This window comes from Mustela lutreola, chromosome 1 (genome assembly GCF_030435805.1).
Source record: "Mustela lutreola isolate mMusLut2 chromosome 1, mMusLut2.pri, whole genome shotgun sequence".
NCBI lineage: Eukaryota > Metazoa > Chordata > Mammalia > Carnivora > Mustelidae > Mustela > Mustela lutreola.
In genome coordinates, this window is record NC_081290.1 from 126,038,327 (window position 1) to 126,110,415 (window position 72,089).

A 72,089-nucleotide genomic window follows, 5' to 3' on the forward strand; every position below is an offset into this window, starting at 1 on the left:
TTTTTTAAAGATAAGAGTACTTCATCTGTTCAGAATTTTGAAATTAAAGGAAGTCTCACCAGAAAACGATTGAGAAATTAGGGTGAGTGTTACATCATTATCACATGAACTGTAAGAACTTAATAGAAATTTAGGGGAAGAAAAATCACACTATGATTGATTTCTATCTCTTTGGATTCTAATTATTTTATTGCTCTTGAAAAGGTTCAATTGATTATTAGGGACTGGTAAAAAGAAAAGGGTTTTCCTGATTTTGGCAAAGATTTCCGAAGAGGAACTTTGTCTTCTAAGAACTTGAATAATGTGGGTATAACTTACATCTTACTCACAGTGAGTTTTTAATATATAGTTTACTAGATTAACCAAGGATTATGAGTGAGAAGAGCAAAGGACAACTGTCTTAAATGTAGATCTATGTAGTTACTGGGGGGATTTAATAGATGATGCATCATTAGCTAACTTCCACTCTTCGCAGCTGTTAGTCTAGGGATTATCTTCCAGGAAGTACATTCTGAGACCTCAACAGAATTATAAAGGCAGTTGGCATGAGAGGAAACTTATGTTGTTTAAAAAGTTGTATTCAACATTAGAGTCTCATACATTGAAAAGCATTAACAACAACAACAACAACAAACAAAAACGTATTTTTAAAATTATGAAAAAAAATCTAGCTTGATAATATTTTAGGTCATGGAAATACATAGCTAATAGAGTAATAAAGTATTTGGGTTGAGCCATGCAATTAATAAGATCAGTGATATATGTCTATCACTTATTATTTTCTTTCTGGGCATGTAAGGTATGATATCCACAGGTAGCTCAATTATATACCACAAATATTAGTGAAAATAAAATCCCAAATCTTTGTAATAGTTTATGATATCCTACATGCTCTGGCCTTGGGCCAGTAGTAGCTCTTCCCATTTTTCACTTTTTCCAATTCACCTTTACATTGCAGCCCCCCTACCCGAAATGGTCCAGCATCATCATGGCTCCCTACTTATTTACCTCATTCAGATTTCTGCTCAAAAGCCACCCATCAGAGATACCACCATGCCAGACCTCCACCCTAACCCTCCTCATTGCTTTCCAGTCCCTTTCCTTACTTTATTTTCCTTTATGCACTTATTAACATATTATATATTTGGTAGGTTTTTAAAAATTAATTTTCTGTCTTTATCAATGGAATATGCAAGAACAGAGGTACTGCTTTGGTCAGTGTACTACCAGAACTTAGAACAGTTCCTGGACCAGGGTAGCCATTCGGTTGATAATTGCTGAATCAATGGATGAGTTCGGCAAGCAAACGAGCAGCCTTCGACATCAGGAGATTCTTGAAATCAACACTTGCTATACCATAATTTGGATAGTCTGATTATACCCTTCTTATTTCCCTTTTTTGTCTTCTTTAATTTTTTAAAAATTTTTTCTTTGGATATCTGAATTTAGCAAATAAAACAAAGTAAATAAACAAAAAACAAACTCTCAAAATATTTTATGAGACTTATGCCAAGTTCCGGCTATACACATTATAAGGAATGGCATCCAATTTAATACTATGATCTACATCAAACCTACTGAGCCATGTCTCAAACTCACCTTCATTACTGAGCACTATTTGGGGTAAAAATGGGGATATATTATTTTTAAAAGCAATATTTTTTTCCAAGGTTAATCATTTGTTTTTTCATGAGTTTAGATATCCTGATACATGGTGGAAACTCTTCAAGGGCTTTTAAAAATTAATTGAGTGCTTAGGTGGCTCAGTCTGTTAAGCATCTGCTTTAGTCTCATCTTAGGTCTTGATCTCAGGGTCCTGGGATCAAGCCTGAAGTCAGGCTCTCTGCTCAGCAGGGAGTCTGCTTCTCCCTCTGTGCTCTCCCTCTCTTTCAATAAATAAATAAAATCTTTTAAAAAATAAATAAATTGTAGAAAATAGGAAAAAACTCAAAATGCTGAAGAAAAATTTTACAAGACTTTTTCTCATAAAAATATTGATTTATCTTACATTTCTGTCAGATGCATAACTGATAGTTTAGCTGATAATATTTTTCATTTTTGTAGATACTCATTACATAATTACATTGTTCTTAGTTCTGATGACTCTTCTGATGAAGAACATGGTGCCTAGCTATTTATTTAATGTAGAGAGAATAATTTGTTTTCTCAAGTATTGAGGTCAAAATTGTTGTAAAATATGCTAAATTAAAAACCAAAACCAAAAAACAATAGAGTAGGCCTATGGTTTGCTGGAAATGCTACTCCAGACATCAGGATTTATATTTTAGAATATCAGAGGAAAAATCAGATCAGGCATCTGAAAAAAGACCACTGCCAACAGAGTTAGACATTTAACATAAGAATTGTGGACTTCTCAAGGCATTAAATCCCAGATACCATGAAAAACTCCACTCAATTGCTTATTCTGTTCTCCCTGGAGAAGCTGTACCTGAACTTTGAGCAAAGTCAGGCCTCACTGGAAATGAAAGGCCCTTCTTCACTTGCTGTGGCTTGAAAGAAAAATCTCTTGAAAGTCATTTCTAAGGAAATAATTAAATCTGAATTAGAGTAATTTAAAATGATTAGTGAAATAATTTTTATAGATAAAAAATGCTACTTAGAAGCATGCGAACCTCACTATTTAAAGTTCTTTGTGGGAAGATGTTTAAAAGAAGTTTTTATCATTCAACAAAATTTTTGGTAATCAAAGTAATTTTCAAAAAAAATCACTTTAGAAAATTTTACAGTAAAATCTCAGTTTATTCTAAAATATGCGAACATGTTTCACATCAGATTTTCCCATATTACTGTTGGGTCCCCCCCAAATTGGGTACCCCAATAATGGGTCCATGATTAAAGGAGTGAGACTAATACAAAGCGAAGGTCAAGCAAAGCTTTATTTCGTGCCAAGCATCAGGAATCAAACTGACCGGCCAGGGCCACACCTCTTACAGAGAGGGCGACCCCTCCCTGCTTTCCAGACCAACTTTTATAGAGCAAAGGCCATGTGGTTGGGCCTGGCCACACACAGGTGGCCAATGAGATTGTAACACACACAGGAAGCTCCACAGTGATGCTAGGCGACCAATTGAATTACAATTTACCCCAGTAGACATTTGAACCAGTCTATCACCTACTTCAGAATGGGTGCCCAAAAGGTGCCCAAAGGGCGGGGCCCATACTCCTTGGTAGCTAGGAGACAGTATGCGCCCCCACTGATTGAATACCTCCACCTGGCCTGATGCACCCTTGTATTTGGACTTTGTTAGGCGTGGGAGCGGGGGCAAGGTCAATTTAAGTTTTACAACAAAATGGCAGTTTAACCTGGGTGGGGCCGCTCTGACTGAATAGGCCCTTTCATTACCAACACTCATTTGTAAATCTTTTTTCTCTGCACTTTTGGCTGTGAAAATGAAACAGTGCAACAAGTTTGATGGTAAAAGTGTGTTTTATCTTCAGATTTACTTAGAATTGAAAATATTATAATTAGCAACTGACACAAATTTGTGATTCAGCTGTTATCTAATTGATGTAAGAAGAAAATATTTATTTTAATATTAAAACAATGTTTTCTTATAGTTATCATTGCTCTGGGCTTAGATTTTTCTGAAATTTTAAATAGCATTAAAGGATAGCAAGACTTTTTTTTTTTAATCAGACTAAAATATTATACAAAAAGTTAGAAAGAAAATGACATATGGAAGTATTACTTGTGAACTCAAATTCCTCTTCACTTGGTAATGAGTGTAAATGTGTCACAGCAGAACTCCAAATCTAGAGGTACCCTGAGCCACTATGTAACCTGAGATGCAGAAAATCTAGTCTTTTTCTGGAATCTTCTCCCTTCCTTAGTACTCATTCTGTCTGCAGTTCCTGGGGAGCCTAGTTCACACAGAAATATAAATGGTAGAGTCCCTCTGAAGCTTTTTACGTCCTCTGCTGTGGTGTCCAGAGCTTTGCCACCCCCCCTGGGGCTAACCCCACCTCCCACTGGCTGCCTGGGCTTTTGCTAAGCCCTCTAGAGGTTTTCCCTCAGTTTTGCAGAGTAACTCCTGCTTCTCTTCTACCAGCCCTTAGACACAATTCTTTCCTTTACAGTGGAGTCCCCTCCTTCCCAGAGTTTGCATGTCTGGAGATACTGAAGTGAGATAGGGCTACTGAGGGAGCGGGCTGCATGGGGGTTGGCCAGGCTGGGCAGATGTAGTCTAACTCTGTATCTGGAATAAGTGCCCTTCTCTCCCTGCCCCCACAATATCCTTGCTTTGCACCTTGGACTGACCACTTCATAGTGTAATTTTCTTTCCCTCTGGTTCCTTCCTTCTTTCCTCCCTTCCTCCCTCTTTCCTCTGTCCTACCTTTCTACTCCCCCCCCTTTCTCCTTTCTTTCTTCTCTCCCTCCCCCCTCCCTTCCTCCCTCTATCCTTCCTTTCCTCTTCCCTCTTTTATTCCTCCCTCCCTTCCTTTTTTTCCTTCCTTTCTTTTAATATATTCTAAGCACCTATGTGCCAGGCATTATGTGAAATATTTCATAAACTTATTACCACAAGTGCTCAACAAGCTAAACCCATGTGCCTCTCTCTTTTCATAGTACCCATAGTCTTTTTCATAAGATTTCTGTGTCATTCAGAACACTAAACTCACTGTAAAGTTGAGGAGAGGAAACTTCGTATCTATTCAACAAATACCAGGAATTCCCATGCTTTCTTCTTGTACCGTCTCAACAGGATGTGCAAGCAAGAAGTGGAATCTTCCAAATCAAAGGAAGTGTCTCAGCAAATGTTTCAGTGTGTCTGAGACACACTGGAGCTTTTCTCTCAGGAACAGGACAGCCTGCTCAGTGCCTACAAACGATCTCTAGGGGGTGGTGTGGCTTAATGCTGCAGCTCTAGAGGTTGTAAAACGTGCAAAAATCTCAGTATGTTTGTGGGTTGGCTTCTCTCTGGCTAATGAACTGTTTCTAGAGAAAAAGTCACTCAAGAGAAAGCAAGTTGTGCTATTTTATTATTCCCTCTTTGTCGCCTGTTTCTAGCATGTGATACGTGGAAAAAGGGCTCTCAGGATGCTGAGTTCTACTTAGTTTGGGAGTAAGAGAGCTGCATTTAGGGCTGATGGCAGAGGATACTGGATTCAGAAGAAATGCCTTGATTGGGAGATTGATTTTCTTGTCAAGTGTCACTGCGGAGGCAAAAGGGGAAGGAAAGATGGGGGCTGGAGGAGGTTCCTGATATTGGTTGAGACCATGGTTGGTTTCCTTCTAGATTTTAGAATGAGCTGAGAGCATTACATGACTTAGAAAGACTCTTGGGTGTGTATTTGCTATGCAGCATTAGTGAGCTGACACTGGGGAAAAGGGAACCTGCTGGAGAACTAAGAGGGATAGGGAGATGGGGATGGGGAACAGAACCAGACTAGGTTCACTGTCAAAACCCACACTGAGAGATCTAATGCCTCATGATATTCTCCCTCTCTGTGCAGATTCAAACACTATGGGGCATTGTTGGATAAGTATTATAAAATGGATACTAGAGATCTTATAATTTTGGTTCATGTTGTGTTATTTTTAAAAATCCTGAAATAATTTTTAGAAGTGAATAGCCTTAAAATCTGGGCAATGTAGAGAGAACATGACTCTATAATCCAAGAATTTTCATGCCATCATTTTAATGAACAAAATGTTATATTGGCCCTTCCTGAATAACATTCTTTTTAAATATAAGAATAGAGAAGGTGAAAGAGTTTTGTAGACAAACTGACATAGTTCAGATACATGTTATTATTATTTTTAAAAAGATTTTATTTATTTATTTGACAGAGAGAGATCACAAGGAGGCAGAGAGGCAGCAGAGAGAGAGACCAGGGGAAGCAGGCTCCCCCCTGAGATCATGACCTGAGCTGAAGGCAGAGGCTTTAACCCACTGAGCCACCAAGGAGCCCCTCAGATATATATTATATACATATTTATATAATTATGTAATATAGATCTATATTATTGTAATAATATATAATACATATAAAAAACACGAGATGCATAAATATATCTTCCACGGTGTGTTCTAATACAAGTTTGAAAGCAGGTGAAATTAGTTAATTCTCTGGTATTTAGGAAAAAAATGTTTGAAATTTGATTGTCTTTGGTTGGCAGTAGTGAAAGGGCTAGAGGTCCTATAGATAATAGGAGAAACAAAGCCTTTGAGTAACTCATATTTTCAAGAAACATCAGTTACTAAAAATTTGAGGAAGCTTTGTAAAACTACTCTATGTATGTTGTAGAGCTCAAATCAGTGGAACAATTTTGTCTCTCTTTCCCAAGAGGGTATTACTAACTTGTGTTATCATGAGCTTTGTGCCCTCTAGTTATCCTGCATCTCACTCTGCCTCACAGTAGGACGTGAGGAATGCTCAGATTTTAATATGAGGATATGATGCTACCAAAGGCAGATTTCCTGGAAAGCTAATGAAGGTTAAGCTCTGGGGTCCCTCCCTTCCCCAAACCTGTGTTGGAGCTGGGGGTTTCTGAGAGTTTCAGGTATTCTAGATGAGAAGCAGAATCCAAGCTGTAACCTGGAAGCATTTTTGTGGAAGAAATCCTAGTAATCGCCTCAGTAGATCTCAGAAGAAAGGGACCTAAATGTATAAGCCTTCTGTAATTTATTGGGATTTTCAGTCTCATTCTAAGTGTTCACTTGTGTAAATTTTATATTTTTAATTTGTTCATTTCTCATAAAGATGGCCTCTCAAATTCTGTAAGCTTAAGTTTGACCAAACCCGGATTCACCCCCAAATGTAATAAATAGATGCAAATTGTATAAAAGTTCAAATGTAATGTAAATGGGTGTTGTTTTGTTTTGTTTTGTTTGTTTGTTTTTGTGTTTTTCCTCATATAACACTACAGAATAGGTGAACAGGTTTGTGGGGAGCCCTTCTCCATATATTCATTCAGGGACCCAGGGGAATGGACATTCTACCATCCCCAATATGGCTTCTAAGGTAACTGTGGGGTCATCAACATCCTAGGCAGTTAGAGGACACAAAGCAAAACAAAAAGCTGATACAGGGGAGGATGCTGGGGACAGTCTGGGAGTGATGCTTTTCACTTTTGCTCACATTCCATTGAGTCAGTCATATTTCATAACTAAATTTAAGTGAGGCAGGGAAATGTCATCCAGCAGGGTGCTCAGGAAAGAGAGGAGAAGATGGATTTTGGGAACATCTCTGCAACAAGCAAATTCTTTTAATATTTTTCACAGTCTAGATACACAGATTGTGTAGATACATTTTTTTTTTTTTTTGTATATAATCATTTTTCTGAAGCATGAGAAAAACTTCTAAAAAAACATCTGGAATGAGATTTAAAATCTCAGTCTGGAGCCAATTTACCTAGGAATCATTTAATGAACATGTGTACACTTAATGCTTACTTACATTCTAATGTGGACTGGTAACTGAGTCTTCTGAATGGAAGCTGGCTAATCTAGACTTTAGAATCTAAAGAGATGGTTCATAAAGTGGCATCAGGAAACAAGAAGATTAGGTGTCTCCTACCTTCTTTCAATGATTGGGGTCAGGCAAAGACCTGAAACAATAGCATCACTGTAGCTACTTAATCGCCAACTGTTGAACTAGGGAAAACACTCTATGAAATAGAAATTAATTGTGCAATACTTTTCAATATGTTTGCTTAAAATGAATGTGCAAATATCGTAAGGATTGATGGTACCTGTGATGACATCACTTCATGTGCAAAGAGGACATAGAATGCATAGAAAATCCACTGGTTAGCAAAGAAAGTGACTTTCAAAGTGAAAGCAGAGGTCCCTAAAATGAGAAGTGCAATGCTTACTATATAGAATTTTTTCGAGAGTCAAATTAATGAAATAATGTATACAGATGATCTTTGCTAGTTGTAAAGCACTATAGAAATACAAAGAATTCTTGGGGCACCTGGGTGGCTCAGTGGGTTAAACCTCTGCTTTTGGCTCAGGTCATGGTCTCAGGGTCCTGGGATCAAGCCCTGCATAGGGCTCTCTGCTTAGCAGGGACCCTGCTTTCCCTTCCCCCTCTGCCTGCCTCTCTGCCTACTTGTGATGTCTTTCTCTCTCTCTCTCTAAGAAATAAATTAAAAATCTTAAAAAAAAAAGAGAGATGCAAAGAATCCTTATTGTTGTTTTTAAGTACTATTCTAAAATTTTCATTATTTCTTCTTAACCTAAACAGTATATAGTAGATGGCTAAAAATGTATTTGTTTAAAGACAGTTTTATGACTTGAGGTTTTTTTTCTCCCCCCCGCCCAGTGACAGGCTTCTAAAGCTTATAATTTTCAGTGGAGAATATGATTTGATATATTTGCTTTGCACATGACTTTCTGGAAAGGCAACTAATGCTTAAGAGTAGAGCAAATTGAGACTGAAAACTGTATTTACTTTTGAGAAGTAAAATACTTCTTGTTCCTCAGGTCGTTTTTTCTTTCCCCTTTAAAAATTCTCATCAAAATCAGAGACTTGGCTTTATAAGTCAGCCTTTTGTCCATTTTCACTGGTGCAGATTTTCTGCTGGATAAAAGTAAGTAATGCTTATGTATTTTATTACTATAACCTGGAAGATAAAAGATGGGCAAGAACATGAAGTTTGAAATAATAAAGAGTAAATTATCAAACACTCAAAGCAGCAGATACAAGAAACAGCTTAATAATTGCAAAATGTTTACTAGAAATATTGTAGAGAGAGAAGCTAATAATATGCTCTAATTAAGAGCCTTGATTATACATTTCAGTCATCGGTTAATGGTTTGGTTAGCCATTGGTTTGGCTAATGTAACTTAGAGCTGATGACGATGCCTCATCCTTTTCCTTTCTAGCAGATTCTGTCTAAAGCTTCCAATTCTCATCTAACAATGCAAACATTAACTAAAAGGCAGTAATTACTTGATTTTTTTTTTAAATGTTCAGATGAGTCAGGAAGTTCTGTGCACTATGCCAATGCTGCCCTGAAAGTGTCAGATTTATTTTTTTTATTTTTTTAAAGATTTTATTTATTTATTTAACAGAGAAAGATCACAAGTAGGCAGAGAGGCAGACAGAGAGAGAGAAGGGGGGAAGCAGGCTCCCTGACGAGCAGAGAGCCCGATGCGGGGCTCCATTCCAGCATCCTGAGATCATGACCTGAGCCGAAGGCAGAGGCTTAACCCACTGAGCCACCCAGGCACCCGTCAGATTTATTTTATTTATTTATTTATTTATTTATTTATTTAATTTTTATTCTTTTATGTAAAAGAATATTTACTGGAGCTCAGAAACTGCTGTACCATTTATATGAAAGCAAACAGGAATTTTTAAAAGTGCCTTAGGTTAAAAAAAAATATGATAATAATAATAAGTAACACAAAAGTCCTTAGAACAAAATCTCTTTACTGGAGGTAGAGAAGGTGGTGGGAAAGTAAATAACCAGAGTCACCAATTAACACAAGGTCACTAGACAATAAGATAAGTAATAAAGAACAAATCTAAAAGTACAGATAGTGACTAGAAGACTAGTAGGAAGTTACTGTTGGGTGTTATAGCTAGGGGTGACTTCTTGGAGGAAGTGAAGTCTGTGTGAGCTTTGACACACTGATAAGTTTGCTTCAATACAGAGACAAGGAGCAGCGAAAGGATTTCAAACGTAAGGCTCAAAAGAGCAAAAAAAAAAAAATTCAAAATACAATTATTAATTACTTTTAAGGACAAGTGAAAAAGTATTCTCCAGCAGAGCAATGAGAAGATATAATGTAAAATGTAAATTGAGCCATGCTCGTATGCCAGACAGAGCAAGGGAGGCTTTATTTCTTAAAGCAGTGGAGCTGGTCTTCTGCTTCCAGAACAATGGAATAGATATATTTATCTTGATTTTTCCTGTTAAGTAAAATCTGTATGTTTACACATACAGGAAATGTCAGACGACTCTGAAAGGTGGAGAGAGGAAGGCAAACCAGCAGCAAACCTAAGGATCCAAGGAACAACATGGTGATGGGTTAATGGGTTTTACTTTTGCCTCATGTATCCTGGACTTGGAGATGAAGCCAGCAATCTAGAAACACCAAGAGACACAGAAGAAAAATAACCAAACAGAACACCTCCGACAATAGCCTGCTTTCTCTCTAGACAAAGAACCACGAAGGAAGAAGCCAAGCAAGACAGCTATGAGACAATAACAGGTCTACCTCAGCCAATCACACAGGAAAAAAAAAAAAATGTGGCTCTACCCACATCTCTGCCAACAGAGGTCAGTTGGGGAGATCAGCTATGTATGCAGTGGGGCATCTGACTGGCTCAGTCAGTAGAGAATATAACTCTTGATCTTGGGTGCGTGAGTGCGAATCTCATGTTGGGGGTAGCATTAACTTAAAAATAAATTTTTAAAAAGATTTTATTTATTTGAGCAAGAGACAGAACATGAGCAGGGTGTGGAGGAGGCAGAAAGAGAGGGAGAAGCAGACTCCCCACTGAACAAGGAGTCAGATGTGGGGCTCAATCCCAGGATCCTGAAATCACAACCTGAGGCAAAGGCAGATGCTTAACTGACTGAGCCACCCAGGAGTCCATAAAAATAAAATCTTTTAAAAAAGTGTATGTGGCTATTAAGTGCAATTTGAGACATTCTTGTGGGGATGAAACCATTCAGCATCTTGATTATGAATACCAGTATGATCTTTGTGATATTGTAATGTTATATTTCTGCATCGCCATAATTTTCTCATTGCTGGGTGTTGAATGAAGAACATAGGGGATCTCGCTCTATTGTTTCTTAGAGGCGATGAGGTGGTTGAGTGGTGAAGGTGATGGACTGCTAATCCATTGCTCTCTGCACATGTGGGTTCAAATCCTACTGTCAGTTTTTCCACTGAGGCTGGGGACTGAGGTTTCAATACTTTGTGAAGGAAGAGATTCATCAGTCCTTGTTGGAAGGGGTTATGGGGCAGGGGAAGGATGGGAGTGTATTATTTCTTAAAATTGCATGTAAGTCCAAAATCACCTCTTAAAATTTTAATTGAAAAAATGCAGAGCTAATTAGGTGGTTTTTGTTGTTCAAAAAGTTGCAACGTAAGAATAGATTGGAAGAAAGAACCTGAAGGAGGGGGGCCATAGAGGAGACCAACACTAAATTATCAGCCATTCGTTGGGAAACCGACTTATCATCAGTTTTCAAATATTTATTCCATTAATATCATACTGTTTCATGAGAATAATTGACTGGTGTTAGTTATATAGGTTTACAGAGCTACTGCTTTCCTTTACCAAGAAGAGTTCTGTCTTCCCTAGGATGAAGTTTCCTGCTCAGTAGAACTCAAAAGCTGAGCAGAATGGAAACATGGATTAAGACCCAAATCATATTTAGCTCAATTATTGCAGCAGTAACAGAAACAGAATGGGTCATTAGGATAATTTTACCCTAAGCATATTTTTTTAACCAACCGGAAGTAGGTATAAAGCATCCATATGCCAAGGGACACAGACTTACTTGAAATATAACCTAATCCTAAAGACAATTCTGGGATGGGTAGTGTTTGGCTAGCTATCTTAAATTAAAGGAGGAGATGAGGAAAGGTGTGAGAAAATCTTGTGATGATTGAGATACAGAGTGTATTTCAAATATAATTTAAACTTGGAAACAGAACAAATCGGTTTTGTGTTGGCCTCTATTTACAACATACATTACAATTTTGTCAGTATATGTTAGTAGACAGGATGGAATACAAATGCGATGGCTTTATATCATCAGACTAAATATATGTTTATTTGCGCACAGAAGATACACACGAAGGCCATCACATATAACATTTTCTATTTTGCTTGATGGCACTGAGTAGAGCATCCATTGTCAAATATAGGAAACTTCATCTCTGATATTCAGAAGAAGTTTTCAAGGAGACCATAAATCGAGAATATAGAAAAAATAAAATAAAATAAAAGTAAATAAGATGCCCATAGCCCAATACCTTCAGAAAACTAGTCTTGAATGTTGGCACCTTCCTTCTCCAGTCACTTCTAAATGCCAGTATGTTTGCTTTGTTACTAATATGTATCGGTGACCCTACTTTTTATACAATATTATATCTTTTTCCACCCCATGTAACTTACTGTGTCAGACCCAGTTCCAACTCCTTGGCTGGTCTTCTCATTAGTTCTGTGCAGTAAGGGAGACAGTTCCCCCAGTTCTGCTGACTGAGATGTATGTACCGGGAAGAGTGTCCAGCAGACAAGGAGAAAATCTCTTGTTACTAGATTTGCTGCTTCGCTCCCTGCCTTTGAATTTGGTTTTAGTGTCATCTGTAGAAGCACAGTTGAGTTTATGAGGTGATAGCCCCCAGCCTCAAAAAATGAAGTGTCAGCATGATACTTAAAACAGAAGAAGCAGAGAGTCTGACTTCTGGATGTTTTGGTTGAAAAGCTGGAGCAAAGTCAGCCAGCAGCCAGCTACCTTGGACAGCTTGTTTGATGGAAAAACTAAGCCAAAATTTATGTAAGTCACTAGGAACTGGGTATCTATTACTTGTTATTTGAAGTAAGTGTGGCCCTTGGTGTGACACACACTATTGGATAATCCTCACGTATATAATTAAAAATGCTGTGGAATATTGCAGAAAGGATTCACCACAGCTATTTATTTGTGCTTTTGGGGGCAGGTTATCTGCTATGATTGGACTTTAATTTTTACACATAACATAAGAGGAAACACCCCCACAGGTTCAGTTTCTGGGCCTTATATCCCTGGTAACTTCACTGAAGTAAATTTACTACTTCAAAAGGTACGAGAAATTGTAAGGTGTTAGATACATTTGAAGTAGTTAAGTTAGATTGTTTTATTTACATACTATTGCAGAAAAAATTAATAGTTTCAAGGACATTCCATGATTTCTTTCAGTCCTCAGAGAAAATTGGGACTTACAGCAGGGTTTCGATTTCTGATTATTTTCATCTTTCAAGGGTCCTACACCCCCTCCTCTGTAAGGTCTGGACAATAGTACATGGAGAAACTCTGCTAGGGACGACATTAAATATGAAAGCTTTTCTTTTAAGACTGTCTACTGCTTTTTTCTGTTAACAGCTTCTCCTTCTTGTCAATTTCTTTGTCTCCATCTGCCAAATATTTTCTGCTAAGGATTCCAGGGGGTCCAGCACCTCTTGTGCTCAAGGTAATGCGACAAACTTTATCTATCTGAGAGCATTAATCTTGTGGAGGAATTCTCAGACTTTGACACAGAACTCCAGGACCATAGGTCTGTGAGATCATTTTAAGAGATCTGTAGGGTTTAAAGGGTGCGTGGGTTGCTCAGTGGGTTAAGCCTCTGCCTTTGGCTCGGGTTGTGATCTCAGAGTCTTGGGATCAAGCCCCAGGTCCGTCACTCTGCTCAGCGGGAAGCCTGCTTCCTCCTCTCTCTCTGCCTGCCTCTCTGCCTACTTGTGATCTCTGTCTGTCAAGTAAATAAATAAAATCTTTTAAAAAAAGAAAGAGATCTGTTGGTTTTATATTATATTTTATTTTATTTTATATTGTTTTGCCTTTTTCATTGTTTCAACTGCAGCAATGATGTAAAAAACCATGATAGGTAAAACTGTTAACATCTTCATCTAAATCAAAGCAGTCATACCAAACCACTAGTTCTCTGTACATGTGATTGCCACAAAAACTGGCTATTTTTTAAAGTCAATTTCATTTAAAAGTGTCCTTGATGAAGCAATGGACATTTTTTCTATTTTATTACATTTCAATCTTTGAGGCCAAGTCTTCGAACATCCTGTGTGACAAAATGACAAGTTTGCATGTAGAGCTGCTGTGTTCCAAAGGAGAATGGTTGTCTTCAGAAACAAGCTCTTGTGTGATTAAGCTGTGAGATCAACTGGTGGCTTTATTTTATTAGAACCATATTTTTACTTGAAAGGATATCTGACAAACTATGGTTATTCACAGTTGGGCATTTGACAAATATTTTTGTGAAAATGAACAGATTGAGCCAAATGGTTATAGTTGTCAGTGATAAAATTCAAGTTCTGAAGCTAAGACTAGACTTTTCAAAAACTTATGTCAGCACTTGAGAGCCTGCTAGCTTCCTAGTACTTAAAAGACTTTCCTGATGAAACTGATGGTGATTATTAGTGAATAGGAAGCTGTACTATTTTCTATTCAATTTGGAAGCTCTTGACAACTTAGCAAACCAATATTTGAGAATGATCAGTATATGGTGTTATAAAATAAAACATGGGAGAAGACCTACTCAAAAGGCAAGATAGAACGACGGATTGCAGTGTATCCGAATGCAAAAAGTTATTTGTACGGCTTCTAATTTATATGGCAGCTACTCTCAAAAAAAAAAAAAAAATACAAGTTGTCAAGTTTTGGTGTCATATCAAAAAATATATTTACAATTATCTGGAAGGATTACTAAAATACTCTTCCCTTTTCCAACTGTATCTGGGAGAGCTCAATTTTCCTCAAATAGTTCAATCAAAACAACACATTAAAATAGAGTGAATGTAAAGTAAATCAGAGAATGCAGCTGCAATTAGTTCAGCCAGACATGAGAGACATTTACAAAATGAACAATCTTTTTTTTTTGGAAAAATTCAGTTACTTATCATGAAACATGCAACTCATGTTAATATCTAACATAAAGGCATATATTTAAATTGCCTCAGTTTTAAATTCTAACACTATCTCTATATTTATATCCTATAAGTCTTCGGGGTCTTCAAAAATCTCTTACAGTATAAAGGAGTCCTGAGATAAAAATCATTTAAAAAAAAATCTGGTCTAGCATATTTGTTCTCCCAGGTGACATTTGCATTTTATCACTATCCTCACTTTTTTAACCCAGAGTAGAAAATTTTAGTGGTCTTTCCAAATATCATCACTGGGAATATGAGGGAAATCATTTTCATTAAAGAAAATTTTAATGCTTCTCAAAAATGTCTTTTTCTGCAAAAGCTTGAAATGGTTCTTTGTGACAGAAAGCACCTCCTCCCTGAACTGAGCCTCAGATGGGTACAGGACTAGCAGGATTTACCTGTCCCTCTCTACAGCCTCCAAAAAGAGATGACAGAAAGCTAGAACTGGACTTACATTCACAAAAAGAAATGCTACATATGGAAAGAGACTGAGCCGACATGCGATCCCCCTCACTGGCTATGTAAGTACGGAGACAAGGCCCAGAAATGCTGCATGACTCCTTTAAAGTTGGTGACAAGTTTGCACATCTCGAGCTGGAACCATTTCCCAGACCCTTATCGGTTCCTATTGTTCTTCATAGCTGGAACAGAACTTCTGTTTTAAAATTGCGTTTTTGCTGTTAAACATTACGATGGGTTTGACCTTAATCTCCTCTTAACTTAATGACTTCATCTTTCACATGCTTTCTTGTGGGTAGAATTACACACAATTACTGGTAGTACACCAGAAGTTGCAGAGCTATTGTTAACTTGAAATGATGAGTAAGAGCAGAATGACCTTTGCTGATCAAATATAGAAGCAGAAGAGGTCCCCCAGGTTGCGGAGAGTGAGAAATCGCTCGGTGTTCTCAGGCACATCTACGTGCCTGCAGGCCTGCCGCTGCCTATGAACCTCACGAGCTCTGGAAGTCACTGTGAGTTCATGTCAATGGCTAACTGATGCAGCCTTTGGTCTGAGTTTTCGTTTTGTCATTTCCATGTTTTTCTTCCAGGACCTGGGTGAGACTAGAATGTCTTGTCTCGGCAGAAACTCCGTCACAGGAAGCCTGTTACTAGTCCAAAGGTATGCTGAGAATGTTGAGTGTGCTGAAAAGTACTCTCAAAGGCCAATTACTATAGTTGAAGATTCCTTCTTGTATGCATCATTCTTATTTTTGCTTTGTGGTCATATATGGGGCTCATACCCTAGAACAAATTCTCATGGAGGCATGTAACTTATCATAAAGTAAGTAAACCAGGAGAGTGTGAACAGAACAGAATACCTATGATGCCACAAACGGGAAAAAACAAAAACGAAAACAACCTTGCCCATAGGTCTCCCAGTATTTATGTGGCCGGCAGCAAGTCTTCAAACCGAGGGTGACCATCAGGGGAATGAGCATGTAGCATGACACAGTGGGAATCTTTGACAATCATCTCCTGATTTGATTAGTGTTGAGCATTCAGTAATTAAATTCAGAAGACAGATTTACTTTGAAAATTAAAGTTCTGTAGTGTGTGTGTGTGTGACTGTGTGTGTGATGCTGGGGGTAAGGTACATGTGGTGCGCATACTAAAAAATCACCAGCACTTCACCGTATGGCCTCAAAACTCGGTTATTTTGAAAAGCTGGAAAAAAAATCCTGGAACCCTCAGATAGCCAAATGATCTTCTTACATTGCATCTGATAAATCACTCAGAGCTATTGTGGGCATAACTATAGGAAAGTAACTGGCGCTCCTCCTGCCTTCCCTTGCCAACACACAAATACCCACAGAAACTCAATGTGATCATAGGATGAAAACCAACACATTTTCTCTAAGATTATCTGTATTACTTATATGGCTAAAACTTATTTATTTATGTTTTAGTAAATATTCTTAGTTATTTTTAGTGATCGGCGGGCTCATTCTGTTCCCTACAAGAATTCTCTCTTCAGAGCTCTGCCATCTCCAGTGGATTCCTCATACATTGGGATAGAGCAGTAACATTTTTTCCCCCAAAGTCAGTAAATTTGGACTCCACTGCAGAGGGATCAATTATCCAAGTGACAAGACTTTTCATAAGGCGATCTCCCCTCACAGAGTTATTGCTAAAGACAGACTTATAGAGAGGTTTTGAGTACAAGTTATTAACATGTTTATTTCTGTCTTTGAAAATCAGAATTTTAAAGCTATAAGGATCCTAGTGAACACATTTGGCTTATTATTAAGGACCAAGGTGATAAATAGAAAAGCCTACTCGGAGTACAGATTCTTTTTAAGTTTCGTTACCGAACACCTCAACAGCATTGCTGATAAATTACATCTGACTGTATTTAATATTAATGAAGGTATATAATTTCTGCAAGAATTAGAATATGTTGTAGCCACTCCACTGGGCTGCTATGTTTAAGACTATGCTCTTTCAGTTAAAAATAGTCTTGCTTAAGGGTTTTCAGAATTCTCAAGCATTTCAATAATCTTGAAGAAAATCAATATTAAAATGAACTATAAAATATTTATCTTTTTTTTACTCATTTGAGTATTTACTGCTTACTTACTTTGGGCTAATTACTCTTTTAGGCAATGGAGATCAAATATAGATTTGAAAAAAGATATGGTCTCTGCCCTCAAGAAGTTCACAGTCTAATAAAATCCGGAGACCACAAGGGCTAAGGAATTAGCTTGCCAGACTGCTTCTAGGTTTATGTTACTGGGAATGCGTTTTGACTGTGCCAAGGCTTAATTAGAAGAAGTAGCTTAAAAGATGAGTAATGAGTACTGAATAGAACACATTTATTTATCATTTTTAACAAGACCTAACCCTAGAAATATTTTCTTCCGTCTTTGGACTAAAGTTGGTCAGAAGTAACCAAAAGCCAGACAACAGAAATCTTTTTCCTTGTGGCTGTCAGAAAGAAATATGTACACTGCTTGGGACACAATTATGAGAGGATATAATTCCAGTACTAAAATTCTTCCCAGATAAGCAAAACTACACACCTCTTAAAGGTCTTTGACATGAGAACAACCTTAAGTCTCAAAAGCCTGATATTTTATTTATTTTTTGAAAGCTATTGTATCCGTCCCAAACAGCCTCAAAAGTAGGGGGAGCAAGGACTTAAGTAGGACAATTACTAAGGCAGAGAGATGTGTGAATACCATTCACAACATAGTCTTGCTGTGAGGCCCCCTGGTGCACTGTAGCCTCTAGAACCATAGCACATGTCTTTCTTCCCTCCCCCATACCCTGCCCTTGTCATCTCTTACTTGTGGCTTTTCAGTCATTCTTAATGCAGTTGTTTAGGTAAAACGAGCTACTCTGAAGCTGTCTATATTAGCGTTTACAGCTCTTCCTGATCAGAAAGGGGCCAAGGGCATGGATATGTATTGGATATGCGTTTGGGTAGATATTGATGATCTTAAAGTAAGCAATGGACTTCTGAGGGAAAATTGAGCATGTACATATGATGAAATCTTGGTGAGAAGCAAATAAACACCAAGACTCCATTAAGCTTCTAGTGCTTTTTAAAATGAAGAGGGTAGGGTGGCTCAGTGGGTTGAGCCTATGCCTTCGGCTCAGGTCATAATCTCAGGGTCCTGGGACTGAGGCCCACACTGGGCTCTCTGCTCATCAGGGAGTCTGCTTCCCCTTCTCTTTCTGCCATCCTCTCTGTCTACTTGTGATCTCTCTTTCTCTGTCAAATACATAAGTAAAATATATATTTTTTTTAAATGAAGAGGATGACAGTGGTGGTAATGGTGGTAGCTAAGACAACAGGAAAGAGGAAGGATCAGACAATGTTTAAAAAAGAAAAAAAGAAGTGCTATGGAGAATACATGTTTTTTCAAGGAGAACCAATTTTCAGTTTAGATCGCAATAAAAAAAAAAAAAATTCTCGTCCCTCCTAAAGACTGTGGAATAATCCTAAACACCGGCATCTCATACTGTACCTAATGCAGAAACCCTATTCTTAGATAGTTGGGAAGTTTATAACCTGGGATCTCCAAATATTGAACTTCAGGAAATACAGAATCTTTTGAAATGATAACCGAAATATTGTGTGTGTGTAAATGTGCATTTTCTATTGAAAAAGTTTACAGAATTAATTAACTTCTCATAGGATCCTCTGACTCCAAAGTGTTTAAAACCACTGTTGCTGATAAAACACTGTTAACAGAGAACACAGACATAAAACAAAAGATTTAGTATAGATCAGGGGTGTTACAATATCCCAACCAGATCAGAACAGAATTTCAACAGAAATGTTTACATAAAAAGAAATTGCCTAGAAGCTGCCCTTTGAACAATGCATACACAACACCCTAGAGCTCATATGGAAGAGCTTCAAAGCAGGAAGTAGTTACATATGAGTCATAGGCATGAGACTTGGGCTTTTTGGGACCTAGGAAGTTAAATAAAAGATGATCAGATCAAGTCTTTTACCCACATTGTGTTCTTCGGTTTTAAGTTACCATTTACTGAGCACCTCGTATATGGCAGTTACTGAACTAGACATTAAATGTATGTAAATTTAACACACGTCATTTTCATATGTAAAAACATATTCAGTAAGTTTCTTCTTGCTATCTGAGTGTTTTCTATGGATCTCTGATATGTGTTCCTAGGGCTCTGGCCATAAGATACAGTAATGCTATTTTGTCTGCTCAAGCTGCTGTAATAAAATCCTGTAGATTGGGGTGCCCTACAAGTCAGGAACAACAAGTAAACAGTCAATGGCACCCACTTCCCCCAAACCAAAGCATAGAACAGGATCATTTATATAAAGCAGACTATGAAATAGTGAAACCAGCTGTTCTAGTATTAGCCAATCACTCACCTCAAGCCTGTGAGATTATCTCCAGAGAGATAGAGGCAAGTGATGTCAGTGGGCTTTACTATGGAGAGAGTTGCTGACCTCTGGTGGATTTGCCCTGCCTCACCACCACAACTCCTTGTAGAAGAGGGTGGTAGGATGCTTCACTCTCACATGTGCCGTGTACAGAGAGAAGTTTCAAGACTCCTCTTTAGAGGTTTTGGGATGCATTCCTTAAGGCCAGGGAGATGTAGGGTGAGGATGTTTTTACCAGGACAAATTTAACATAAGAGGCTGTCTGGAGCTGGAAGACCAAGATGTTGTATGAAGAGCAGACTATAATTCCATCCACGGCAGAGTGAAAATGATCTTTTGGACCAACTATGGACTTCATGGAAGAGACATAGCCTGGAATTGTTTGGCAGTGACCCTGCCCAAGAGGACGGTCTAAAGGTATGATGGATGCTGTAAAGGGAAGGAACAGCAGAAGTTCCAGTGCTGTGTGGAGAGCCATTAATGCCCTGATAGAGGAAACAAATGACCTACTGCTCTAAAACTACAGTCTAAAGTCCCCAGTGTGAAATCAATAAAGCCTGCTTTATTGGACTTCTGTTATTGGACTTCTTATTGGACTTCTTTATTGGACTTCTTATTTGGACTTCTGTTTTGTCTATAGAGTATCAACACCATATCACAACTGTACCAATCAGGTAAGATAATTTTCCGGTTGTCTCTTCTGTCTCTCTTCTATACTCCACCAAAGCAGCATTATGTAAGTGGAGAAGTAGAACAAGAAAAAAAAAAAAAAAGAAGAAGAAGAAGAGGCACCCATGCTCTCTCTTCTGTAGATTTCCTGATGCATGTTTGAGTTGGTGGAATGGAGAAAAGTTTTGGGCAGAAATTGAAATTTTGCTATTATTGTGAATATTTCTGGATTGGAATTTTTAAAAAAGATTTTATTTATTTATTTTGAAAGAGAGAGAGAGAGCATGAGAGCAGGAGGAGGGGTAGAGAGAAAGGAGAGAGAGAATCTCAAGCAGACTCCATGCACAATGCAGAGCCCAACATGGGGCTCAATCTCACGACCCTGAGATCATGACCCGAGCCAAAACCAAGAGGTGGCCCCTTAACTAAGCCACCCAGGTGCCCTGGATTGGACTTTTATATTATATAAAAGTTATCTAATATAAATATTAATTATTAAATTTTAATTAAATATTAATAAAGTTATATAATATAAAAGTATATTTTATATTAAAGTAATGTGACTATACATCCTAATTTGCATAGGACAGCCTAATTTTTACCTTATGCCTTTGTGATAATAACCATCATTTTCTCTCTCAACAGTGACATAGTTTGAATGATAACCTATATAGTTTTCCAATCCAAGAGTGACCCCAAAATATATGATACTAGGTTGGAAATTTCGTCTACAGATGGGAAGAACAAGTGAATCTGTCAAGCACAAAGAGGAGAAGGAGTTGTTTTTTTGTACTATGAAAACTAACAAGAAATTGGAAACAAAGAAGAAGTATGTTCCTGTACATTGTATGAAAATACTTCTAGTAAATGATGTAATTATATTTCTGGGTTGTAAATGCACCATAATCCAGAGACTGTCTTTACGGTTTTGATCTTATCTCCAGGTAATATTTTCTTATCCTATTGTTACAAAGAGATATCAAGATTTATATGGAACCTACGTGACGATTACAACCAAGATTCTGGTGACCAAAATGGATGAAGTCATGTAAGCAGATTGTGTTACACAATTTTTATCTAAAAGAGTTATTTCTTTTTTTTTTTTTTAAGATTTATTTATTTGACAGAGAGAAATCAAAAGTAGACAGAGAGGCAGCCAGAGAGAGAGCGAGGGAAGCAAGCTCCTTGCTGAGCAGAGAGCCCGATGCGGGACTCGATCCCAGGACCCTGAGATCATGACCTGAGCCGAAGGCAGCGGCTTAATCCACTGAGCCACCCAGGCGCCCTAAAAGAGTTATTTCTATCGTGGTGTATTTCTCATTACATAAGAGACAAGAAAACCAGAGAAAACTCTACAAAATAAATTCTTGCCCAAACAAATTATGCTTAGAAAATATTTCTGTTGTTTCGACTAAAATTCCTTGTTTTGGATATATGGCTGTTTTGCTAAAAGAAAAAAAATTACATTCAATTGACCAGTTTTAAAATTAAAATATTCATATGAAAACTTAATGGGAAATATGTAAATACTTGAATTGTCTATTATTTATGAAAGCAAAATTTATCATAGAAACCATTCTCATCCATCAAAATAGCCTAAGGAAACAGGTGTAGAATAGATTATATTCCATTTAAAACATTGCTTTGCTTTATTGTTTTTAAATAGGCATATGTGAAACTGCACCCACTGGGAAAAAAATGAAATCAGAATGAATCACACACCCAAAGGTCATTGATCTAAAAATATAGGTCCTGTGAAATGGATAAACATATTCTACTTAGTGAAAGTCATCAAGTGAGAGAATTTTAGAATCCTTTCAAACCTTCTGGGCTTGCAAGGTTCTTAATTAATTTATCAATAAAGAAAAGGCAGCCACTGTCCTCCTGAGGGGTGCAGAGCAGATAAAAATGATCCTGCTGAGGAAGGATAGAGATCAAGGGGCTTAACCTCTCCCCAGGAAAAGGAGAGAAGCATCTGTGCAAACAGGCAAAAAAAAAGCCAAGCCTTAACACTTGGCTTCCTACAGTGGAAGTAGATGGAGTAGAGCCTCACAAAATCCCGTTTGTGATGACGGTTGCGCTCCATTCCTGGCACAGAACAGAATAGAACCAAGCGATGAAAACAGAACCAGCATTTGTTGTCATCCAGATAGTAAACATAGTTCCTAAAAGGAATGAGAAATTGTCAGGCATTTTTCATGTAGCTATTTCTACAATTATGGAGAGGAAGAATGCTGTTAAGGGAAACAGGAGTCTACCTGTAGGGAGGGAGTTAACAGGAATGTAGAAGTTTCTAATTTTTTTTTTAACTTTAAAAAATAGTTTTAATTGAGCCACCAACCAACGGACAATTTTCTTTGATAGAAGGCTATTAGATGTCATATATTTCAGAGTTTTAGATAGCTTGACATAAAAACTGTTGTCCTACGTGTTGAAAGCTAATGGGATAGACCTCTCTTTTGTAGTAGTGCTTTTGTGTGAGAACGCTATTGATGATGCTGCTTTTTGTGAATAGATACACTTATGGGCAGCAGTGTAACCAACGGCGGGGGCAGTGAGGTCCGTTCACTCTGGGGTAGAGTCTATTTAGGGACATGTAATTAAAAACAATGAAATCAATAAAAGTCAAAGTGACATTTATCCCTATGAGCTGGCAATTATGAACCTTATCAGTAACGTTCATCTTCTTCCGTGCCAGAAAGAACCCCTCCCTCCATTGACTTCCCCACACCACAGTACGTGTATGTGGGTGTATATACACAAAAACCTGCCCACACACTCACATACAACCTCCACATACATGGAGATCTTCCTCTATTGAGAAGTTTATTCCCTTGTAAATTGGTAAGAAAGACTTCTGAATTTCAAGTATAACCTGGACTAGGACTCAGTGCTAGTTTGCCACAAAATTATGATTATTATGTCATTGGATAAAATTTTGAAAAGATAACTTTTTTCCAATAATACTTCATTTTTTCATAGTCTCTCCATAGAGTTGATCTCTTAACCCCTGAGTGAGGCAAATCTCCGGTTAATAGGTGAGAAAATCAAAAGTTACGGCTGCTAGTTTTCCCACTATCATACAGTTTGTAAACTAGTTAGGAAAGTAGAAATGTAAATATGTAAATCAAGTTCTCTGAATCTAATACTTTATTATAATTACAATAAAATTTTATTTGAGTAAATTTTCACACAGTAAATTATCTTTAATTAAAATATGATCTCAATATAGATTGGTGTTTAAAATATATTAAATTAAATTTATTATATATAATATATAACATATTATGTATTATATAAATTAAATTTATTAAAATTTACCTAAATTTTTTTCTTATGTAAAACCAAGGAAAATCTATTTTAAAATCAATTTTAGTTAAATTCTAAGCAAAGTTTTCTTTGCACAACATGTGGGGTCTATCAAATTTCAGATGCCCCAAAATAATTTGTGATTTATCTTATTTATGCAAATGTGAATATAAGATACTCATAATCAAGTGTATACATACCTGCAAGTGTGGTTTTGTGTGGGTATGTTTTCAGCTTCCTATGACATGCTTAATTAAACAAGAGCACAAGGGCCTGAGTTGTTAATTTTTATAAAACTGGTAATGAGAAGAGTTCAAGAAACACATTTTCACAGACATGGCCAGAAGTTAATTTCTGGAATGTCTAATTGACAAATGCGAAAATCTAGAATTCTTAGTAATATCAAATTTGTCTTTAATATTGAATTAGTTTAGGCTAAAAAATGAGCCTGATTTAATTAGTTTTAGAATAAGCAGAGGGATAATATTGAATGTATTAAAAGAAACATTATCTTACATAATTATTACAATGAATAGACTCTGTCAGGGTATACAGTCCCTAGGGAAATGGACAAGAAAGACTAAGTCTATGTATCACTTTGTTCAGCGCTCTGTACAGAGAGCTGTGGAAACACACTCAGAGGTTATATATATCCAACCAGGTGTCCTGGAAAGCAATCTAAATTGGAAATAAAGATGGGAATTTAGCTGAGGGAAAGAAGGAGGAGTAGAGAAACTGGTGATGAGCCAGAGGGAAACGTCATCACAGATGCCATGAAGGTCTATTTGAGCATGAGTTTGAGGAAAGTAAGTTGGTTATGGCAGAAGCATAGATTGATGGACTGATGTGGAAGTTAGTCCAGGTGACATAAAAATTAGAGAGACTTAGTATGGCAAGAGAAGGATTTTTAATTTATTTTGAATCCATGGGGAAATAAAGCAAAGACTGATAGTTCTCAACTAAAATCTCTTTTTTTCCCCTGGGTTATAGCTTTACTATATTTTAGTCTCCCTCAGAACAGGGTGTAGCCAATGTGATTGAGCTCCAGTGAGTGAAAAGTAAGCAGTGATAGGTACTTCTCCTATAGATGTCCCATTCTCTTTTCTCTTTCAGGCCCCTCAGGATGGTGAGATTCTGGATAATCTTGGATGCCACATGTTGAAGATACCAAATGCTCTATCAGTCTAGAGGTTAACACTTGATCTAAACTATTACATTACCAATGTTTAGGTTATTATAACTGGCCTAGTTGTTAACGTAGTTTGGATGACCCTAGCTAAATGGGAATGTAAAATATTTTAATCTGGGTTGTATCGTAATCATGTTTATATTTTAACTATCTTTGGCAGCAATGATAAGGATGGGCGGGAATCACTTAGAAGGCTATTGTAATAATCAGATTTGATAAGGACCTGGACTAAGGAAGATGGAGGATTATAACTGGTAAGGGAAGTTAGTTTCTTTCTTTCCTTCTCTCTGATTTTATTTATTAGCGAGAGAGCAAGTGAGAGAGAAGGAAAGAGAACATGAGCAGGGGGAGGGGTAAAGAGAGAAGCAGACTCCCTATTAAGCAGGGAGCCTGATGTGGGGCTTGATTCCAGGACACTGGGATCATGACCTGAGCTGAAGGCAGACACTTAACCGACTGAGCCGCCCAGGCACCCTGGGAAGTGTCTTCTTTTTCCCTCCCTCTCTCCTTCCTTCCTTTCCCCTCTCTCTCCCTACTTTTCTTTCTTCTTTCTCTTCCTTTGAAATCTGGGAGATAGGGTGAGGTATATATGTCAAATAAATAGGCAATGGTAGTTAAGATAAATAGGAAATTGACCCAGGACCTTTAGAAGGTAGATCTGTAAGAACTGGATGACACAAAGAGCTCTAGAAAGACTATAAGTGTATGGCTTGGGTAAGTGGTTAGATGTTGTGTGGAGCATTTAGAGAAGGAACATGATTAAGTGGAACAGTAAATAAGTTCAAAATGAAGCATGTTGACTTTGATTTGGCTCTGAACCACTGAAGAACTGAGGAAGACACATCTATAAGATAAGCTGATTTAGAATTCAGGCAAAAGGTCTGGGCTTTTGACAACTTTGCACTGTCATTTTTGTGTAAAACAATAAAAACTGGGTGAAGGGATGTCACAGGCCCTCCAGCTAGTGATGGGAAATATGATTTGCAGGTGGACAGATGAGAAAGAGAGCATCAGAGAGTGAGAAGGAACAGGTAGAGAAATAGAGGGAAGAATCACCAAAGATGAAGAAAGAATTTTAAAGCTCAAAATTTTTTTCACACACATGAAAATAAGATAAGGACTGAAAATAATTCATTAGGTACTACATCAAGGTGTCATTGCCGACTTTACACAAAGCAGTTGGAAAGATGTGGTGACCAAAGCCCAATGGCAGTGAACTGAGCACTGGACAGATGGAAAAGGGGCCATGAGCACAGACAACTGTTCCAACAGCTTCTAGGATCATGACTACATGGGAATGTTGAGTCAAGAGAGAGATTAAATTTTTTGTTGTGATTTGAGACCCCTTTGTCATCATTACACTATGAAAGATAAGACCAATTCTAAAGCTATGGAGGGAGAGATGATATATGGTGAACTGAAGTCCTAAAGACATGGAAGCAGAGGGTTAGATATATTTAATTTGAGAGGAAGTGATGCCCCTTCCTCTACTGAGAGGAAAGAAAGTCAAAAGAACTGAAATTTATGTGGACTATGTAGCAAGACATTCAAGGAAGACCTCCTAGAGGAAAGGTTCTCTTTTTGTGATAGAGAAATGAATGAAGTGAAAATGAAATGATGGTAGGAAATAAAACTATAAGTGACAGAGAAGACGACAAGGTATAGATATGGACGCTGAAGTCAAAGTTTGGAGAAGGCTGCTGAAGGCAATAGAAAATCACACTGACCAAGACATGAAGGGTTGCTGGGTTGCACCAAAATCCCAGATGGTGTTGGAGCCCATGACTGCAGGGACAGCCATCTCTACTCTCATGTGATTTTCTCCAGCCTTGCAGCATAGTTGGAATATACCAGTAGAACGCTCAGATGATAGGCTCAATTCAGATTTGAGGCTTGCCGAGTTTTTAAAGCCTGCAGTAAACAAGGCAGCAAAAAGAAGAAGCAATGGTGAGGGGGATCCTAGCAAAAATGTCTTGGATGGATATGGTTCTTAATTTTAGCCAAAAAAAACAAAAAAACAAAAAAAATTGCTTTAGATTGTGTTACACATAGTGTGGAAATAATGTGTTGGCACACAGTGTGAAAATTCAGTACCAGAGAGATAAAAATAAAAGCATGCTTCAATGACTGATTTTTAGTCCTCAAAACTTTATTTAAAATATAAAGGAATTGCCAAAAAGAGATGGAGGGGTCTGGATTACCAGCATAATTTAGTGCACTCTCTTAGCTGGGCATACAGTAAACTATATGTAAAGGCCTAGTAAACAGGCCCTAAACTAACATTTATCTGCCTAACAGCTCTTCCAAAAGATGACGGCTAATTCCATCCTGATGTGCTGGTCTGCCTTCCTATGAAAACAGCCTAAGTTCTTGAACTTGAAATGGTGATAACATATTTTCACTTTTCACATGTCATGGGTTTTATTTAGCTCCATTTTGCTCTCAGGAGAGGACAAAATACCAGAGGGAATACATATCTGCTTGAAAAATTTTCTCTTGGCTTTCTTAGTTAACCTACTGCTCAAATACAAAATCACTCCATGTGATTTAAAACCTTCAGAATGCAAAACTTCATAATCAAAAAGAGATTCGTGCTAAATTTAAACTGGGAATATACTAAATAGTCAAAGAGAGGTTCTGTTTTGTTCTCTTAATAATAATAGAGAGTGACATGTCTTTGCCACTAGCTACCTTTTCTGTGTTGCTTCTGATGCCAATAGCCACAGGGTTGTGTGTTGATTCTAACAGATGGTGACACATATTGTTAATTATGTTGACATGGATTCTCCTGACCCTACTTTGTAAGGGATGGGATAGGAATGTTTCTTGTAGTTCAAGCTACATGCAGAAGTAAATGTTACTTATGTTCTTACTGAGTTAAGTGAGGGTCTACTTACATTTGTGTTGTAGCTGCTTAATATTTTGTGTGTTTCTAAATGTATTAGTGGATGTACATATGTATATATGTAAATAGGTGTGTAGGCTTTGGAGCTAAAAACCTAACATTAACAAATTACTTAAATTGATAAAAATAATTGAACAGTTAGTAAGCTTTTCTGTGTCAGTTGCAGTATAAAGCAAGCTATGTATGATAGATGATAGTTCTTAAAATAATTCCAACATTTCAACTTTAATGATGTGGAAGCTAAGACTAAGAAGTATGGCACCTCTCACATTCATAGAATGTTAGGTATATTAAGGCCCAGGTGACCCTATAGTTCAGTTACAACCAAACATTCTTCTTTACTTGTTCTCAAAAGAACTTATAAGATTGATTGCAGTTAATTAAGCAAAGAAAATGCATCCTATTTCCCAAGCCGGATATATTTGAATGTCATAATCTATGGTATCAAATAGAGAAGCTTTATTAACATGTGTCTACACCAAATTATACCATCAATCTTTCTTTGGGAAAAATAGCTATAAATGTAAACAATAATTTAAAGCTATGCTCTTTCTCATTTTGTAAAAGCGTACTTGATATTTACTTATGTGTGTCACCTATGTTTGCCTTTTGTTTCTGAAACACATGGTCAAAGATTGGGAAACTGCACATGAGAGTCTGAAGTCAACAACAGTTGACTATTACTTTGTCAATGCCACGGTATGGGAATTCTGTAGGGTAGAGTCCTAATATCTTCAAGAGAAAATTACTTTCTGAAAGGGAGACTCAAGAAATAACAATTAAGGGACTCCTGGGTGGCTCAGTTCGTTGGACGACTGCCTTCGGCTCATGTCATGATCCCGGAGTCCTGGGATTGAGTCCTGCATCAGGTGCCCAGCTCCATGGGGAGTCTGCTTCTCCCTCTGACCTTCTCCTCGCTCATGCTCTTTCTCACTGTCTCTCTCTCAAATAAATAAATAAGATTTTAAAAAAAGAGAAATAACAATTAATATATGTAGTTTATCAGTTTAAAAATATTTCACAATAAACTATGATGTATATCTATACTGCTGGTTAAGATTTGCAAATATAGAAAAAATAAGATGATATATGGTCCATATATACTTTTGATGGGAATGCATGGGAGTATCACTGTCAGCAACAATGTTCCACAAACAGGTAGAGAAGCATTTTCTTATATGTTAATTTTGTTGTTGAATTTAATATTCTCAAAACTCCAGGTACAAGATATTATTTCTTCCATCTTAGGTGAAGAAATTGGTATCTAAATAGATTTTACTCAAGATCACATAGCGATAGCAGAATTTGACACTAAAGTTTATGCTCATGGCTCTATATCCATGCCACCTTCTTTGGATTATGTAAAAGGAGCATTGGTTAATAAGCATTTTTAATTGTTGTCTTTAGTGCTGTCCATTAAAAGTATTCTAGTTTGCAGTTATATTCTTGTCACATTAAGAGTGAATATATAACATCATGTGTTAACTATACATCAATAAAAAAAAAAAGTTTGCATAGATTCTGATGAGCTTGATGGTATTGCTCTTTAGGTCATCCCAGGTCCCTATTCACAAAACAACTTTTAGATGGTAATTTCATATTCAATCTATACTTTCTTTACTAGATGAGGAATGCATGAACCATCTGCCTGAGTAAGAGTTGGGATTGGCTTTACGTAACAGTGTTTTACAATTTGGGTAATGTGCCCCTTTATTTTTGTCTGATCACCTCTATGTCTGATGGCAGTATATTCTTTGATTGTAAAGCTAAGAGCCTTCTTCTGAACTATCATGGCCACTAAGAGACCATATTCCTCTGTGAAAGCTGACCTCCATTGGTCCTTCCACATTTAACTTCTTTCTCAACTCAATAGTTTATACAAATAATTATTGAATATGGTCATTCATTTTTGTTAGTCAAAAATTAAAGGTATGTAAGGGAGAAAGAGTATGAAGAGTTATGCTTGATCAGAAAAGCAAAAATCAAACTATGCAAGTCCTGGGTCTCTTCAGAGTCAATTATTTTAATCATCAGCTCTTCCAAACTGGAATTTTGCACAACACCCTGAGAAGTTCTTTCAGTGATAACATATGTAAATGTGTTATTATAGGAAGTAAGCCTCCTTTAGAAAGGGTAATTTAAGTTCTTATTGAAAATTGACAAATTCCATTGGAATATTGAACACTAATATAAAACAGAGAAGCATAGGGAAAGGAAGGAGAAAAATAAAACAAGATGAAACCAGAGAGGGAGACAAATCACAAGAGACTCTTAGTTATAGGAAGCAAATTGAGGGTTGTTGGAAAGGAAGAGGTGAGGGGTAACTGGGTGACAGGCATTAAGGAGGGTATGTGATATAATGAGCACTGAGTGTTATGTACAACTGATAAATCACTGAACTCTACCTCTGAAACTAATAATATACTATATGTTAATTAATTGAATTTAAATTAAAAAAAAACACTTTTGTTATCAAAATGCCAGTTCCTCTGGTAGACAAAAATATTCCCCAGTGAAAATAAAGCTCAGAATGACATTGAAGAGAATTTTTCTTAAATGAGGCCAATGATGTGTAGCATTGGCTTACTTTTCATTCTCCAATTATAAATAAATTGTGATAATTTACATGTATTTTTTCCTGATACTGAAAAGAAAAATAATTGAGTTGAATATGCTTGTCCATTTTAATTTCAAATGATATAATAGAGGGCAAATTAGATTAAGATTAAAATTAGATTATCCCTAAAATGTACTGTCAGATTGTTTTTGCGGTGATCCTCCTTATTCCCTCTATTCCCTTAAAACCAAACTAAACTACTGGGCAGGAGTAGCAGTGACATACAGTGGTAAAGAGCCCACAATTCTTGTTGTTGTCTTGGTCAGGTTGCTTTCAACATCTTTATGCCTTAGTTTCCTTATATGTCAGTAGGAATAATACTAGAGATGTGTGATTTTTATATAAATAAATCTTGTGGACTCTTTGTCTGTGTCTGCACAAAGCTCATGTGTTGAAATTGTATCCCTCATTGTTGTGGTATAGGTGAGAGGGGTTTGGGAAGTGAATGGGATTAGCTAAGGTCATGAGACTGCCCAGAATTGGACCATGCCGGCTCTATAACTTAAAAAAAAAAAAAAAAATGGGTTGTTTATAATCCACAAAGTATATGGTAGTTTGTTAAAGCAGCCCCAACTGATGAAGACAAGTACTTATAATATGTTTAGAACAGTGCTTGACGTACAAAAAGTATGCCACTAAATATGAGATATATGGTTTGGTGGCTTTACTTCACTGGGAACAGTACAGCATTTCTCTCTGGTCTTAGTTGGTCTATTAACATTACTTTCCTGGAGGAGTGCTGGGTGGTTCAGTTGTTTAAACATCCAACTCTTGATTTTTGGCTCAGGTCATGATCTCAAGGTCATGAGATCATGGTTGGGCTCTGTGTTGGGACATGGAGGCTGCTTGGTATTCTCTCTCCTTTTCCCTCTGCCCCTACCCCCCTATTCCCATGCTCTCTCTTTCTAAAAACAAAAACAAGAACACAACACTTTTCTGTAATTAATCAACATAATAAATATGAAATTTGACTGTGACTGAATTCTGATTGTGTTACCAACTATGCCTGCAATACTCTCCTCCATCCTCAGTCCTCCCCTGTCAGCCTCCATTTCCAAATGACTATTATATTACTCTTCAAATATATCTCTCTTGGTGGTTTTCATTATGGCTTATTTAAAAGCTGTGTTAGTTTCCTGCGGCTGCTTCTTGTGACAAGTTACTACAAACTTGGTGACTTAAAACAACAGAAATATTATCTTCTCACAGTTCTGGTCAGAAGGGTGAAATCAGGGTAAGGACAGTTATGCTCCTTCCAGAGGCCAAGGGCGGAACCTGCCCCATTATTCTTCCAGCTTCTGGTGGGTCCCGGCATTGTTTGGCTTGTGACAGCATCATCTTAATCTTCCAAGCTGCCATCTTTGTTTTTTTTGTTGTTGTTTGTTTGTTTGTTTGTTTTGCTTCAGAAAGCTTTATTGTTTCCATTTCATCCACTGCTTGGGAGAAGACTCCAGGGTGGTTAAAAAGCTGCCCAGTGGCTGCAGGAAAAGTTTCACACATGAGCTCTGGCACCACAGGGATACCAGAGGGGCCCTTCCAAGGCTGCTGGTCTTCAGAAACTCCTAGTTTTGCTTGAGGATAAGTCTTTTGAAGAGAGATACCCACCCAGCCCAGCCTGGGGGCCAGACAGCCTGCAGAGGTTAGTCAGGCAGTCACCCATATTCTTGATGAGTTTCACGTCCTCATCCTGGAAGTGGCTTTCCAGGAAGGCACAGAGATAAGAGTCTTCCCCAGGGTGGGAGGTACCCAGGGCTTGCAGATCCAGGGCAGCTTTCATAGCATTCACGGTTTTACCCCACTCATTTTGGGAAGGCTTCTGCAGGTCCCTGAAGAGGACAAGGTCTCTATGATGGTTTTGCCTCTTTCTGGAACTTTCACTATCCTCGTGCTTCTCCTTAGTCAGCTCATGGAAGAAGTGGGCCAGTTCTCCACAGCCACCTCATCAAGGTTAATATAGAAGCCCAGAGAAATGGGTATAAGAGGCCCACAGACCGTATATTGACCAGATGGTTGATAGCAGCCTTCACCTCATGGAATAATTGTGAGGAATCTGAGAGCTCATGCACGATCCATAATAAGGAACTAGGCTCAAATAAGGTGTTGGTTGGTGTCAGAAGGCTGCCATCTTTAAATTTCTCCCTATTGGTCTTCATATAACTTTCTCTTCTTTTGTCTGTATAACCTTCCTCTGCTTCTTTCTGATAACACTTGTGATTAGACTGAGGGCCTATTTACTCAATCCATGATAATCTTCTCAAATCAAGATCATGAATCACATCTGCAGAGGCCCTTTCTCCTCATAAGGCAAAATTTACATATTCCAGAGATTAATATTTGACCTTTTTGGGTGGCCATTATTCAGACTGCTACATAAGCAATCTTCCCTTTCAATCTACAAATTTGTTGATAATGGCACTAGCTTCACTTTTAATAATTGGTCTCACACATGTCCTCACCCATTATACTGTAGATTAACTGAGAATAAATAGATATGGGATTTTTTGTATCATTTTTTTCCTCTGCAGTAACAAGTTCATAAACTTGCACATGATTATCAACTTCTGTTAAATTAAATTTAATATGTTTTAAAATCATAAACATTACTTAAGGTGACCGCTATTATTGAAAATATTGTTTTCTCATTTTTCAGTGTATACTAAATCTATTCTTTTATTCTATTCTGGTGCTGGATCTTAAGGTTACCAGAATAATACCATGTTCTTATATGCAAAAGTTTCACAGCTTAGTTAGAGAGATGAACAATAAATAACTACAAACAAATGTAATAATGTTAAATGCACAAAAGGAAAACAGAGAGGTATTCTACTGGGATTCAGATATTACTCCTGAACAAGGTGGAGCTAAAATTGCTTCTATTATAGAGATTATAACCAATTTATATATTTCTTATCACTAAATGCCAGAATCTTGATTGATAGACTTTCAATATTATTAATCTGAAGTGCATGTGATATATAATTAAAACCTAAAATTATAGTGACCTTGATGTACGCTCTTTGATATATCATGCAGAATAAAGCCATCCATACTTTCTTTTAAAGAACATAATTGCATTTGGCTACATTTTATTGTTTTTTGCTGAGATGATAGGCAAGCATCTTATATCTTGGTTTTTTGACTTCTTTAATCCCCCCTTTTAAAAAATAACTATGTCTTCAAAGGAGCATAGAATTATCTTACAATTCCTGCTCTACTTTTTGAACCTGTGCTCAAGTGCAGAGACAAGTGGTATGAATTAGCTTTGATCTCTTTTATTCTGCTCCTCCAGTAATAATATTCTTGATATGGTCCAATAGTAGTAGTGTTCCTCTCATGATAGGCCTTTTAGAATTTTTTGTCCTGGGAACCAAAGGGCATTGCATTAAAAGCTCAGAGGAGTCACAGGGTTATGGGAATTATAGTCTGATTCCTACTATATTTTAATATATGACAATTTTGTCCCCCAATAATTTATTCTAAATATAATTTTTTTTAATTTATTGTAAGGTTATATCCATCTTGGGGAACCTGGGTGGCTCAGTCTGTTAAGCATCCAACTCTTGGTTTCGGCTCAGGTCCTGATCTCAGGATGCTAAGATCAAGTCCTGTGTCGGACTTTATCCTTGGCACAAAGTCTATTTGTCCCTCCCTCTGCTCCTCCCCCCATGTGCTCTGTCTTTCTTTCTCTCTCTCATAAATAAAAATCATTAAAAAAATATTTTCTCAATCTTACTGGAATCATGACATCTTGATTTTTTTTTTCAGATTTTATGACTCTTCTTTTCCCTTCTCTTTAAGAGATACTCTATTTTCCTTGTTTCTTAAGGACATAAAGTTCTCACTTGGGTCTAGATAACAATGAATAAAACAAACCTATTTTGTTTCAAATATTTTTGTTAAAGACCCATTTGTCCTTGACACTCACTGAAGATAGTAAGGAAGACTTCATTCAAAAGGATTACTGTAATAGCCTTTTGCACGCAGGAAGAGAAATTGGGCTCAACTCTGAGAAAAGAAAAGCAGCATGGTATAGCCAAGGAGCAAAGTGGGAGTCGACAGATGAACAGTTACTAAGAGGAAACATCAAGGCTTAGATGATTCTGGCTGAAGGGACTTGACAGGATTCTTGCTGAGGGCAGGCCAGAGTGAGAAGATATCCAGGGTGGAGGATGAAGAATTCAATCAGATATGGAGGGTGATCAGATACCAAAGATGGAGGATTCTGGCTATACTGACTTAGCAGGATTCTTGCTAAAACTGGACTCTACAAGAAGGGAGATTGAAGATAGGGCCTCTTACGGAGCTGGGGGCTCAGAGGAGTCAAAACTCCTTAATCAAGTTTAATCAGAGAGAGAATCTTTTTCATTTCCTATTGCTTCTGAGGGCATTTAAACTATCTTGGAAAATCTCTTTCTACTCTTTGCTTTTTACCAACAGCATTTATTTATTTTTTATTTTTTTAAAAAATATTTAATTTATTTACCTGACAGATCACAAGTAGGCAGAGAGGTGGGCAGAGAGAGAGAAAGGAAAGCAGGCTGCCTTCTGAGCAGAAAGCCGGATGTTGGGCTCGATCCCAGGACCCTGGGATCATGACTGGTGCCGAAGGCAGAGGCTTTTAATCCACTGAGCCACCCAGGCTCCCCACCATCAGCATTTATTGACGCTTACTGTTGGCTGTACATTGCTCTGATGTTTTAGATCCATTGCAGGAGCTAGGTGTTATCTTATGTTAAAGATGAGAATACTGAGGATCAGAGAAATTAATCTGTGCAAGGTCATATAGCTAGGAAGTAGTGAAATGAAATCAAGATCTAATTTTCCCATTCATTATTTCATCTGGCATATATACGTTGAATACTTATGTTATAGGATTTCTTTTCTTCAGTGCCCATGGTTCTAGGTTGCAGCAGTCCTCTTGGTCACGCTGCTTGGAAGAATGAAGAGGTAGATCAGACAGAGTTTGTGGGCAGCAAAGCAAAGTTTATTGAGTGACAGAAGGAAGCTCCTGAAGAGGGAGGGGACCCAGGAGGGTTGCCATTTGGCATTTAGATCTAGGGAGGTTTTATGGGTTTGTTGGCTGGCTGTTTTAATCTGATTAACCCTCCTTGCACCTGTCACTCAGTCATGATTTTTGTCTTCTGCCTATCCAGTGGGAAAGGGTGGAGACCTTCCAGGATGGCATAAAATCCTTTTAAGGTGGTTTCCTCTTAAGGTGGAGGCTCCTTGACCCTGCCTTCCTTTCTTCCAACTATCCTTCTCTTATTCTATATCAGGCACTGTTTTGGACAGTGAAGACAGGAAATGAACAGGAAAAGGTAATGTCACTTCTTCCACAAAGGCAACAACAGAATATGGGATATTCTAATATAAGATATTCCAATATGGGATACCTAACATTTAGGTGACCACATAAATAAATGTACAATTTCATCTTTGATATTTGTTATGAAGAAAGAGACATGACAATTTGTGTTATGGGAGGATTGCTTATATTCTTTTTTTTATTATTATGCATTTTTTTAATTAAATTAATTTATTTATTTTCAGAAAAACAGTATTCAGGGTGCCTGGGTGGCTCAGTGTGTTAAGCCTCTGCCTTCGGCTCGGGTCATGATCTCAGGGTCCTGGGATCGAGTCCCGCATCGGGCTCTCTGCTCGGCAGGGAGCCTGCTTCCTCCTCTCTCTCTCTGCTTGCCTCTCTGCCTACTTGTGATCTCTCTCTGTCAAGTAAATAAATAAAATCTTCTAAAAAAACAAAAAGAAAAATAGTATTCATTATTTTTTCACCACACCCAGTGTTCCATGCAATCCGTGCCCTCTATAATACCCACCACCTAGTACCCCAACCTCCCACCCTCCCCCACCACTTCAAACCCCTCAGATTGTTTTTCAGAGTCCATAGAAATAAGTCAAACAGAGAGAGTCAATTATCATATGGTTTCACTTATTTGTGGAACATAACAAATATCATGGAGGGATTGCTTGTATTCTTAAAGAGGGGTCCTATAAGGTTGCTTTGGAAAACACTCATTAGGGTTTCTCTCTCCATGCTATGAGAATGGCATGTGCAGTGTGCGCAAGACACAGGCATTACTACAAACTGAGTTGTGTCCGCACCCCCTCCATTCATATGTTTACACTCTAAATCCCCAATGTAAAGGTATTTGGAGATAGGGCTTTTGGGAGGTAATCAAGTTTAGATGAGGTCATGTGGGTGGAGTTACCATGACAGGATTAGTACTTTAGGAGAAGAAACATGGGAGAGTTTTCTTTCTGTCTCCTTGCATCACACACACAAAAATTGTGTGAACGCACCATGAAATGGCAGCAGGCTGGCACCTTGATCTTGATCTTGTTAGCCTCTAGAACTATGAGAACATAAATTTTTGTTGTTTATGCCACAATCTATGTTAGTTACAACAATCCTGTTGTTTACGCTGCAGCCTGAGCTGACTAGACAGGCATACACAAACAATCTGTACAAGAAGATAACTTGGCCTGTTGGAAAATATGGAAGGCCAGTGCGGTTATTGTGCAGAGGACAAGAGGGAGTGTCACTTGGAGTGAAGCTAAAGATTCAGTTCATGGTTGATCCAGTTTATGTACAGTCTTGGGTCCAGCATTAGGAATATGACTCTTTATCCTGAGAGCATTTGGTAATCATTGAAGAGCTCATGACTCGACCCATTTGCATTCTGGAAAGATCAGTCTGGCCATTATGCAGGCTGTGGATGTGAGAGGGGGATGGTGAAGAATTACACAAGAGCCAGGGATGGTTCCCATGTTTTTTCCTTGCACAGTTGAATTCAGGGAGGAGGGAATGCTGAACAAGGAACAGATGTACAAGGATGGAAGATGTGAGACAGTCTATAAACCTCCAAACTTGCCTTATCTAAATCCTCATGTATAATCCCCAATAGGCCAAACACAGAAGCAGATTTGGAGTAACATTAAAGGCTCATTTTTCACATGATTTTGAGATAACCTTGAAACATTTAAGTGATAACTTCGACAGGCAGTTAGTATACTGGAGCTTAGAGGAGAAGTCAGGGATAAAGATCTGTATTTGTGGGCATTTGCCATTAAGGAAATTGAAGAAATACGGGGAATATAGAGTAAGAACATAGGACAGTCCAGAACCAAATAAACCTTATACTTCAAACCAAATAAACCTTATACTTAATGACCACATAAAAGAAAATAACTTGTAAAGGTCAGGATTGAATGAAGGAAGATCCCTACTTTGCTCCCATCTCTCCCCTGTCTAGCAGAGAACTATTGCTTCTCTGCCTTTTTTATATCATTGGCTACTTTGAGCTACTGGTGGAAGATTGGAGAGTAGGAAATGGGTAGATATCTGGGGATATCATCCTGTATTAGTTTTCTATGATTGCTATAATACATTAGCATGTATTTAATTGCTTAAAACAATATGTCTTTGTTATCTTATAGGAGTCTGAAGAAGGTCTCACTGGGCTAAAATGTTAGCTAGGCTATAGTCCTTCTAGAGAGTCAAGGGAGGAATTTGTTTCTTTGCCTTTTCCAACTGGAAGAGGTCATCTACGTTCCTTGGATTGTAACCCTTTTCTCATCTTCAAAGCCAGAAATGTAGTATCTCCAAATGTAGTATCTTGGCGTCTCTGATGCCAACCCTTGCTTCTGTTCTCTTATCCCTGACTCTCCTGTCTCTGTCTTTTTCTTATAAGGCCCCTTATGATTTTATCTGGCAAGTCCAGAAAATCCAGGTTAATCTCCCCATCTCAAGATTCTTAATTTAATCACAACTCCAGAGTCCTTTCTGTTATGTCAAGTAATAGATGCAGAGGCCCTGAGGATTGGGTTGTGGTCCTTTAGAGGGGGACATTACTCTGCCTACTATGTACTTCCCCTTATTCATCTGGCTATGGCTCCAGTTCCAGTCACAAGTCTCCTCCTAGTTGGTGTGAGTTCCTGACTTGAAGACTCCATTGTAATTTCAGATCCTACCAGATACCTCTGGCTTTGGGACTCTGATAACCCACTTCTCATCACTCCCCTTTCAGGGATGGTGGATGCTCCCTGATGCTGCTAGTCTCGGGGTTCCTTCACTTTTTTTTTGTTTGGAGTCTCAGGTCTTCTATTACACAGGTAACCATAGACTACATGTGAAAGGCCTCAAGTGGTTTCTGGTTTTCCACCTTGCTGGATCTTGACAGGTGAGAACTGATGGCAGCTTGGATTCAGGAATAATAGAGCTAGGAACATTTGCTCATATTTAAGTGAAATGATTTTTAAAAATGATTAGATTGAGGAAAGTCCCTGTGTCAAAAATCCTGCCATATTCTGTCATGTTAATATTATTTTTTTAAAGTGTTACTTATTTCTCAATGAGTATCTCTTATTTCTCATGAGATATGTGTCTTATATTTGTGGAAATTAGAGAAAAGACTGCTGCAAAACCTCCTTTTTTGACTAGGTACTTGATATATTAACAACTTCCATGGATGGATGGATTTTTTGTTATTTGGTTGTGATTGAAGCAAGACTTAGTTGGAGGGAAATTAAGGCCATCAGTAAATATCCAAGGAAAGTAACTATTAATGAAAGGGATTTACACATGATAAATTTTAAATAATACTAAAACTACAGTTTTTCAGAGATAAATTTCAAGATTAATGAATCAAATATTTCCTTTGGGATGTAGATAAGGAAAAAAAAGCTCAAATAACACATTTTTAAGATGCATAAAAAATTTATTACAGCTGTTTAACTTCATCCTGGAAAACTTTACTTCTCTTCAGCATCAAGATCTTGATTAGAGTATATTATCTGAACTGATTTAGAAATCTATGCACTGGAACAGCTTGGTGAAACAGATTTTGACTATTTGGGTTCAGTCCCAGCTCTGCTGCTCATTAGCTTTGTGATCTCAATCTGCCTAGCCATTCTGAGCCTTGGTTCTCATGAGTAGCACAGAATCAATTTAACCCATTTTAGGAAACTGTTTGAGGATTAAATGTAAAGTATCTGTTTCTTAGTAGATGGGCAGATTTTTTTTTTTTTTTTTTTTTTTTTTTTTTTTTTTTACTTGATGTCACAGTAGAAAATCCCAGTTGTAAAACTAAAGATTTATTGGGGCACCCGGGTGCCTCAGATGGTTAAGCATCCAGTTCTTGATCTGGACATGGTCATCTCAGGCCATGATCTGAGATGACCTGGGATTGAGCCCCACATGGGACTCTGTGCTCAGCAGAAAGTCTGCTTGATATTTTCTCCCTCTCTCTCTCTGCCCCTCCCCTACTCTGCACTCTGTCTCTAAGTAAATAAATAATAAATCTTTAAAAGAAACAAAACTAAAGATTTTTTTTTAACTTTCTCTCCTTGCATTCTCTAGTTTTCTTCTCATGGTGACAGGTGTCTATTAATCATTACAGAGGAAAAAGAGGGTAGGAAGTTAAATAAATAGGTCTGGATTTCAAGGAAGAAGTCTAGATTGGAAATATACATTTGTTAGTAATCACCATATGGATGGTATTTAAAGTTATGAGACTAGGTGAATATGGGGGATGAGAAAATACAGAAGTAAAAAAAAAAATCAGTTGCATTTCTATTTACTAAATAATTGAAAAGAGGAATTAGGAAGAAAATCCCTTTACAATGGCATCAAAAAGAATAAAATACCTAGGGATAAATCTAAACAGGGAAGTAAAAGATCTGTACACTGTACCTGTGGGGCTAAAAATACATTATATGTTTATAAAAAATTTTAAAAAAAGATCTGTTTACTGAAACCTATAAAACATTGATAAAGTTATTGAAGGAGATATGAATAAATGAAAAGATGTCTCATGATCATGGATTGGAAGAAATAATATTGTTAAAATATCCATACTACCCAAAGTGATCTACAGATTCAGTGCAATTGCTATCAAAATTCCAATAAAAATTTCTAATGGCATTTTTTACAGAAATAAGCTAAACATTGCTTAAATTGCTTTTTTTTAAAAGATTTTATTTATTTATTTGACAGAGAGAGATCACAAGTAGGCAGAGAGGCAAGCAGAGAAAGAGAAAGGAGGAAGCAGGCTCCCTGCCGAGCAGAGAGCCGGATGTGGGACTCAATCCCAGGACCCTGAGATCATGACCTGAGCTGAAGGCAGAGGCTTAACCCACTGAGCCACCCAGGCGCCCCCACTGCTTAAATTCTTAAAATAGACTGAACACTGCATAAAATCCTTAAATAAGGAGCCAAAAAAGAACCAGATAGCCAAAACAGTCTTTAGAAAAAAAAAAAAACAAAGGCAGAGACATCACATTACTTGATTTCAAACAATATTACAAAGCTATAGGAATGAAAAACAATATGTTGTTTGGCATATACACAGAAATATAGATTAATGGAATAGAATAGAGAGTCCAAAATAAACTCATGTATATATGATTAAATTTTGACCAATGATCCCAGAATATACAATGAAAAGAATAGTCTCTTTGATACATGATATGGGAAAATTGGGCAACCACATGCAAAAGAATGAAACTCGATTCCTACCTTACACCAGACACAGAAAACCAACTCAGTATAAAGACTTGACCAGGGGGACGCCTGGGTGGCTCAGTTGGTTAAGCAGCTGCCTTCGGCTCAGGTCATGATCCCAGCATCCTGGGATCGAGTCCCACATCAGGCTCCTTGCTCTGCAGGGAGCCTGCTTCTCCCTCTCCCTCTGAGTCTGCCTTCCACTCTGTCTGCCTGTGCTCGCTCTCTCTCTGACAAATAAATAAATAAATAATCTTAAAAAAAAAAAAAAAAAAAAGACTTGAACAGGGACACCTGGGTGGCTCAGTGGGTTGAAGCCTCTGCCTTCAGAACAAGTCATGGTCTCAGGGTCCTAGGATTTAGCCTCACGTCCAGCTCTCTGCTCAGCAGGGAGCTTGTTCCCCCCCCTCTCTCTGCCTGCCTCTCTGCCTCTGTCTCTGTCAAATAAATAAATACATCTTAAAAAAAAAAAAAAGTCTTAAACATAAGACCTGAGCCATAAAAATCCTGGAAGAAAACATGGGGAGTAATCTCTTTGATATTGCTATTGGCAATAATTTTTTGAAATAGTTGACAGAAGCAAACACAATAAAAGCAAAAATAAACAAGTGAGACTACATCAAATTTATTTATTTAAGATCTACTTATTTGCCAGAAAGAGACAAGCCAGGGGGCAGCAGGCAGAGGGAGAAGCTGATTCCCTCCCGCTAAGCAAGGAGTCTGATGTGGGACTCCATCCCAGGACACTGAGATCATGACCTGAGCTTAAGGCAGATGCTTAACCTATCAAGCCATCCAGGCATCTCTGAGACTACAACAAATTTAAAAGCATCTATACAGCAAAGAAAAGCATCAACAAAATAAAGAAGCAAACTGTGCAATGGGAGAAAATATTTATTTGCAAGCCACATATCTGGTAAGAGGTCAATATCCAAGATATCCAAGGAACGCATTAAATATACTAACACCCCAAAATAATCCAATTAAAAATGGGCAGAGGACCTGAAGAGACTTTTTTTTCAAAGAAGACAACAAAATAGCCAACAGGTAGGTAAAGAAGCATTCAGCATTGCTGGTCATCTAGAAAATGCAAATCAAAACCATGCTGAGATACCACTGCACACCTGTTAGGGTGTTTTTTAATGCAACGATAAGAGATAACAAATGCCAGTGAGGGTACAGAGAGAAGAGAACCCATGTGCACTGTTGGTGGGAATGCAAACCGGTACAACTACTGTGGAAAACAATACGGAAGTTCCTCAAAAAACTAATAACAGAACTACCATATGACCCAGCAATTCCACCTCTGGTTATACATCCAAAGAAGATTAAATTACTATCCCAAAGAGATATCCATGTTACTATGTTCATTGCAGCATTATTCATAATAGCCAAGGTATGGAATAAGGAAATCCTGTCATTTGCAGCAGTACAGCTGGAACTGGAGGACATTACACCAAGTTAGTAAGTCAGACAGAGGAAGAAAAATACTGCATGGTATGGCTTATCTGCAGTCTTTTGAAAAAAAAAAAAAAAAAAAAAAAGATGAAACTTAACAAAGTAGAATGATGGCTGCCAGAGCAGACAAATTTTCAGTTATAAGGTGAATAAAGTCTGAGAGTCTAATTTATAACATGATGACTATAGTTGACAATACTTATTTGTATGATTGAAAAACTTAAATGTTCTTACCAAAAAAAAAAAGTATGTGAGATGATGGACATGTTAATTAACTTGGTTGTGGATATCTTTTACAATGTATACATATATCAAATGTTCATGTTGTAAACGTTAAATATATTGTAATATTATTTGTCAATTATACCTCAACAAAGCAGAAAAAAAGCGAAAACAAAGAAAACAAACATTTAAAATGTTCAAGGAAACTGGCCAAATGTTTTTAACTGCGGTTATTGCCAAATACTAATACGAAAAACAAATTTTATGATATAATATATTTAATATTTTATTTACATTATAATTAAATATGTATTGAATTATCATATTATTAATTGCATAATTAAAGTTAGTTATGATTAAAATTAACTTAATTGTAGAATTAAAATAAATATTACAACCTCATAATGTCCAAATAAAACAAAGGAAAAATAAATTACAAGAAAAAAAGAAGTAAGTTTAAGAGAACTCTCACATTGTAAGGTTGGAAGAATGAAGAGGAACTAGCAAAGGAACATGAGAAGGAGAAGTCAGATATGTAAGGGCAAAACCAAGAAAGTATGATGTCCTGGAAGCCAAGTGAAAAAGCATCTCCAGGAGGAGAAATATTCACTGTGTCACATGCTGGATGGATCAGGTATGATAAGGACTGAGAGCTGGCCAGTGGATTTAGCAAAGTGATTTGATTTTTTTTTTTTTTTTGTGGTTTAGTAGGAGGCAAAAACCTAAGTAGCATGGGTTCAAGACACAATAGGGGGAGAAGAACTGGAGCCAGTAACTTTTGTAGACCTTATAGAGGAATTTTTCTGTAAGAAAAAGTGAGAAATGGGTCAGTAGCTGGATGGGGAAATGGGTCCAAATAAAATTTTATCTGTTTTAAGGTGGGAGAAATAGCCACATCTTTGTATATTCGTGAGAATAATTTAGTAGCATAGGAAATAGTAATACACAAAGAGTTGAGAGAAAAAGAATAAGAGATAGAGAAAAGGATGTAATGGACAAATTACAAAAAAAAAAAAAAAGATCAGCTTTACCTAGATAATTCCTCCATAGGAACAGGAAAGAACTTAGAAAATAGGACACAAATCAGAGTAGAAGGATACATCTAATGATAAGAACTCTTCTGATTGCTGTAAGTTCCTTAGTGGAAAAAAGAAACAGTCATCAGTTGAGAGTGGAGATTAGAGAGGAGATTTCAGCAGCTTGAGAAGAGAATGGAGAAGCATAAAAGCTGATCTAGAAGAGATAAGAAGGAGTGAATGAATGGGGGAGTGTGGTACCACTGCCAGGTGCTGCTAAGGGTGCGGTTTTGGTTTGTCATCATGAATTCAGCATGATTATGTGCTTTTTTCCTGCTATATTCACTGCATGGGTGCAGGCACAGAGTAGAGAGGAAGCTGATTTAATCAGGTGTGTTTTCACTATGCCACTGTAACTCAGAGTGGGACGAGAGCTAGGATGGAAGCAAGAGCGTGATTACAAGGACTGATGATGAAGTGTGAGCTGAGTCAAGAAGGGAGAGAGAACAAAAGATGAATGAAGGACAGTGAAAGATAATACAAGCAATGGACTAAAAATTGCAGTCTGGTAGGGATTTTATGAAGGTGAATACTATGAAAACTAGAAAGAATAATGTAGAAAATATGAGGTTATATCAGTCAGGGATCTAGCAGAAAACCAATGGCATATTCAAAATGGGCAATTAGAGAAAAGTTGGTTGACTACAAATGGGGATCCAAGTTTAAGGATCCCATGTGGAATAGTTGTACACTACCCTGTGATTACCAGTGGGTTAACAACCCTAAACCTCAAGCCTGAAGAAGAGGAAGCTGGAACCTAGGTAGATAGAAGTTAGTGGAGATGGTCATCTCATGGGACTGCAAGCCAGGCCGCCATTATGGTGTGGGAGCGGATTCTGGGAATAGTATGAACTGACTTCACTCTCCTGTTGCCGTCTCGTGTCCTACAGTCACTCCCACTGACAGCCACAAGTAAAAGGAGATTTTTGATGCTGTCTACATGGGACAAAGAGCAGAGTGGAGAAGAATGGGGAGTAGATCTTGGGGAACAAACACAAGTTATCCAGTATATAGGCTTAAGGAGACTGGCAGTAATCCAATAACCGAAATTGAGGAGGATAGATTAATAGGAAGGTGGGAGAGGTGGATATCCTGGGAGCATGGGAGATAGGTGGTATTAACTGGAAGATATGGAGGGACTTGAGCTTGATTATATGGAATCCAACAGTGGTGATTTCATAGTCAAGCAGAGAGAATGGTCTGGAAGTAACAATGAGGGACAAGGAGCCCCCTGGTCAGAGAGAAAAACAATGACTATGAAGAATAGGTGTAGAATGAGTATGCCTTTATTAATTAACTCAACAAAGATTTATTGAATAACTGATATGTACTCAGCACTGCTCTGGACACTTGGAATATATCAAAGAGGAAAAAAAAAGATTAAAACTCCTGCCCTTATGAGGGAAAGCACTTAATAAATAGTAAGCGTACATAAAAATAAAATTTATGGTATCCCAGAGCATGGTAAGCATCACTGAAAAAAGTAGCACAGAATAGGGAGAGTTAGAGGCTTGAGGTGAAGGTAAGATTGTCACTTTTTTCTTTTTTAAGATTGAAATTTTAAGCAATAATTAAGAGTGTTAGCTTCTAGAAGGATACTTTTGGATAAAATGGTTTTAGGGGTAAAGAAAGCTGGACTCTGAGCTTGGGAGAAGAGAGGCTAATGCCTGGCAGGATAGAGAGGGTTCATGAGCAGAAAGAGAACGGGAGGCTATTAGCCCATGACTTTATGACTCAAACCCCTCTACCTCTCTGGTCTTCATATTCTCCTCACCTTGGCTAGTTTTCTTCTGCCTGTTTCTTTAAGGTTCACGTGTTCCAAGATGCTCTCCTCAGGCAGATGCCTTTTGCTCCTACAGGTGTTACCACAGAGCTTCACCTACCGACCATATTCTTATGACCCCAGAATTTACATTTTGACCACTTTCTTAAAAAATACCCATGTCAATTTGTATTTTGGGGGCACTTTAAATGAAATCTATCCAAAGGTAAATTCATGGTTTTTCCCCCAAACCAGTTTCTCTTTCTTTATTATCTAATTTTGATGGCTTGATCATCTATCCAGTCACCCAAGCTAGAAACTATGATGTTATCTTGAATCCCCCCCTTTTTAAACTTTTGCTTCATTCCAGCCTGCCCCTGCCTTCATAGAACTGATTAATTAGCTTTGGAGCATCACTGTTCTCATTCAATCTCCACTGCTTCTCACCATTCTTAATTCTTTAATCAGCTCTTGTGTGAACATCGTACAGGGCAAAAACAAATTTAAAAACATAGAGGATGCTATTCAAATATGTCACCTTAATTACTTTCTTTTTCCATCATAAGCTGACCACCCCAGAGCAGAGCTATGGTTATTACACACTAAATAATTTGAAGCAATGTAATTAAATATTTTAAGTATAGAAATGATGATTATTTTATTTTATTTAGTACAGAAATAATAATGACAATATTCCTTTTTTTAAAAGATTTTATTTTTTTATTGAAAGAGAGAGCACAGGTGGTAGGGAGAAGTGGTTTCCCCACTCAGCGGGGAGCCCAGTGTGGCACTGGATCCCAGGGCCCAAGGATCATGACTTGAGCCAAAGGCAGATCCTTAACCAACTGAGCCACCCAGGAGCCCCTGATATATTCCTTTTACTGGTAAATTGTTTGCTTGGTAAATATGGAGACAGAGGAGAGTGCGCAATCTCTTTATCTAGCATTTAATTCCTTGTTTATGTGAACACACTTCTTTCAGAATTTATTTCCATGGAATCAGCAGTTCTGGATTTAGAGTTAAGGGAAGTAAACTGACCTAGGAGACTAGGTGGTTTATAATTTAACTGTGTATTTAGAAATGCCATCCATTCTGGAACTAATGTTTTAATCTAATGCTTTATGAAGATGAAATAAAAGCAGCGCTCAGATTGATATGCACCGAAGGAGAACTGTGCAAATATTTCCCTAGTGTTGGCACTGTGAGCACTTAACTTCTTTCAAAACATTCACGTTTGGCGTCACTGGGCATGACTGGAAAGGCTAAATGGTTTCAGAACATGGGTTGAAACTTCGCTTCTCATTTACCTTGAAATGAAATCAAACATTGCAGGAAATGTTCTCACAACTAGATCTTTAAATATTTTGCATTAAAAAATGTATAACCTGAGGCTAGACAATGGTTCTGAAATAGTTATCCCAGGAAAATAACTTGCTTATTCTCCAAGCAAATCTAAAACCCAGTTTAATATTCAACAAATTTAAATTTAATTATAAGAAGCAGTTTCCTATTGGATTAATTATTCACCTTTACTGCTAATTAATAAAAGTATGTTTGTAAAGTGTAGAGTCACGTCTTAATGGATGTTGAGAGACTTGACCAGGTATAATACTGTATAAGTACAAAATAAAAAATAAAATAAATGCAATTTTTGTTAATGTATGAAAGCATCAGTGCCTCTTTGTATGGTCATTTTTATTTCAAATATTCCAAAGAAATAATACTTATATTTTTTTTCTATCTTTATTGAAGTCACAATATCATCAACTTGATAACTCAGGAATTATTATCAATGTTCCAACGGTTTTTTTTCCCAACATTTGGTCCTACATGCTTTTGAATATTATATGAATGACTTCAAATTGTTTAAAAATTAAAAATGATTTTTTAATTTAAAAAATTAAATGAACTATTGGGAATGAACTATTGGGACTTCATCAAGATCAAAAGCTTTTGCACAGCAAAGGAAACAGTTAACAAAACCAAAAGACTACTGACAGAATGGGAGAAGATATTTACAAACAACATATCAGACGAAGGGCTAGTATCCAAAATCTATAAAGAACTTATCAAACTCAACACCCAAAGAACAAATAATCCAGTCAAGAAATAGGCAGAGGACATGAACAGACAGTTCTGCAAAGAAGACATCCAGATGGCCAACAGACACATGAAAAACTGCTCCACATCACTCAGCATCAGGGAAATACAAATAAAAACCACAGTGAGATATCACCTTATACCAGTCAGAATGGCTAAAATCAACAAGTCAGGAAATGACAGATGCTGGCGAGGATGCAGAGAAAGGGGAACCCTCCTACACTGTTGGTGGAAATGCAAGCTTGTGAAACCACTCTAGAAAACAGCATGGAGGTTCCTCAAAAAGTTGAAAATAGAGTTACCCTATGACCCAGCAATTGCACTACTGGGTATTTACCCTAAAGATACAAATGTAGTGATCCGAAGGGGCATGTGCACATGAAAGTTTATAGTGGCAATGTCCACAATAGTCAAACTATGGAAGGAGGTTAGATGTTCATCAACAGATAAATGGTTAAAGAAGAAGTGGTATATATACACAATGGAATACTATGCAGCCATCAAAAGAAATGAAATCTTGCCATTTGCGATGATGTGGATGGAACTAGAGGGTATTATGCTTAGCGAAATTAGTCAATCAGAGAAAGACAATTATCATATGATCTCCTTGATATGAGGAATTTGAGAGGCAATGTGAGGGGTTTGGGGGGTAGGAAAGGAACAAGTGAAACAAGATGGGATCAGGAGGGAGACAAAGCATAAGACTCTTAATCTCACAAAACAAACTGAGGGTTGCTGGGGGGGAGGGGGGTTGGAAGTGGGTGGTGGGGTTATGGACATTGGGGAAGGTATATGCTATGGTGAGTGCTGTGAAGTGTAAACCTGGCATTCACAGATCTGTACTGCTGGGGCTAATAATACATTATATGTTAATAAAAAAATTTTAAATTTTAAAAAATTTTTAAAAAATTTAGGGAAAGTAGGTACATCCGATATAAATGATTTTCGAGAAGTTTTGACACAAAGGGTAATGGACTAATGAGTGGTGGTTGGTGAGGAAAGTGGGATCAAAAGGTTTTACTGTGTTTTGTCCTTGCTTTTAGTTTTTGTTTTTTTAAGATGAGTCAAATGATTGTATGCTTGTATGATGCTAGAAATAATCCAGTAAAGGGAGAAATTTTGCTGACATAAGAGATGGAGGGATGAATTACTGGTGAATCAGAGCTCATGCACATATAGAGGAATTAGCATTAGATAAAAAGCAAGATAGCTCAATAAAAGCAGAGTGCATGGGTAAAAGTGTCCATAATTTGGAGATTTAGAAAGAGAATCTAGATTTTTTTTTTCCTGATGGCTTCCATTTTCTCAGCTCTACAGGAAGAAATTTCTCACCTGGAAGCAATGAGGAAGAAGGCTGTGTTGGGAGTTGGAATAAAATAGGTAGGGAGAGCATGGCAGAGGTGGGTATCTGGCAACCAATGGCTCCTTTCAGGTCCACAGTGGTGTGGTTTTGTGCCTTTCAACTACTGCATTCAGCCTCTCTGGTACAAGTGTGGAAGTGTATTTGTGGGTTAGGTGGAGAATTGGTTTCATCAGGTGGTGATCTGCCAAGTAAGAGAAAAGCATGAAAGCTGAGGATGATTTCATGAGAGCCTTTAAAGACAGTACAATTTTAGCTAGATAAGGAGCAAAAAATACATGAAAAAGATGGAAGTGAGTGCAAAGGAATAGGATCATAGGAGTAGACAATTCAGGAGGTTTGAAAGAATGCTGAAGCCAGAGAACCAAAGAGAATGTTCAGGAGGGAAAGAAGGTGGTGCTAAAAGAGTAAAGGGAATTGAAATTATAGAAGGATTGTGTTTATTCATAATCATATAGGCATAGTGATTGAGACAGGTGGAAGACTACGTCTTTAAAGAACATAGTCCTTTAAAGGAATTTTAAGACCTGAGTGTCCAGAAAATTGGAAGAAGTATCTATGTGTATACCAACAGCTAGGATCAGACAGGACTGGAAAACAGGAACAAATACTTGGGTCATATGGACTTGTAATAGGGTTTCCACAGATAACAGCCTCAGTGAGCAATGAAATTCAAAACTGGTGGAATGTCCAGAGAAGGGGAGATAATTATCCAAGAGTCACAATAAGGAGCAAGTGGAGGAGGCTGGGGAACAAAACAAAACCCCCTATACCTCAAGAGGGCCTCAGGGGAGAATACTTAAGAGCAAAAATATAATTGCTGTCCTCGTTGAAAATGTTAACTCATGAAATAGGACAGAGTTTATACATATCTTTCTCCCATCATCTAGCACAATGGTTTGCATTTCATAGGAAATCTTTGTTGAGTGGATTTCATTTTATTGCACTATGACTTAATTTATTAAGCTGGTTAAGTAACAGCTGGTTAAATTGGATTCATATACAAAATATGAAAGTATAAGATGGTTAGACATCTCATTACTTTCAACTGGAAATATTTCATAAACACAGAATGCAAAAAGCAATAGAAACTATGCACATAAGGATTTCTGGTTCATGAAGTTGCTAGAATGATTAAAATGACAAAGTGAGACTAGATATCTCACCAAAGATATCTTAAAAGTTTTGGAGTTGGTAAATGGAGAGAGTGGAGATAAAGATCGATTGAAAATAAATTATTCTATGAAATGTAAACTAATTTAAAACTGAACTACAATTTTACACACTGCCAGGGTATCATTACAGAGGACCAGATCAAGCTGTGATTTTGATGAATTTGCAAAGGCAAATGGAGCCAAGAACTACCTTCTTCATTTTTGCCTACTATGTTCCTCCTTAAATATTCTTACTAAATAAATTAAATAAATCAAGGTTATGCTGAGATATCAGTGAAAAATATTTACATATTGTAATTACATTTTTCTTTAGTCCCCTGAAAAACGTGGAGTTCATGTTCATATCGATTCTTTAGATGATATCCTTAGCGGTAACCTTTACTGAATGGTGGAGTGGAAAGGGTGCAAATATAGAGGTATTACTAAAAAAGGAACCCTTATATAGACTTGGAAAAGTATTTTTTAAAAAAAGAAAGAATGTAATATTTTGTTTCTATTTTTTCCTCTTGGCTTTCCCTAATTTTTCCTTTTAATAAGATTGATCAATCATTCCACAAATACAATGTAACTTTTTGGGACACCTGGATGGCTCAGGCAGATAAGACTCTGCCTTTAAGCTCGGGTCATGATGGTCCTGGTATTGAGTCCCACATCAGGCTCTCTGCTTCTCCCTCTGCCTGCCACTCCCCCTGCTTGTGCTCTCTTTCTCTGGCAAATAAGCAAATAATTAAACAAACAAACAATGTAACTTTTTGTTTCTGTGGGTTTAATCGAAAGAATTTCATGATTCTAACTAAAGTGTTGACTTTCTTTGGTGTGGTAGGCTGAATAAGAGTCTCCTAAATATTTCCACATCCTATTCCCCAGAGCCTGTGCATGCTACCTTATATGGTAAAAAGTCTTTGTAGATGTGATCTTGGATAATCTAAATTAAGATGATCCTGTATTATCTGGGTACGTTGGATATAATCACAGTGGCCTTTGTGAGAAGGAAGCAGGAGAGTCAGCTAGGAGAGAAGGTGATGTGAAAAGAGAAGCAGAGATTGGAGGGAGGCAACCAGGAGCCAAAGAATGTGACAGGCAACCTCTAGAAGTTGGAAGAGGCAAAGAACAGATTCTTCCCATGATCCTCCAGAAAGTACCAGCACTGTGCTCACTTTGACTTGCAGTCTCTGAAGACTCATTTGTGACCTTTGACCCTCAGAACTGTAAGAGAATAAATGTGTACTATTATGGGCAACCAAATTTGTGTCAGTTTTTAGTAAGAAACTATTACAAAATGTATTGTTTTTTAAATTTAAAGAAGTTATTGTATTAAAAATTTTTAAGAAGGTTGAAAAGTTCTTATTCTTTTCAAGTAGTTTACATGGGAGTGAGAAAGCTGTGGAGAATCTTTCTATGCATGTATGTCTGTTGCCAATTTGACCTACAATTTAAAATTTACTGAGTAAAAGGGTGAAAGTATCTACCTTATTGCACCCACACAAATTGATAAATATTTATTTTAAATAGCTTGTTAAAATAATTTCTATAGAAGCAGATTACGTTCCTTAGAAGAGAATTTTTGTGATATCGTGATTCATAATAAGATATATAATTTTGGTCTTCATCCCATTTTGGGGGCACAGTAATTTCCTAAATGATGCGAATGATAAAGGTAACTTGTTATGGTAACGAGGTAACCTTTGAGAGCACCTTAGCTTAGGGCTATTTGCCTGTGGAGCCAACTATATGATTAGAGCTGCAACTTGTAGTCAAACACCCTAACCTCTGGAGAAGAAGTAGAGTCTGGCGGTTGAATCAGTCATCAATGTCCGATGAGTTAATCAATCAAGCCTTATAATGAAGCCTCCATAAAAATCCTATAGGACAGGGCTCAGAGAGCTTCCATTGGTGAACACGCCCTCCTGAGGAGACGCATCAGGATGGGACTGGGAGCTCCATGTGCTTTCCTCATACCTTGCCCCATGCATCTTTTTCCAGACTTCTATTCTTTTATAATAAACCGATAGTCTAGTAAATAAAATATTTGAGTTCTGTGAACTGCTGTAGCAAATTAATCAAACCCGAGGAAGGGAACCTCTCTCTAAGTTACAGCTAATTGGTCAGAAGTATAGGTAAAAATCTGGACTTGCAATTGTCATCCAAGTGTGGGTCTTTGGAACCTCTAATTTATAGCTGGTCATCAAAAGCACAGGTAACAGCCTGAGCTTGTGATTGGAGTCTAAAGTAGTTGGGGCCATTTTGTGGGACTGAGCCCTCAATCTGTGGGATCTGATGCTATCTCCAAGTAGAGAGTATCAGAATTGAATTGAATTCTCAAACACCTTTCTAGTGCCCAAGAATGAATTGGTGTTACGTGGAATCCTCCTCCCAACCCCCCATACACACACACATTGGAATTGAAACCAGGAACCTAGAATATTCTTCTTATTAAATTGATTGCTTTTATAATTTGTTTTCTAAAATAGATTTTGGAGGTAAACATCACACCAAGAAGATACTAGAACTAATTAACTGTCAACTCTTACCTGTATAAGCTTAACCGTAAGTGTTGTAATCACAAAAGAAGAGATTTGACTCCTTCGAAATTGAAAAATTATGTGCCAAAAATCCCATAATCTAACATACCCTAAAATTTAAAAAAATGAAAACAAACCAAAAAACATAGAAGAAAATTTTAAAGAGGAAGAGATAATCACATTTATGTACTCATTAAGGATACATAAAACTAGTACAGAAACATTTACTGGTGCCATGGTTCTAGTTATAAAAGCCATAAAAATAAAAACATAAATGCAGAAGAATTTTTAGTCCCTAAATAAACCAAATGCAGAATAAATAATAATCATGCTGGTTATTTTTAAATTATTTTTATTAACATATAATGTATTATTTGCCCCAGGGTACAGTTCCATGAATCATCAGGCTTACATATTTTACAGCATTCAATCATGCTGGTTAATGACAGTTTTATTTTCTTAAATTAATGGTAATTAGTTGATATAACTGCTTTGGGTCAATCAACATTGTAATACATACCAAACGCAATAAAGAAGAAAATAATTGACATAGTAATACTACTTCTGGAAATCCATTGTAAGGAAATAATTACAAATAAAGTTACATGCATGATAATATTCATTTTGCACTCTTGATTATAAAGTTTGTGTGTATAAAAAACAATAAGAAAAAGAAAAAAGTGAAAGGTATTTAAAAAATTGACTTACTCTTTTTAATTAATGAGATAAATTAAATACATATTCCATGGAATCAATATGGTTATAATACTTATTGAACTTAAACTGTTTTCTGAAAATAGAAAGTAATATTTTAAAAATGGAAACCCACAATGTCAAGATTCCTAATTCATATAATTATGTAAATAATGACAAAGCATAGAATAGAAACATAACTTTTTATTATGGTAAGTAACACATTTGTGAGAGAGATACAGAAAAAATTGATAAAATGTAGGACTTGTGTTTTTAGTATAATGAATTTATGCATTTTATAGTTTATGACATAGACCCAACTGGTCGAAGAAATAAATTAATTTTTTAAAATGGCATAAGAAGAGAAGGCTATCAAGAAATTTTTCAAGTGTATTTATTATAAGGATTAAAGATGTAACATCAGATTTGAATAACCAAATTGGAATAAGATATAAAATCTGCACAGTGTTGGTGGGAATGTGATAAAATTAGGACTTTCTTCTGTTGATGATAGTACAAGTTTGGAGAGCAATCTGACAAAATCCACACTCTTTTAACAATTTCAGTTTTAGCAATTTATTCTAGTGCTGTGTACCAACCAATGTGTAGAATTTATGTATAAGGATATTGTTTTTTGCTGCATTCTGAGCAGTTTAACTTAAAATCAGGTTCATGCATAGCCTTAATAATTATTCTAATAACTTACAGAATCATAAAAATTAATGTAAATATGTATATTTTTTATATAACAGAATATATGCACCTAGAGGAATCTGACATTATGGGATGTTAATACTGGAAGTTTAGAAGAGTTAAGGGGCACTTGGTTTACTTTGAGAAATATATATTTTAATTTTATATATTCTTGATTTATTATGCTTTCATTTTTTGCCTTAAGTTTTGCTTACTTATATTTTTAAAGGCTAAAAACAATGTGCTGAAATCATTTACTAACTGTAAATGAAAAGACATTTGGTGTTTAGTCCATTTGCAGTAACCTCAAAAATCTTTATCCTAGGGGCACCTGGGTGGCTCAGTCCTAAGTGTCTGCCTTCAGCTCAGGTCATGATACTGGGTTCCTGGGATCCAGCCCTGCATCTGGCTCCGTGGTTGGCAGGGGGTCTGCTACTCCCTTTCCTCCAGCTTGTGCTATCTATCTCTCTCTGTCAAAAAAAACAAAAACAAAAAAACTCCATGCTATTCCTACATGAGAGATCTTGTTCTATTTAAATGAAGTTTTTTCTTTCTCTTTTTTCTTGCTTTTAACTGAGTTACTTACATATGGCTATTTATGTTATATACCAACACAACTTAATGAAAGGTGAAAATTTTAGTCAACTTTTAAATATCTGTAAAAACAAATAAACAAAATAAATCTAACTTAATGGTTTTTGCTGAGCTAAAATAATAATGATAATAATAAGTGACAAAATGTTCTCTTAGAGTTGTAGCTCTATTTTTAAGGATGGCCAGGACAGTATTTTGCAAAATACTTGCTCAATATATGAAGATTAATAGCTGACAAGGGCATAATTCTTTCTCATAGATAATCTCAGAGATAATGATTTTTCACACATTATAGAAAGATTTCCCTTAACTCAGTGGTCATTTCCTAGAATTATAGAATATTAATAATATAGGTAAATTAGTTACCCCTTAAACTTACCCATAAAGACATGGTTTCAGAGAACTGAAGCAACTTGCCCACATTTCCACAAGGAAGTTACAAAGGTGAATCCAACATGGACATTTGACTCCTAATCCCTTTTTCATGCTGCCAATGAGAAAAAAAAAAAAAACCACAAAGAAGAAACTACAACTGGTGCTCCAAACTACAGTCGTTTTTTTCAGGTTAATGGAAGTATATAGTCCTTTTGATTACCTTTCATGCACTACTTCCTGAATACAAAGAGAATCCTATTAGTGGTTTAGTGCCATGGCCTACTGTCCACACATAAGATTAATGAACAGAGATTCGATGCTTTCAGATTACTTGATTCTAACAAAAGTTTAGACTATTAAACAAGCTCAATTTTTATTCACCTGTTAGTTTCCATAATCTTCAAAGCATAATCGTATGCTGTAATAAAAGTAACATATTTTACATAATTATTTCATTAATTTTTTTACTCCATGGAATCTTATTTTTTCCCCCTCCCTTCCAAAACATCTCATAATTTCTAGGTTGTGATGTTAGATAGGTCTAGAGAAGAGCATCTTAAGAAATTATTTTATTAAGCCTTGAATTTCCATATGAACTTGGAATAAAACCAATAATTTTTCCTTGCAAAACTCTTATGTTCGTAATGACCTGAGGATGTCATTTTACTAAGATTATTTTCATGAATTAATTTGGTATCTGTTTATGTTACCCTATAAAAGCAGACAATAAAGCTAGGTAGGTACTGTCAAAAGATGGGTGAAAATCATAAAAATCACAAGGTTTCTTAATTTTTTTTTGATTTCCACTAAATTCATGAAACTTTTTCCATTATGTTTTTCTTTAAAAAATAAATGTTCATAGTAATACTAAGAAAAGCCAACATAATAATTCGATTACAGCAGTATTAAGGTCTATAGTTCCTGAGAAATACTGGAGGAAATGCTCATTGCTACATGTTTCTTTCCTGTGTGCAGTATGAAAGAATTTCAAGACAAGCATCATTCTTTTCAGGCCATATCCTGCATGGAATAAAAACACCTCTGCATGGGGTGCCTGGGTGGCTCAGTGAGTTGAGCGGCTGACTCTTGATTTTGGCTCAGATCATGATCTCGTGGTTGTGAGATAGAGCCCTGAGTCATGTTCCGTGCTAGGCGTGGTCGCTCACACATGTGCTTCTGGGTGAGTGCTCTCTCTTTCTCTCCCTTACTATACCAACAAACACCTCTATAGTTCTGCATCCTAGACTATGAAGGAGACACGATGAAATCATGTGTGCCTGAAATTTAATGTATTTCAAGGTGAATATTAAAAAAGCTATCTAACAATCACTTAATATACTCATTACAAAGCATATCTAGTTAGCAATGTTGTCTGAAAGCAAAGAACCAAGGAGTAGGCGAGTGTGTGTGTGTTCTGTGCATTAATAATTGGGAGGATATGTGTGGATTGAAGTGCCCACATCAGCACTGGCCAGACAGAACTTACTTCCTGGTTCCTATACCATTTTTTTGGTCTTCAGTGTTGGAAATTACACAAAGGTTTATCACAAAATTGCTATGTTTCCCCTGTTCTGGGATGATTCAGGCCAGAAAAACAGCAACAAAATGTGACTTTGGCACACTCCAATTAGTTGTTCCATATAATTTTTACTCTGGCAAAATATGTGATATGCGATGGTAAAATTTTCTAAAGAGCTCTTTTTCTTCTCTTCTACCAAATCCTCAATAAACATATGGAAATCTATCATCTAATTAAAATCTTAAACTTTAGATTTTTGGAAAGGAATTTTTTAATTTATAAATAAATGAAATGGTTTGATTTTATATGATAGTCACATTTTAACTTTGGGCTAACGTATTTTACTTAACTCAGCAAAATTAAATATATATCCAGATTATCAAAAATCTCACTGCAATATAGTGAATTTTTATTTTCCTTTCCTTCAAGAGTGTTTTTCTCTGTTTTAAGTGAATGTAATCAAAGCCATTCTTGGCCAATGTAAATTAGGGCATTCTAGTTGAAGTGATAAGTCAACTTATTTTTAAAACATGATTTCCCACAATTTGAGGTCACTCTCAAGTTATTATCTTTTTTTATATAATATGTTCTAGAAAGATATTCATGGAATGTTTAGCTGAAAAAAAGTCTAGAGGATATGAAAAAAAGCAGCTGTGCTTTCTTTGAATGCTTATGACATTTTCTTCAAATATAGTTAAAGGTTTAATGACACTTACAGAAGGTGGTTAGAAATTGAAACCAATGTTATGAAAAGAGTTTACAGGAAATGCAAAAAATAGAGAAACATATGAAATGATACCATAAAAATGCAATCTGCCAAGTATAGAGAGAGAGATATTCTGCATAACAAATGACCCAGTTTCTTCAATAATATTTGCATGTTTAAAAAGTTGGGGGCACTGTTAAGATTAAAGGAGTCTTATGAGAGAGGGGAAAAAAAATTCTTAAAAGATTACCAAATATAATTTAGAGAACTTACTTGGATTCTAATTTGTACAAATATCTTCAAAATACATTTATGGGTCAGGCAAAAAAATTGAACATTAAGTAAGTACAAGATAATATCAAGAATTTATTATTAATTTTGTTGAATGATACTGGTATTGTAATAATGTTTTTTTTTAAAAGCTCTTGTTAAAGATATGAAATACATACACACACACACAACTGGAATGGTAGCTTATCTGAAATTTACTTTATTTTTTAATTTAATTTAATTTATTTATTTGACAGAGAGACAGTGAGAACACAATTAGGCAGAGAGGCAGGCAAAGTGAGAGAGAGAGGCGGGTTCTCCTCTGAGCAGGAATCCCAATGCAGGGCTTGATCCCAGGACCCTGGCATCATGACCTGAGCTGAAAGAAGCTGCTTAACCAACTGAGCCACCCAGGCATCCCTGGAATTTACTTTAAAATGTTGTTTTAAAATATCCGTTTAAAAAAGTTGGGTAGATGAACAACAATGGCATAATGATAATTTTTGAAGCAGAGTGTTTTATACACAGATATTTATACTTATTTCTGAATCTTAATATAAAAATGTTAAGAAATAAAATAAATGGTACTGTATCAATAAGGAATAAAACTTAATGGCTTACCACAATAGTCATTTACTCAGGAATTTTTTTATCTATCGATTTATTAGAGGTTGGGCAGGCTTGGAGTTAACTGAGAGGGAGAGCTATGTGTTAGGTGTTATGTGTTAGGCCACATGGCTGGTTACGTGCAGCACTGAATGGGCACAGGAGGCCCTGGGCCAGCTCTACCCCAGGATTCTTTGTGTTACAAACTGGGCAAGCACAGCTGATGAGTTTTCTGGTTTAGGCTGAGCTCACTTACTAATCTGCAGTTTGCTCTTAGGTTAGTTGGTCTATGGTGGCTTCAGCCTAGAAGCCATATCTCCGGTCCACATGGTCACTTATCTCATAGTAGGCGAACTCAAGGTTGTTCACAGGACAGTTGGGAGGATTGAACGAGATAGTGGAAGCATGTCATTCTGTTATTCAAGGCAAATCACAAGGCCTGTCCCATTTAAGGTATCAACTCTACTTCCTGATGGAAGGAACTTCAAAGTTACTTTGGAGTAGGGAATTAATAGACATGTTTGCAATTTGCCAGATATCTATGAAAAAGGCAATAATAAAATCTTAATAGTGAAATTTTATAAGCCATTAAAATATATTAAAATCAAATACAAGACAAGAATTCCACTACTACAACTTCTGCTCACAATTATTTTAAGGGTCCAAGCCAATTCTGTAACAAATTTTATTTTAGTTCTTACTATATATAAGATTATTTTTAAATATATAAACATATATTCCACATCACAACTCCACGAGGTAGATATTATTATTTTTCTCATCTTGTAGATGAGAAAGCTGGAGCATGAGGGGGTTATATAAATTTTCCATATTCACATGGCTCAAAAGTAGCAAATTTGAAAGAAATCCAGGCAGTAGATTCAGACTGGGCATTTTTAATGCTATAACATGACTGAAGTATTTTAAAAGAAAGAAAACATTTATTTTATTAGTAGAAAATATGACTGTGTAGATAGAAATTCCAAGAAAATATTAAACTAAGCTAATGACAGACTGGCAGATTCAACAGCTTCAGGAAAATATAGAAAACTCCGTATCTTCCCATCCTCTGTAAGATAATGTTAGAGAAAAAATTATTCCACTGATTATGCAACATAATTAATCTACAAGGTATCTACAAATAATTCTGTTATATATAGGGGAATTTAAAAAAATAGTTGTGGGGCATAAAAGGGTACCTGAATAAATGGGGAGGCATACTTGGGCAGTTAATCTGAAAATCACAAAGATGTCTGGTCTACCCCAAATCAACTGAAACACTCAGTGAAGTTTCAATAAAAACCCTAAATAGGTGGTTTTTCATTAAAAAATACCACTTAACCTATAATGTATATAGTAGAGAAAAATACCAAAAAGTACATCATGCAATTCTTTAAAAGACAAATGGAGGTAGATGCCTACTCCAAAAGAGAAAAAGACCTGTGATAAGCTATTGTGATTGAAATAATGTGCTATTGCTCTAAGAATAAATTAATATAAAGATGAAGCAGACTATAAAGCTTCTAAAAACAGACCACATAGGCATTTACAAAAATTTCATATGTGAAAAAATGACATTACCAAAGAGGTGACGAATGGCCTTTGCATGCTGTGACCACTGGTTATTCATGCATAAAGTAATATTAGACCATGAATTCATACCATAAACAAACAAGAAGAAGTCAATTGTAACTAAATGTGAAAAAGCTCTCTGTACACTCAAAATAAATTTTATCTTTATGCCCCTGTGCTTGTGAGTGAATTATTTGACCACAAACCAAAAAAAGAATAAAGTACAAATAATAAGAGTAGTATATTTGGTGACATTAAAACTTAAAACTTGCATACAGCATAAAACACTATGAAAATAAATAAAATGGAGCATCTTGATCTAAGAGGAAATATTTGCCAAACATGATCCACAAAATATTAGTCTGCAGAATTCATAAAGAACAGTTGTAAAGCTATAAGAAAAATCAAATATCTGAAGAAAAAAATTGAAAGAAGATAAGGAACATCTCAAAGAAGATATAATAAATATGATTAATAAAAATAATTTGAAAAGAATTTTTAGAGAAATTTCAATATGTTTTGAAATACATAGAAAACCACAAAGAGAAAAGCAAATGTTTTGGGGCACTTTTCATTTTATTTTTATTCATGTGTACATTTCCAGCAAAGTTAGAATTATGATACTACTGTTTTGTATGCATTTCTTTATTTATTGTAATAACTACTTTTTCTTTCACTAAATCCTTGATTCATGTGATCTTAATGACTAAGTATTCTTAAAATTTATTTAACCATTTCCTATTACTGAGCATTAAAAGTGCTTCCAGTAGTGCATATTTACGTATTTTTTTCTCAGAATAATTCCCTGGAAGTGTGGCTTTAGACTCCTATTTTCAAATTATACATTGGAAAGTTTTAAAAGGTTAAGATGTACAAGAAATTATTCTTTTTTTTCTTTTGCTCAAATGAGTTATTTTCTTTTTTTGAGTGTATTTAATGGCAGAGTTAAGTGAACCTACCCTTCTGTTTGTTGGACATTGTTATCATTGTTCCTTGTGAAGTCAATTCATTCTTCTTGGTCCATCCTTCATTCAAGGTCTCAATCCCACTTCCATTCTCCATAGATACCTACTTTTCTGGTCTTACAGATATGACTTTGAGTACATATGTGTTGTTTAAAAATAGTCTTTGTTTTATGTCTGTCTGGCAATTTAGCTTATTAATTTGATTTATCAAGTATTATTTTGTATAAATATTGTTGCCCAAGAAGTATCTATCTCATTTTCATCTGCTGCTCATTCAACTCTATGTTTATAATACCTGCATTTTTGCATATGTACATCAGATTTGAAGATTCCAACTGCTGTCTATATATCATAATGTATATCTATCACATTTATCTTAATTCATTTAGTATGAGCACTTTGTTTACCTCTAAAACCCCACCACCATAAACAGTGCTTGTGCATTCTCAGCAATGTTTTATTTTTCAAATACCATCTCAGTGACCACAACAGTCATGTCTCTTTGAGAATTTCTATGGTTCTATACATCTGTAAAATCAGTAGGCTAGATCACTGCATACATACACTCTTCATTTGACTAAGCACTGCCAGGTTGCTTTTCAGAAAGTTTTCACCAGTTTATTGTCCACACAATGCCTGAGAGTTCCTGTTTCCCAACAGGATCTGTTTTATATCATGTGTTTTTATGATTTTTGTTTAGAAGAATAGAGAATGACATTTATACTGAATTTGTTCCCTATGTAAAATAGAGAAAAAGATTTGTTGTTACTCAAGGAATTCTAGCTCTATAAGATTAATTTGAATGCTTAGGGTGATTTAAGGTCTTGCTTCACCAGGGCAAGGGAGAAACAGCTGTAATTACACACATACACATATATATAGACATGGCCTGAAAGTAATATGATGTTATATGTCAACTATACCTCAAAAAAACCCTCAAACAGGCTCCATGCATTCATATATTTTTAAATAATATATTTTCAAATTTTGAAGTATATTTTATCAGATTCTTCTTAAATTAAAATTAATACACAAATCTAAGTTCTCTAAATGATAAATTATATAAGGTTAATCTCCTAAAATTCATAATTATAAGCTATCAACAAAATATATTTAAGAAACAATAACTATCTGTAAGCACTGGAGAGGAACTAAAAGCAGATAGAAACTGGATCAAAAGATTCAAGCCTTGACAAAAGAGAGACTAGATGAGTTTTTCATTAATGTATGTATGTATATATATATATATATTTTTTTTAAGTGATACTTTAGTTCATATGGTGTTGGGTGCCTACAGTTCAGTTAGAAAGCCATTCTCTTACTGAGCATTGAGAGTGTTGAGTGCAGTCATTTCAAAATAGCTGAAAATTGAGAGGGGAAATCTAGAAAGGAGATAGCAATGTATAAATTACACTCAAAGATTTTTTTAAATACAGCAAAGCTAACTGCCTTCTATAACAAAAATCAACACTCATCAGAGGAAAATAGAACCCAGATTCTCTATTGCATGTCATCCAAAATATCCAGTGTAAAATAAAATATTACCAGACACACAAAGAAACAGGAAAATGAGAACCATAATCAAGAGAAGCAGTAAATAAAATCCAACATTAGGACAGTTCAATTGTTCGATTAGCAGAAAAAGACCACTATAGCTATTATAAGTATGATCAAGCACAAAAAAGTATATGATTATAATTATAATGAATGAACAGGTATAAAAAGTCATCTGTAAAATAGAAACTATAAAGAATGATCTAATGAGAATTCTAGAACTGAATACTGAAGTGTTCAAATAAAACATTCACCTGATAAGAGTCACAGCAGATTGAAGAGAGCATTAAAAAAGAACCAGTGAACTTGAAGGTAAGTGAATAGAGATTAATCCCTTCCTAAAAAAAAGTAAAGACAAAAACTATGAACAGATCGTGACCTATGGATATTTTCAAAGAAATGAAAACACAAAAAATGTTACAGGAAGGTTTTCAGGCTGAAAAGAAAATATGATACTCTTAGGGTACTTAAATTGACATGAAGAAATTAAAAGTACTGTAATGGTAAAAAGATATATGTATATAGAAAATATCTTTTTTCTCTTTTTATATATTATTTTATTCAAATCCAATTAATTAACATATAGCACATCATTAGCTTCAGATGTAGATTCAGTTGTTCATCAGTTGCATATAATACCAGTGCTCATTACTTCATTTGCCCTCCTTAAGGTCCATCACCCAGTTACCCCACCCTCTCACCCACTCCCCTCCAGCAACCCTTAGTTTGTTTCTTTTTTTTTTTTTTAAAGATTTTATTTATTTATTTGACCGACAGAGATCACAAGTAGGCAGAGAGGCAGGCTGAAAAAGAGAGAGGAAGAAGTAGGCTCCCTGCCGAGCAGAAAGCCTGATGTGGGACTCAATCCCAGGATCCGGGGATCATGACCTGAGCCGAAGGCAGAGGCTTAACCCACTGAGCCACCCAGGCGCCCCCCTTAGTTTGTTTCTTATGGTTAAGAGTCTCTTGTGGTGTATCTCCCTCTGCGGTTTCCTCTTATTTTATTTTTCTTTTACACTTTTTTACTTTTTAAAAAATTCAACTTAGCAAAAAATAAGAATGAATTACATTGTACAATGGAATTTATAATGCACAAATAAGTTATATATGACAAAAATAGCACACATACATAGGAAACATGTAAATGGATCTACACTGGCCTCAATATCTTTATATTTTTGTGAAGTAGTATAATGTTAACTATATCAGTTACTCTGAAGTTTTGCTAAAAGGCCCTTTGAAGAATTAAATTAGAATACAAAAATACTTGGTTAACTCAAAACTACCAGGAAAGGGAGAACACTGGAAAACAAAACAAAACAAAAATCCCAACCAAATAGGACACATAGAACACAAATAGCAAAATGGCAAACCAAATTCTACCTAATGAATAATTACATTAAATGTAAATAGGATAGATATTTTAATTAAAAACCAAGATTATCAGACTGGTTAAAAAGCAGTAGCCACCTTTATGTTATCACAAATTATAAACGTTGTGTAAAAGAAGTTTAAGAGAAAGGAATGGAAAAATATATACCATGGTACAGTAAGCATAAGACAGCTAGAATCTCTAGTAAGATCAGAAAAATCAGGAAAAATTCTATTCTGATAGATAAATAAGAAAATTTCACAGTGATAAAAGGGTAATTTGGCAGGAAGACATAACCATTTATAGATGTGCATGCCCCTAATAAAAGATCTTTGAAATACAAAAGCAAAAGAGACCAAATAAAGTGAGAAATAGAGAAGTCTACAAACATATTTGAATATTTTATGCCTCTTTGTCACTAATTAAAAGAAAATTATACTAAAAAATACATCACTAGGAAATCACTAAAATATAAGAGATCTGAACAAAACTACTAACCATTTTGACTTTATTGAGAAAAATGAATTTTAACCTATTGAATAAAATAAGATTCTAAGCACTTATGTGTATATACATTTTTAAACAAAAGTAGTATCATTTGATGCACATTTCTTGGAAATTATCTTTCTTTATTTTTTAACTTTGAAACATATACTGAGCACTGCTCCTGATCAACAAATATGGATATAACTCTTGATCTGTAATAACTGTGTAATATTACATAGAGTGACTATACCTTTATTTAAGGTGTCCTTTTTTTTTAATTTTTAATTTTTTATAAACATATATTTTTATCCCCAGGGGTACAGGTCTGTGAATCACCAGGTTTACACACTTCACAGCACTCACCAAAGCACATACCCTCCCCAATGTCCATAATCCCACCCCCTTCTCCCAAATCCCCTCCCCCCAGCACCCCTCAGTTTGTTTTATGAGATTAAGAGTCACTTATGGTTTGTCTCCCTCCCAATCCCATCTTGTTTCATTGATTCTTCTCCTACCCACTTAAGCCCCCGTGTTGCATCACCACTTCCTCATATCAGGGAGATCATATGATAGTTGTCTTTCTCTGCTTGACTTATTTCGCTAAGCATGATACGCTCTGAATTGCCATTAAATAAAAGGACACCTTTTATTACTCATGAAAGGTGTCCTTTTTTTAATGGCAATTCAGACTTTCCACATTTTTGCTATTATAAACAATACTGTAGTAAACTCCTTATCAACCCTGCCTTCTTTAGGAGGGATTTTCCTAACTATATGTAGTAGATATGCATATTTTAAAATTATACCAAGTACTGCTTTTTAATAAGTAAACTTTAGCAAAACACACTACAAAGAATGAGTTTTCTGTCTATTAATTTAATAAAACAATGACAAAGCAAGACCTAACTGTGCTGAATACATTATGTATATCCCTGTCATTAAAACTCTATATTATAAGTAGCTAAAAATCATCTAATTTTAAAAAGGAAAACAAGAATAAAAATAAGATTGAAAAGAGAGAAATGTTTTAGAAAAATATATTTCCTTATCCACAAATAAAAAATATTTTTATTAGCTATTTGTTTAACCTGCTAATCTATAGTACACAATCAATATCAAAACCCAAATTTCTTTACGTAAATGAGTATATCTCTTTATTTTGTCTTCTACATTGCAAACATGATCACATGATTGGAATTTCAGCTGAAATTATATTGAGAAACTATTGTTTTTATGTTGCTGTATGAGTTTTCACACTTCTCTCCTTGTCCATTGAGAATTATGGGTTGAACTTTAGACCCACGTCCCACATTTGTATGTTGAAGTCCCAAACCTCAGTACCTTAGAATGTAATCTTATTTGGAAATAGGTAGGTTTTTGCAGATGTAATTAGTAAAGTTAAAATGAAATCATACTTCAGGGGGCGCCTGGGTGGCTCAGTGGGTTAGGCCGCTGCCTTCGGCTCGGGTCATGATCTCGGGGTCCTGGGATCGAGTCCCGCGTCGGGCTCTCTGCTCAGCGGGGAGCCTGCTTCCTCCTCTCTCTCTGCCTGCCTCTCTGCCTGCTTGTGATCTTTGTCTGTCAAATAAATAAATAAAATCTTAAAAAAAAAAAAAAAAAAAAAAAAAGAAATCATACTTCAGTATCGTGGGGGCCTAATCCAATATGACTGTGTCCTTATTTAAAAGATAAATTCAGAAACAGACATGAACACAGGAAGCAGTTCATGTGAAGATGAAGGCAGAAATCTGGATCATGCCTCCATAAACCAAAGAAAGTAAAAAATTGCAGCAAACCACCAGAAGTTAAGAAATAGACATGGAACTAATTTTTCTTACAAGGGACCAACCCTGCTGACAATGGATCTTGAACTTCAAGCCTCCAGAACTTTGAGGCAATAGATTTCTGTTGCTTAAGCCACTCCATCTATGGTACTTTGCTATGGTAGCCTGAGAATAGTTCCACAGGAAGTAAAGGAGATCAAGTTTTCTCTCCACATTTAATGATTTTTAACATTCAGGATACTAAACTGGGAAAGGTTAAATACCATTACCAGTACCATTAAAAGAGTGTCATAAAAGAGTGATGTCACCAAGATGGCAACATAGTAATGATAAAATGCACAGGAGATGAAATGAGGTGAATGATGTAGACATTGTGACCTAGAGTTAGGCTACTACTCACCTTCTGAGTATATTCAGAAGCAGGATCATCTTCTGCTTCTGCACCACTGTTGACTGTGGGTAACTGAAACCATGAGAGGTGAGACTGAGAACAAGGCATTGGGAGAAGGGTGGCTATAGAGGAAAGTTGTTAAGACAATAAATCCTATGACTTCTCAAGAAGAGTATTTTTTTTCCCTTTTGTCTTTCTTCTTTTTATTGTAACTATATGAGGAAACAGATGTTAGCTGAACCTGCTGTGGCAAGCATTTCACAGTATTTGTAAATCAAACCATTTTGCCATGCACCTTTAATTTACACAATGATGTATTCAATTATGTCTCAATAAAACTGGGAAAAATACTATTAAACTTTTTTCAGACATATTTTAGAAGCATCTGTTTTATATTTACACTTGATCTGGTCTTATCAATTCAGATGGCAGAATCCCAGATAGTTTCACAGAAACTACAAAATTTAGAGTCTTAAAATAGATTTTTGGTGTTTAACTTACAGATGACAACCCAGGAAGTTTCTCACGGTTTCTACCCTACTTTGAAAAATTAGACTGGTTGTTTTTTGTTTTTTGTTTCCTAATTCAGTTATGGTTTGTGGGTAAGAGGTGAGAAGACTCCATTTAAAAGATCTTTCACAGGTATTTATTTTTAAGTTCCTTTTAGTTATTTTTATTGTTGTTTTCTTCTTTTTAAATTATTGTTTATTTGTGTGGTTTCCAGATTTTAGATTAGTAGGATATTTTAAATATCCTGGAATGGCTTGCCAGATTTACTATATGAAGTGGGGACATAAAAATTGTTTTCCATTTATTTAATCATGAATTGTTTTCATCTATAAAACTCACATGTGAAAAGGACATATTGTAGGAAAATGCCTTACAAACAGCTTCTGGAATTTTCTAGGGTCCTGATAACAGGAAGAGAAAGAAATGAAGAAATGATTCTAGTATTTTTTGAAATGTTCATAAAATTAAAGCTGGGATTTATTGTCAAAGGAATTTATTTTGTAATGAAACTGTAGAGTCTTCCTATCTCCATCATTTCTTTCCAATAACAAAGGAAAAAATTGGCATAAACAATCATTCCAAATAATCCTTAAATTTCTTGGCATATACTCGACTGCCTTCGTTGTCTTTAACAAGTTCACATTTTGGCTTTTCTTCTCAGATTACTTTCCAGAAGAGATTTTCATGGACAACATAAGAGCCAATTAGAGTAAAACTTATCTGCAAAATGTAACAGGAATAGATTCATTTCAAAGGCAATATGTAGTTAATATATTCTCCTTTAGATTCTCCTTGAATAATGAGTATTGACTTAATTTTTTTTGTGATCTACTAAATAAATTTAGAGCATATTATATTACTAACTTAACTAATTTTTGTTGGAAGCAATGTACTACACTATGCTAGGGTTTAAATAGCAATGCAGCATTTTAGGAGTGTCTCATAATTGTTCTACCAGAATCACTTTTCAGTGGGAATGTATCATAAGAATACCAAGAAAATTTTTAAAAAATTCTACAAATTTATTCATAATCAGAACAATTAATGTATTGTTAGGTTAATAAATAAAAGAAAAATGATTTTTAAAAGACAAAGGAAATAGTATGGCCCTATAATTTGTAATCAAAAGTAGCTTTCATAGAACAATGGAATACTGACTTTTTATATTTTAACAGCATCATTGACAACAACAACAACAAAATTGTCAGGTCATGGGCTTTCTTGATAAAGCTTGCCAATTCTCAAAGGCTGTGTTTCATAAATTAGAAACTACATTGTTTTTCCTTTATGGCACATACATCTTTATATTGTGTGTTAGAAAATCTCTTTATTTTGTATCTCCCCCCTCCCATAACACAAACTGGGTGGATGTTTATCTTTATGTGATTCCCCAAGTCGGCATCCACCATCCATGTGTTAGGGCCTGAGTAAGTACTTACAAAATAGAGTACTGGTTGGGTAGAAGGAACTCTGAGTAAGTCCTCAAGAGACCTGAGTTTCAGTAGAGATTTCTCCCTATGTGAATGTTGCACATTTGGTTTATTCGCAACCTGTCTTTCATTCCATTTCTGAAAAATAAAAGTGTGGATTAAATAGCTTTAAGGTAGCTTTGAGTTCTAAATTTGATTTGTAAGTAGCTCTCTTTCTGCACTGCTTACATTCTTTTGGGAGGCTTTCTGGACAGACTATTTCTCTCTTGCTAGCTTTCCCACTGCTTTGAATACACACAATTTTAAACAAAGAAATGGATTCTGTGTATATAGTTTTTATCATTTGTAATTGTGTTTAGTCTCTCCTGTGGAGAACTGGTACCAAAATTATAAGCTTTTATTCTCAGCCTAGCATTTTTGAAACCTCTAAGTATGAATAAGTGTCAGTTGCTATGAAACTAATTTGTTGGTTTCTTTATTATTATTATTATTATTATTAACCTTGGGGAAGGGTTCTTTAACTTGTTCCCAGGAGAATTTAATATTTCAGATGGTAGCAGCTCCTTTCCTTTATCTCTAATTTCATTTTAGAAAATCAGTGTCCTCAGAGGTTGTTTCAATACTCAAATTGACAGGCAGAAGACTACGATCCACAGGCCATGCTCCCTCAGCTGGTAATCGAATGTTTCCAGCTAGCATGGTGATAAGCACTGCAGTAGAGTCCTATAGCTTGAGGGTGTGGAGAGTGCGGAGGCCGAGAAAATTAAGGCCATTCCACCTTGAGTGTAGCATTAGCACAAGTACAGCCATCAGCTTTGGCAGCCATCTCAGGCCCCTGGGACCAAGGGCTGAACTTTTCCCTTACTTTACTCTAGTTCCAGACACCCCCATCCTGCTTTAGTTCCAAGAAAGTACCCCACCCTGCAACACGCCTGCAACAGCTAATCAGCTTACCACCTCTCCCACCCACCCTGCCACCCCAAGCCTCTTGTAATGACCCATTAAGAACCCCTGCCTTAACTGGCCTCGGGGTCCAAGTCCCTACTCCACTGCATAGGGTATACTTGGGCCCAAGCTTAAGTTTGTCAAATAAACCCTCCTGTGATTACATCGGTGTTGGCTCCTTGGTGATCTCTCAGACATGAAAACTTGGGCATAACAGGGAGCTGGAAACTGCTCTCGGGTTTTTCTTTTCATGATGAAAAAAACAAACAATGCTTTCGAGCTTGGTAAAAGCAGATCTGCTTTGAGGAAACCATATCTTCTAATTTTCATCTCAGTTTTAGTTATGTGAATTATTGGAATAATTAGTTTCCTGTTTAAAAATATCACATTGAGGGGTGCCTGGCTCAGTGGGTTAAAGCCTTTGCCTTTGGCTCAGGTCATGATCCCAGCGTCCTGGGATCCAGTTCCTCATTGGGCTCTCTGCTCAGCAGGGAGCCTGCTTCCCCCCACTCCCCACTCTCTCTCTGCCTGCCTTTCTGCCTTTTTTGTGATCTCTTCTGTCAAATAAATAAAATCTTTAAAAAGATCACACTGAATTATACAAAAGAATATATATCTATATCTATATATTTATATCTATATATATTATACACACACATATATGTATACATATATATACGTTTATTTCACATCTTCTCCAGGACCCTTGAATGTCACTAGTTTTCTAGAGAAAGTGGACCTAGTTCTCTTAATTTTCTATAGCTTACATAAAAACAAGCCAGAAAAATAACCCTTGATTTTCACGGAAAGAAAAAGTGGGTGAAAGAAGGATAGATAGAGGGAAAAAGGAGAGAAAGGAGAGAGTGATAATATTTAAGAATGTATAGTTAGAATGATGCAAGGAAGACATAGTCCTGGGTGAAGGAATGCATTCTGGGAGTCTCAAGAATGGGCAGGCATAAAGTTATATTCTTTACTCTTAGTGAAAATTAGTACAGAGGTAATTGTGGAAAACCATTTTCTGGAAGTTTCCTCTATATGTGTAAGTGGATTGTAGCATTCTCAGGTATATTTTCAACTGATGTTGTTTATAATTATGCCTCTTTCAGGACTGCACCTGTGTCTCTGTACCAGCAAGTCTGACACTCCTCAAAATAAGGATTCGTTTTAGCTCACAAAGTGGATGCCCAGAGTAAATTTTAAGTAATCCAAAAATGCATGATTTACTTTAGAACTACATTGAACTTCCCCCAAAGGACATTTTGATGGCATTTTGTTGGCTTTTGTGGGATAAGGAGAGCATACCCCTAATCTCTATCCCTGAAGAGTCAACCCCATCACCTACACTAGTACCCAGTGATCTGGATTACTCACTTACAAAGGGTTGGGTATCTTTTTATATGTCCCAAGAAAGATCATGGTTTTATAATTAACCCCACCCACTACTACTAGAGAAATTTCCTGAGGCAAAGAGAAAAGAGTGAAGCAAAAGCTTCCCTTTGTAGTTTCAGACTTACCTTCAAAAAGATCAAAATACATTAAAAGGCAAGCAAACAAACATGCAACCGAAAATTTGAGAATACTGTGAAGACATCTGTCATAGGATATTTGTATTTTGATTGAGGATTTCTTCCTATACAGATTCTCATTTTTAAGTTGTATTCATAGAAAAAAAAAATACCTTTTTCTCCCTTTAGCTTATTCTTGTTAAGATACCTAGTTTGGCCACCTACACAGTCTAAGAACACAGTAGTCATTTAGACTACTAGTGGACATAGCATCTTTCTTCCCATATCTCCTCCTTTGGCACCACAAACCCAAGACAGTACTTTGGGGGCATTTTGGTCACTTGTATTATCAGGGTTAGAAACTTTTCCATATTTTAAGTCAACATGACCCTGTCTATAATTTCTACCTTCAGAGCCTTGTTTTGCTTGTCAAAGCCAAGGAAAAGCATTTTAATCCTTTTTCTAGATGACCACCTGTCAAACATTTGAAGACAACAGTCTTATTTTCATGTTAAGTCCACTCACATAAATTAAATTAAGCATTGCTTTTTTTTTAAAAAAAAATTTTTTTTAAAGATTTTATTTATTTGACAGACAGAGATCACAAGTAGGCAGAGAGGCAGGCAGAGGGGGGGGGGGGGATGCAGGAGCAGAGAGCCTGATGTGGTACTTGATCCCAGGACCCTGAGACCAGGACCTGAGCCAAAGGCAGAGGCTTTAACCCCCTGAGCCACCCAGGCGCTCCTAAATTAAGCATTCTTATTTCCTTTCCTCATTCCCCACATGGAAATTTTCCAAATTGTCATTGTCTCCTTCCAGAAAACATCCCATTCAGCAGTTGAGTCACTCAGCAACACTTGGGACCATCATCTATCTTAAGTCTATACATTTATTAATAAAATCCAAAATAGCATTTGTTTTTTGGGAGAGCTGCCTCATTACAGTAATTTATTTTAAACCTAAAATATCTTAGATTCTTTGTCACAAGCCCTACTCTTAGACTACTTTTCCCCACTCTGCATTTATGAAGAAGTGTTTTTGACCTAAATTTAGGGCTACAGATTCCTCCACGCATTTCTTCCTAATTTCATTGTCTTTGTTTTGGTTATCATTTCAAGCTGTTTGTTCAGTGATGGCGAATCTGCAATTTACTTCCTACAATGCATTACAGTAAAAATTGCAAACTGTCCTGTGGATTGGCAGTAGGAGCTCATTATCCTTGATTTCTTGGGCCCTCTATGGAGATTAGCGCGCTGTTGGTGCCAGCAAATGTTAGGCAACATGAAAAAATATGATTAAATTATTGAAAATGTTTGGATAAATACTAAAAGTTCCCTGTACAGTACTGTAATTGAATCCATTGATGCCTATAAACATAAGAATTTTTAAGCTGTCTTTTCTTTTTCACTTTTATGGGAGTTTAAAATAATTTTTATTTCTTATTATTTTTATGAATCTGTCTTGCTGGTCTGATGCCAAAAAGTGAATTGTATGCTATAGAATCCTGGGATGGCCCTGCTGGATTCTGACTCATCCCCTAAATTAAGAGATGGCTCCAAATGTTTTCTCAAGGGGAAATTCTGCTTCTGCATTTGAGCTACAAATTAAGAGACATCTTTGAAAAAGATGCTGGGGCTTGAAGAACATTCTCAAGGACAGAAGTGTAAAAAACAAGCTGTTGTTGATAGATTCAAAATAAGATATAAGTGCTGGCCTAAAG

General features: G+C 36.3%; 1 long non-coding RNA gene across 2 annotated transcripts; it reads left to right on the plus strand.

Annotated features, from left to right (window-relative positions):
• The first annotated feature begins 15,480 nt into the window (after nucleotides 1–15,480).
• Nucleotides 15,481–30,565, plus strand: LOC131831640 (uncharacterized). Of its 2 annotated transcripts, XR_009353742.1 has the most exons (6): nucleotides 15,481–15,614; nucleotides 15,693–15,763; nucleotides 20,828–21,011; nucleotides 21,127–21,230; nucleotides 23,165–23,220; nucleotides 24,605–30,565. It is a non-coding gene; the product is annotated as an uncharacterized LOC131831640 (long non-coding RNA). The 2 variants fall into 2 exon arrangements; XR_009353740.1 differs by lacking the exon at nucleotides 23,165–23,220.
• Nucleotides 30,566–72,089: the final 41,524 nt, after the last annotated feature.